The sequence below is a fragment of the Quercus lobata genome, chromosome 2, assembly GCF_001633185.2.
Source record: "Quercus lobata isolate SW786 chromosome 2, ValleyOak3.0 Primary Assembly, whole genome shotgun sequence".
Lineage (NCBI taxonomy): Eukaryota > Viridiplantae > Streptophyta > Magnoliopsida > Fagales > Fagaceae > Quercus > Quercus lobata.
In genome coordinates this window covers 99,416,044-99,487,591 of record NC_044905.1, presented here as the reverse complement: position 1 = coordinate 99,487,591, position 71,548 = coordinate 99,416,044, and the positions used below count along the sequence as shown (strand labels likewise).

The following is a 71,548-nucleotide window of genomic DNA, read 5'->3' as shown; positions in this document are numbered from 1 at the left end:
GCCAGAGGGAAAGAGATGAAGGCCCATATGACAAAGACAACAACCATAGTGCCAAAGGGAATGGCCGCTAGAGAACCGTAGAAGATAGCAACTGTGTTCAAGATGAACCCAATACCAAAGCACATAAATGGAAATAGAGATGCTGTGAGGATCATGGACTTTATCCAATTTTTCCCTGACAGAATGACATAGAAGTTATACAAAAATTAATAATGCACAAAAAAGAAACATCTAAGAAAAGCATTACAAAGCTGAAATAGAACCCAAATATAAAAGCAACAGAATAACAGAAATAAGCAAATGAGGCTACTTATGGTCAAAATTCCTACCCCCATGGCGCGAGTACATCCCACCACTCACATAACCAGAAATGAACGATGTAAGAGCATAACATACAATGAAAGTTGTGATAATCGCTCCTCTCCTGAGCCACATAAATAAAAATTAAAGAACGTTATAACAGCAATGATAAAATGAAAGGAAAACATATGCTACCAGCAAATGCATCTATGTTACTGTTCAGGTTTATACACGCCAAAATATAAGTCTCAAGACACAAGATGAAATAAATTATAACCCGTTAGTCACTAGTAACGCCAATGAGCTCTAAATTAAACAGCACCTCCTCCGCTTGTAACAGCAAGGAGGAGGGTAAGGTCATGAGTGCAAGATTCACCAACTGCATGTGTAATTAACCAACAAAAAAAAAGGTCATCATTAACTTCTCAACATACCCAATATACAACATTCCAACAATTGCCAATAAGATGACGAGGAGAACAAGCAACGCAAGCTGAGCACCTGTACCAACAACAGCCGAAAGAAGAACCAAATTGCGAGGAGGCCGAAAAACATCACCATGCACAAGTTTCCAACCAGACTCTTCACTAACATCTCTCTCCTAAGAAAAAAGCAGCAAAATAGCAACCAAAAACATCAGAGCTAGCAACAATTTTGATTTCTTTAATTAAAAGAAAAAAGGAACATTATCAACAAACAATTAACAAAAGAAAAATGACAATTTTTACCTTTTTTTTTTGTTTTTTGATCGGTAAAAATGACAATTTTTACTTTTGTAAATGGTTTTTACCTTTCGTTATTTAAACCAAAAACAAAAACAAAGAAAACAAAAGAATTGACAACGGAAATGCAAGTGAATTGAGCACTACCAGAGTCTCCAGATCATCATCTTCCCGAGCATATTTTGCATAGTCATTCCTAAGAGTTCGCATTAATATCATTGACACCAAACCAGTGAGGAAGATAACCATCATAAATGAGTTAAAAATGGAGAACCAATGGATCTGCAGATTAACCATACACACACAACTCTCAATAACAGAAACAAGTATGGGAATAAGGGTAATCAAGAAGTCCATAAAAAAAGAAACACTTACAAATATCTGAAATGACTTTAGTCAAAAATACAAAATTGGGGGCTCATGATATTGGAAACAATGCAATGTACAGTTAGAAAATAAGCAGCAGCCATATTATGTTACCTGATGCTCAAAGAAAGGATAATCCAGATAAACATCAAAACGACGTGCAAAAGTGACATTAGTTGGCATCCATTTGACAGAATATGTCATGTCTAATTTTTTTCCAACTGTCAAAGGCTTTGGGCCCTCTTGAGTGAGATTCACATGAATAATCTGCAAGTATAGAAGCATAACCATGATTCTGGGAAGAATCCTAAATTCCCATCATAGAATTCATATGCAATTTTGAAAAGCATAACCTGATCTTTGTTGAATTGGACAACAATTTTCTTATGCGTGAAAAGAACATGCTTGCCATTATCACTGTTCTTATCTGGATGCAACGCACCAACAAAACCTATAACATAAATAAACAAAACAAAACAAATTATCATGAGCCATCAAATTATATTCAAGCTAAATATAACCACCAGAGTGAGTTATATGCATACCCCATAAAGGCAGATCATCTGAACTTGTATCCAGCATTCCGAAGACCAACATTAGAAAAGAGAAAAGAGATCAAGCGTAAGTGCTCCGATATGCCATGAAATAGAGCAAAGGCAAAACAAAATTTGCATACAAAACATATACAACAGCCCACACATGAATTTTCAAGATTACAATAGTATAAAGCAATATGGTCATTAGATCAACATATCTACACCCGTGTAGGTGCAGCACTATGCAACAATGAATATTGGTATAATTGTGCATTCAAAGAGAGTCACAAAAGCTAGTAATGATTTCCAAACTATTTTTCATGAGAGTCAGAATCAGTAGTCACAGTATAATTGTGCCTTCAATGAGTCATAAATGCTAGAAATGATTTTTAAACAATGACTTTTTGTTAGTCAAAATCAATTAATTATAATTTCAATACTGAAGATTGTTGAAATTTTGGTATTGAACATCAGTTTGGAACTCTAAACAGGTTTTAACTCCTAAATATCTTAGAATTTTTTATTCCCATCCGTTCTTTAGGTAGTCTGAACCAATAAAGTACGTGCACCAACAAAAACCATCTTAAGTATCACAAGTTTTACAAGAATGTACAAGCCCATTCTAACCGCTTATAAATCTACAGTTATCTTCTTAAAAAAAATTCACTTTGTATGAATGTGCCCATGCTACTACACAAGACATACGCCTTTGGGAGGTAGCATAGCAGAAAACCTACTACATTTTCTGTGACTGCTGAGGGAACATGATTTCCCATCATTTTTCTAAGAACTATTTTCTTGTAATGCAAATACAATAGGATTGAAGTTATTATTATATCCATATCTAGCTTTGCTTTCCCACAACAAATCCAGACCTACTTGCATCTAGCTTTTCTTCCCTCTCTCTGGAATTACATACTAAATGCATTTCAAATAAACATTATAATTTATTTCTGTACAAGTTAGGCATGTCTCTAAACCTTCTACAGGACTCCCATATGCATCAGCCCACATCCTATAATAAAATATCATCAACTTATATTAGTAAAACATCAACAGATTCAATGAAGAACATACCCACAAAGAATTCAAACCAGTAATTGTTCTCAATTGCATCCTTGAAATGTTTAACTGTTGCCTCATCAAGTTCCAGTTGACAAATGACAGCCTTATCCACATTTTCTGTGGAAGGAAAAGCCAACACATAAGACTAAATTCAATTCAATTAAGCCTTAATTCCAATTATATTAGGGTCAGCTCAAGCAATTAACTCCACTTCAATGTCAAATTTAAGTGATAAGACGGAAATTGTACGTACTATCAAACTTTATATCGATCTGGCTATCTATAAGTTCATTTCCACCGAGGACCTCACCCAGACCACCCCATTTGTGAGCAGCATTGCCTTCTGGACGACAAAACGGAAGGCTGTAATAATTGTATGTTTCTTGTGGATTATTATAGGGACCAACTTTATTTACCCAAAGGGTAACTGGGTCATCTTGTTGATACTGCAGAAGAGACAAAAAGAGTATCAACAAAAGTATCTTAAAAATTCATATCAAAATGCAGATACAACAAAACATTGGAAAACCATTGGAGTTAGTAAAGGAAAAGTCTGCAGTACAGTTCCCAGAGCACATACTATACTACACAACAACAACAACAATGAGTACACAGAAAGAATCTAGAAAAAATAACAGGGCCAGCCCACCTTATATGATTTGTTTTTGAAAAATAAACAAGGATACATCCTCAAAAAAAGGAAAATGTTATTTATATAATTTCCCAATCAGATTGTTGTTCCTTTCCTTATACGTACCACAACTCATGCACCAATACAAAATTGAAACTGTTACTTCACTGATGCTTTTTAAAGGAAGGAAAGAATGCAACTTTGATTTGAACAAAAATAGCAATTTGTGTCATATTGTACAACAAGAAAATGAAGGAACAAAAAGTAGAAAGAGAATATGATAACCACTGACGAAGTTCAGAAAGTTTTCTCTAGTTTTTTTCCCCCTTAAATAAAAATACTTGACAAGGATCCTCAATGTCAATAACAGCATCTCCCCAAAACTTCATGAATACGGGTCACAGGTGCAAATCAGATAGGCAATTGAGATTCATTTCTTGGAGTGCTAGTGGGTGGCCCAGACCCCACTCGCCAAAATCTAATAAAATAAACCAAACGAAAAGAGATTGACCGTCTCCAATGACGCAAATATGCTCTTGGCCGCTAAAGTCAAAGCATTCTACATAAGTCAACCAGTATAATTTCTTTATCCACGACTCCACATGAAAAACCTCTCAAAACACATCCTATCAGAACTAGATCCAACAAAAAAATTTCTTCTGATTGATAAGTTACACAAACACCCAATGACCTCAACATCCACTCAACTAGATCCAACATGTAGCAATAACAAAATCATACGCCCGTTAGTCATAATTCTAGAAACTTTAAAAAGCATACAAAAATGCATATCATATCACCATAAAAGAAACCCACCATTAAAAAACACCAGCAACTCTACAATCCCACTAACCCCACCCCCCCTACAACCAAATTCACCTATACTGCAACCAAAAACTACTATCACATTGACAATAATAACACTCGCGATATGATCAACCCACCAACCCGACATCTCCCCCTCACAACAATGAATATTAGGTTCATGAGCTTAACTGCATAAGCAGAATTGAGATAATCAGTTACATTATCTCTCTCGCGATAAAATGTACCCATTAGGTTCATTGACTTAAGCAAAAAAATTGAGCTAATTAGATTCATCAACGAGCAATAAAAACCCACTAAAATTCACAAATCAAAGTCCAAATCTTTCGGGAAAACGAACCAAACAAACAAACAGAAAAATCAAACAATTAGGTTCACATGAAGCTTAAGCAACAAAAAATTTGAACTAATCAGATGCAATAACCAAAGTCCAAATCTTCAAACAAATCACGAAAGCGTTACAAATCCCATAGATCTGAATCGGGAATTGAACAACAACAACAACAAAAACAAAAACAAACACGAACACGAACGTAATGAACAAGATCTACGAGTCGAATCGGCGAGTCATTGACTCGGCTAGGGTTCGCAGTGGAAAGCTTCAGAGAGAGAGAGAGAGAGAGAATTTACCTTGTGATCTGAGTCGGAGGCGAGTGATACGGAGGAGAGGGAAAGGAAGAGGAAGAGAAAGGAAAGGAAAGAGAGAGATCGGACGGTGGAGGACATGGGTGATGGCCGGAGAGAGACGGATCTGGGACGGTCCAGATTCTTCCTTTCCTAAAAGGGTCGCTCAAGCTCAAAGACTTTCCGTTAGCTTTGATTTCCTATTTATTTTTTTGTAAAATTTTTCCTTCCTTCCTGTGTGCTATGCTAAAGCTACCCCCCTTCCTTTTTAGAGTGGGTTTGTTTGAGTGTGTTTGTGTTTTGAGTGTGAATGACAAAGTTGAAGCCGTTTACTAAAAATTTCCCCATTTTTTTTTGGTTTTTATATATATGTTTTGTTGGGTATTATAACCTTATAGGCCCAAGTTTTGTACTTTTAGGCTTTGATTTCTTTTGTGTTAAAGACTTTTTGGGCAGGTTCATAACTCATGTATGATTGGGCCTTCTTTCAAGCCCATATTGTTTTACAAAACAATTATGAATATAATATGGATGAACAGACTTCATCCACATTATAGCAGGATAAGAAAGTCTCGCTCTTTGAGTTAGGGCATGTGAGCAAAAGAAAAGCTCTGTAGAGAGCTAGTATAAGACAGAATGTCTTTCACTAGGTGACTGAAGGAAGTCTAAGATAATTTCCCACTCCGAAGAGCATTAATGGAACTATAATAACCTTTTTTCTTTGTGTATTAAAAAAAAATTTGGGTTCACCCTCCTATGCTTATCCTAGGAAAAAATAGTGGGTTTGGCAATCGGGCAAAGGGTAAAACTTAGCACTTTGTTGCTTTGATCGATTAAAAAAAAAAATAGTGTTGTCTTAGAACAATTAAATTCAATGCATTAAAGTGTTTGAATTCAATTGTGTATGTGATTTAGTCTTTGGTAAAATATCAAGAGAAAGTGCATTTGGATGAGTCTCTTTTCATTAGCTTATACAGTTTATTATGTAAAAATATAATTGTACCTTAGAAAATATAATATTTTAAAAAATGATATAAGATTTGTGACAAACCTTAGGCTACAAGCCTAAAACCAACAATAGAAAAATGGCATGTGATCACTTACTACACCACAATTTGAAGTGATTTAATACAATTGTTTTTTTTTTTTAAGGGTGATTTAATACAATTATTTTAAGTGAATTATGTGTTCTACACATTACATGATCACGTGTCATCTTCCAATTATTGATTGTAACTTTATAGCCAAACTCTAACATTTAAAACTAAGTGTACAACCCTTTTTCTTATCATGAAAATAAGTTGAATCAAACAAGCCTAGGTTGCAAAATTTTCATCAGTCAGAGCAATTGGGTCTCTTACCTCAATTCATCCCCAAAATATGTGTAGGCCCAGTTAGGATGCTCATAGTTCATGCATAATTGGGCCTGTCACCCAATGTTTTTTTTTTCCCTATAGCCCAATTATGTAAGATTAGGGGTGTCAATTCGGGTTAGCGTGTCGGGTTCGTGTCGTGTCGAGGTAGGGGTATTAGACTAAATGGCTCAACCCTAACCCGACCCATTTAATAATCGTGTCAGGATCCTTCAACCCTAACCCTACCTGTTAATAAGGCGGGTTGACCTGACCCAACCCATTTGACACGTTTAATAAACGAGTCGTGTTGGGTTGACACGAATGTAACACAACCCATTTCAACCTGCATAATATTAAATATAACATCCATCTATAAATTATTATTTTTTTATATCCCAAAAATCAGTGCATACACTTTAAGTTTTCGACCCACATTCAAAATAATATAGTTCAATAAAAATATAACATTCATCTAGAAATAAGTTCTTTACACTCCAAAAGAAGTGCAACACTTCAACCCAAATTCAAAATAACGTAGTTTAATAAAAATAAAATAACATAGTTCAACAAAAATATAATATCCTAGGAACAGCAGACTAATCTTGACCATGACCACGATTATCATCCATAGATTCTTTGTTGATGTCCAAGTTCATAAAATTTTCCTCAAGCTCATCCAATTTTAGAGGTTTAGGGTTTGTAGGGTATAGAGATTTAGGGTTTGTGAAGTTTTAATTTTCAATTACATCCCTTGTAAATTTTTGTAATTACTTACTTTTCTTTTTAAATTTAAAATATATATTGGATATAAAAGGTATTTGACAAATATAAAATAAAATAATTATTTATTTGTTATACAAGTTAAACGGGTTGTATTAAGTGGGTCATTTCGGGTTTGACACAAATAAATTGGCGTGTCAAACGTGTCTATTGCGGGTTACGCGAGTTGACCTGCTTATGACACGTTTCTTATCGTGTCGCTTTCGAGTCGACCCGTTTATGACCCAAACCCATTAAGGTCCAACTCTAACCCGGAAAAAACCGTGTTGGGTTCGTGTCGTGTTCGTGGGTTGGGTCGAACATTGACACCCCTATGTAAGATTGAAAGAACCTTCTTGCACTCTTTTCCCTTCTTTTTTTTCCATTCCTATCCTCCTCCATTTGTCCTTTGAAAATCGGGGCTAATTGACAAGAAATCAAGGAAGTGTTGCCATGCCAGGTTTGAGTTGTTTTAATTTTTAAATTAAGTTAAATTAAAAATATATATATATATATATATATATATAACCATTTAGCTGATGAAGCCCGCTACATTGGCAAAATATAACTATATTAATTTGTTTCCACATTTAACATTTTTCCAAAAATATATATATATTCTAAAAAATTATCTCATTTTTTTTTTTTATATTTGGTAGCAACCTTAAAATGAGTTAGAAAACTATCTTTAAACTTCCCTTATTTATCTTAGCATGAAATAGAGTTGTTTTCTACTAAAATTTTATGGAAAAATAACTTTTATCTCATGCCAAACTAAATAAGGAAAATCAAGTAATAATTTTCCTTTAATCATTTTTTTCCCATACTACCCAACACAATAAAATGCATATAAATAAACAAAGGAAGCTCTACCTTCTCAATCAAAAAAAAACAAAACAAACGAAACGAAGCATAATATATATTTGGCAATATAAAATCAAGTCGTAATTGTTTTTCCTAATTAGTATTGATAAATTTATTCCACAACGAAGGAACCAAATTCCGTCTTCCTTATCTGAATTTAGGCATGATTAAAGGTCCATTTGGTAGAGGAGTTTGAGTAATGTTGTTTGAGTGTTTTTGATATATGTGTGGGTGAAAATATGTGTTAAAATATATGTAAAGTTGTTTAAAATGTGAAAATATGTGTTAAAACTTGCTCACCAAACAGGGTCAAGTAAGAACCCATTCAAGAGTCAAAATAGTTGAGTCAATGTATAGAAAGTTTACTCATTTCAATTTCCTAAATAAAATAAAAAATAGTCACTTCAACTTTCAATGGATGTGTTCACATTAGCATTTCAACTTTCAATGGATGTGTTCACATTACCATCATACTTGATATGTATTAAAATTAGAATTAATAAATAAATAAATAAATTTTACTTATATTTTTAAATTAAGTTAAATTAAAATATATATATATATAACCATTTAGCCGATGCAGGTCACTACATTGGCAAAATATAAAGGTACGTTTGGTACACTGAATGTAGATTACATTGGGAATAATAATCTTTATTGCTGGGAATATAAAACATTGTAGTAGAATAACTATTACTATTCATAAGTTTGATTGTTATATATGGAAAGTTTGTAAAAGATGATGTATTAGGAAATTTTATATTTTTGGAAATATATTAATTTAAAAACCTATTATATGCATTAAGGAATAGCTATTACATCCATTTCAAAGAGAAATAGTTATTCTTCAATTTAAAGAATAGTTATTCCAATGTAATAACTAATCCATGTAATTAAGATGCAATCAAATGACCGAATTGCTATTATACATTCCATTACAAGAGCTATTACAGCATACCAAACATACCCTAACTATGTTTATTTGTTTCCACATTAACATTTTTCCAAAAAAATATATATTTTCTAAAAAATTATCTCATTTTTTTAATATTTGGTAGCAACCTTAAAATGGGTTAGAAAACTCTCTTTAAACTTCCCTTATTTATCTTAGCATGAAATAGAGTTGTTTTCCACTAAAATTTTATGGAAAAACAACTTTTATCTCATGCCAAACTAAATAAGGGAAGTCAAGTGATAGTTTTCCTTTAATCATTTTTTTTTCTCATACTACCAAACACAATAAAATGCATATAAATAAACAAAGGAAGCTCTACCTTCTCAGTCAAAGAAAAAAAAAACCAAACGAAGCATAATATATATTTGGCAATATAAAATCAAGTCGTAATTGTTTTTCCTAATTAGTATTGATAAATTTATTCCACAACAAAGGAACCAAATTCCGTCTTCCTTATCTGAATTTAGGCATGATTAAGAAAGAGCCCATTCAAGAGTCAAAATAGTTGAATCAATGTATAGCAAGTTTACTCATTTCAATTTCCTAAAAAAAATAATAATAATAAAAAAATAAAATAGTCACTTCAACTTTCAATGGACGTGTTCACATAAGCATTTCAACTTTCAATGGACGTATTCACATTAGCATTATATTTGATATGTATTAAAATTAGAATTAATAAATAAATAAAATTTACTTATATTTTAAAGAAGATATATTGTGTGATCGGTCAAGAACAATCAAACTTTAAACTTAAAATAAAACAATACAAATAGTCATCCCAATAGGCCTATCTACGGATTTATGGATCCATTTCCTCTTGCCAATTGGCTAAAACCACCACCCATCTGAGTATGACATGATGGAAAATTATTGAATTTTTTTAGGAGTATCATAAATACATATCACATAAATTGTGGGTAGAGGTGTGCATGGGTCGGGTTGGGCATGAGTTGGATTGGGTCGGGTTAAGGAAATTTTTTTACCCAACCCACCATGGTGGGTCAAAAAAACTCAAACCCAATCCAACCCATTACATAAGTCCAACCCAACCCAATCCACATGGGTTGGGTTGGGTCGGGTTGAGTTGAATTCATGGGTTGAACAAATTTTTTATTTTTATTATTATTAAATTGAGTAGGAAAAAATATAAATATAAATATATTAAAAAAACCCAAATATTAGTATCAATGTAACTCCTTAAAAGCAAACAACATTAATGACTAAACAACAATAATAATTCACTAAAGTTTATGTGAACTAATTGGCTTTTATATAGGATAGAAAGAACTAGTTATTTTAAAAAATTTATTAATTATATAATATATTTTAAATATATATATTAAATATATGGATGGGTTGAGTTGGGTTTGACGGGTTTGAAATTTTATGACATAAACCCAACCCAACCTGCTATAAAAAAATAAAATAAAAATTGTTACCCAACCTAACCCACTAAGTCCTAAAAATCGACCCAACCTGACGGGTTGGGTCAAGTCGGGTCAGTTTGACGGATTATCAAGTTGGTTTCACACCTCATTTGTGGGTCTCACCATAAATTTAATTAATAAAACCCACAATTATGTGATAGAAAAAAATATATATTTATAATACTCTAGGGCTATTCTATAATTATCCTGACGTGACCACCAACCCACAGATCTATTCTTCCAATCAATTGGCCACTACAATCGTCCTCAAAAGCATCGCCCACTTGCTTCCTTCATTCAGCATTTATTGTGCCTCATTGCTTATTTACATGTGAATTGGCACTTGTTGTTCGGACACACATCCCCTTATCTGAACTGAAGGGATGACTAGATGGCGAGTCTTGAGGGAAGGACTTCCTAGCCGTCCATCCATTGAACTAAAGTATGCAAAACTTTGATATTGTTACGTTGTCAATTTTTTACTTCTGTATTTTTCCTCCAAATTAGTGATTGAAACCATTGGAGCCTCCTTGGTCGAGCCAACCCTCAAGTTGTTTGGGACCAAATTTGAATTTCTCTTTGTTAGGTTGTAAGGTCAGGTTGTAAAGATTATTCAGACCCGTCAAAAATCCTAATGTGGTTCTATAATCCCTTCGAAACTTTAGTCCCCACATGTATCATGTGTCATTTGCATTACTTGTCAAAGATTCTCCAACATAAACTACCCAACAACGACTCTTACTCATTAAATGTTAATATTATTTGCTAAACCAATCCAATTAAACAAAATGTCATGCTACAACCAACGTAATAATTAAAAGTGTCATTGATGTGATCTTCTCATGATGAAAATAAAGATTGCGTGGAGATTATGGAATGGATGGATCTAAATAAAACTACAGTAGTTGTGAGGTGGAGCCAAATTGATTGGTAGATCAAGTGGAATAATACCCAAAAAGAAAATGTGCTTCATAGTTTGGTAATATAATCTCAAATATGTACATTGTCAATCAAAATGTTAGGCAGAGAAAGATGGTCATGGACGCAAAAGCATGTGATATGGCCCATTGGCCCCCCATATAGCCCATGCTTTGCTACTATTCTCTCTCAACTTGCATTTGTCATCATCGTCATCTCAAGCTTATTCTAGGGTTGTTGACAAAAAAAAAAACCATGCATCTATGTCAACATCGGAAGATGGTTCTTGATCAAGGATACAGATTCGTAGAACAAAGGTGTGTGTTCTATCAATTATGAGATACCTTTTGTAATAATATACATACTAAGTCATAAATATATTACAAAATAAATGAATGTGATAGGTTTGTCTTATAAAGAAGTATATAATTGACTAAACTAAACTTTCTACATGGGTAACTTGGTGTACATGTTATAAGCTTGGTGTACGCGTTATAAGAGATACTCTACATTTCATAAAAATTTATTTTTCTTCTATAAAACTTCATAATAAGAGTAAACCACAGATCTAGTTGCTCTCCTTATCTGCCTATATTACTATAAACAAAAGTTTGGTTTTGTATTTTTGTTTTGTATAATTTCCAATGACATCCTCCAATAAATATTATGCAAATATAAAAGAACTTTAATTTTAATTAAAGTAAATTATATGTCTTATTTTAAATTTATTGATACTTTTTGGTAATAGAATTTTAGTTTTTTTTTTTTATAATAGGAAATAGAGTTTTAGTTATAGAGTGGCATTTTACATTTCTTGAAAATTTAAGCAGTTGAGTTTTACATAAGGTAAATGATCTTAAATTCTTACTAACTAATAAGTCTCTAGGAATTTGGGTATCAGAATTGAAACTAAAGTAAACTATCCTACAAGTAATGAGCCACATTTCAAGAGCACATATGAAGAGCTTATTATATGAGGTGTAGTACATACACTAAGACCATTGTGGGCTTTGTCCCACATATTTAATGAGCTATAGCCTATAAGAAGTTGGATATTGACTTTATAAGTGTTTAATCTACCCTAAGAGTTAAGAGTATTCATTTTGGGGTAGACCTAAAGTTTAGACTTGTCTTTGTCTACTCCACCCATTATCCTTACAATTGGGACAGCCTTAGGACCCAAATTTTTGTAATATAATATATAATAATATGATTTCCAATAAATTTATCCAAGTTAATGTTTGATGATAACTTAACCTAAGAACAAGGTTTTTTTTTTTTAAACAAACACACAAAGGAAAAGAAATGGACAAGGTTACATAGTACTCAAAATTTAATTTGGAGATTTTTTTTTTTTTGTGGGTCTAAATTTTTTTTTTTTTGAGAATTAGAAATGAAAAATTAGGGCTTATAGTTTGATACTTTGATTGGTAGCTTGGTTCTTAACTTAGAAGGAAACAAAAATTTAAAAAAAAAAAAAAAAAAAAAAAATTCCCGTGCCGTCAAATATAACACTGCACTACATTATTACCAATTTGCCCGTAATCTAAGCATAATCCTTCAAACAGAAGTAACATGATATGATATCTATAGAATTCCAAAACAAGGGCCTAATAAAATTGAGTGATTCTTTCTTTTTAAGACTTCCAAAACAAATTGCCTATTAAAAGTGAGTGATTCTTCCTAAAAATAAAGGTGAGAGATTCATGGCATACATACATACATAATAATTATATTTTTAAAAGAAAATAATTATAATTATAATTGTGGGAGGTTTATAAGGCATGAGTGGGAGGCGTCTTTCCCTGATGTGGGATTAAGCAAAACCTTGAGAATTAAGGCTCAAAGTCATTTCCAAATAGAACAATACCTGATTGGGGAAAGATTCATTCCTCCCATAATAATCATTTTACCAAAAAAATAATTATAATCATATATGTTTTTGTAGAGAGTTTCAACCAATGGTGTTTACTTCTGATGATAGCTCTTTATTATTAGATTAAGACACCAATTTATTTTTGGTATAGACAGTGATTAAACCTTCTGATAATAGCGACTAAGATACCAATTGGTTTTTTGTGTAGACAGAGATTAATGGTACGTTTGGTATATTGAATGGGGATTACGACAGGAATTATAATCTTTATTACTATTAATAAAGTGTGTTGTAATGTAATAACTAAACATATTCATTAGTTTGATTGTAAGTTATAACATTAGAATGAAACTTAACATTTATTTTAGGAAATATCTTACTCATACAATTATATCTCCTTAAAAATTGTTATTTTTAAATTTAAGAGAGATATATGTTATTTTTTATGATTTTTTATTTTTATAATTGTTAGATGTATATGGAAAGTTTGTTTATTTGAAAATGTGTTAAGTTTTGAAATTATTGCACTTACTAAGAAATAGCTAATACAACCTTTTAAAGATGAGTTATTCTCATTTTGAAGAATAACTATTCATAAGAAATTACTATTCCTTGTAATAAAAACATAATCAAATTAAAGAATAACTAAATCATAGGAATAACTATTATATTACAACGCCTATTATAGTCTACCAAACATGCCCTAAATTTCAGATCTCTTATTCAATTATCAGAAATTTACTAATTGAATTAACTGAAACCAACATAATAATATCTTGGAATGGTCTCCTTACTTATTCTTATTATGCACAGAAGGGTTTCATGGTTTGTTGAGAAAAGCAAAGGAGAATGGAGATATAAAGGGTGTTTCTATTTGTAGAAGTGCACCGAAGCTAACACACCTTCTTTTTGCAGATGACAGCCTTATTTTTTGCAGGGCAAAAATTAATGAGTGTGAGAAGCTTTTGGAGATCCTAGCCACTTATGAGCAAGCATCGGGGCAACAAATAAATAGAGATAAAACTACTCTATTTTTTAGCAAGTCCACTTCCCATCAAATGCAAGCTTCAATTCAAGCAGCCCTTGGAGTACCGGTGGTCAAGCAATATGAGAAGTATTTGGGATTGCCAAGTTTCATAAGGCGAAAAAAGAAGGATAGCTTTGCTAACATTAAGCAAAGAGTCTGGAAAAAGCTCCAAGGGTGGGAAGGCAAGCTCTTATCACAAGCGGAGAGAGAAATTTTAATGAAAGTAGTAGCTCAAGCTTTACCTATCTACACTATGTCATGTTTCAAACTACCGGTTACTCTTTGCCATGACATTGAAGCTCTTATTCGGAAATTTTTTTGGGGGTAGCGAGGAGATAGTCGAAAGGTGCATTGGGTAAGGTGGGACGAGTTATGTAAGCCAAAGAAGCAAGGAGGGATGGGATTCAAGGACTTGTCCCATTTTAATGATGCTTTGCTCGCTAAACAAACTTGGAGACTTCTACATGATAAATCCTCACTGTTTTACCGGATTTTTAAAGCGAGGTTTTTCCCAAATTGTTCGATCATGGAGGCCACTTGTCCAAGCTCGGCATCCTATGCATGGAAGAGTAGTATTAAAGGGAGAGATGTGATTAAACGTGGGGCTATTTGGAGAATTGGAGATGGGAAGTCAGCTCATATTTGGGGGGATAGGTGGCTGCCACAAAAATATTCAGCACTAGTTTTATCTCCACGGATAGATGTTTTGGCTGAAGCAAAAGTCCAAAGCTTGATTGATGAAGAACGAAGATGCTGGAAGACTAAGTTAATTGATGAAACCTTGCTGGAATTTGAGGCAACATTGGTGAAAAGCATTCCCCTTTGCCTCACTGAGCAACCGAATGAACTAATTTGGCCTCACAGTGCAAATGGAGCATACACAGTCAAGTCGGGTTATAAGTTTCTGTAGACGGAATTTCAGAATCAAAAACCAGGTCAGTTCGATCCTTTGATGCTCAAGCCACTGTGGAAGGGGATATGGGGTCTCAACGTGCCAAGCAAAGTCAAAAATCTAGTTTGGCGAGCTGTGGAAAACTCACTCCCCACAAAGCAGAATTTAGTTAAAAGAAATGTGTTAAATGATGACCGTTGTGATCATTGTAAGATGCAGCAAGAAGACACACTCCATGCTTTATACCTCTGTCCGAAGTTGGAGGAAATTTGGCTCTCGGTACAAGCTTGGAACCAGCGCAGTCTAAGGCAAATAAAGGGCTTTATTGATCTTATGGGATGCATTTTGGCGGAGAGCAGGGATCCAGACCTGTTTGTTATGGTTGTATGGGCTGTATGGAAGAGACGGAATGATATGAGGGTTGGGAAAAGAGGTGAAAATCTACCAAACTTGGTGCAATTAGCTCGAAACAGGTTATAGGATTTTTTGCTGCATAATTATGCAACAACAGTAGTTACGGACAAACCCCCAATGCAGTGGCAGCCACCAGCGCACCAACAGTACAAGATTAATTTTGATGGTGCACTTCTCAAGGATGAAAACCGGGCTAGAATAGGGGTGGTGATTAGGGACAGCAAGGGGGAGGTGATGGTCTCCTTGGCACAGCGACTTCCACTGCCTAGTACAGCTATTGAAGTTGAGGCCTTAGCATCCAGGTGTGCAATGGAGTTGGCGTTGGAAACTGGTCTCAATAAGGGGGTGCTAGAAGGTGATTCACAGATCCTCATGAACGCTCTGAAGTCAAACTCTCATAGCCTTACACAGTTCGGTCATATTATCAAGAATATACAGTACTTAGCCTCTAAGTTCTCCATTATTTATTTTTCTCATGTAAGGAGGCATTGTAATACTGTAGCTCACTCGATTGCGAGGCGGGCACTTTCTTTTTCGTCATTACAAGTCTGGATGGAAGATGTACCACCAAAGATTGCAGATGTACTTCAGGTTGATTTTCATAGCCTTAGTTGAATAAAAATCTTCTGATGTGGATTCTCAAAAAAAAATCTTGGAATGTATAATTTGTCGCTTAATAAAATTATTATTATGAAGCCATACTTTCTCCCAAAATTATTTTTTGAAGCTATAGACCCACCTATGAAACTGTACACTTTGACACTTATTATAGGATGAAATGTGACCATTGATAATGGAATATAATAATACATCGTTTTGTAATTTATGTCCATATCTATAGCCTCTCTCTCTCTATAAATATCTAAATGAAATAAAAAAAAATGCAATTATAGACAAAAAAAAAAAAAAAAATTGAAAAAGATACGAGATATATATAATTCAAAATATTTAACTTTTGATTAACTTCATAATATTTTACTACATAAGTTTTAGAGGTTTTATCATTTTTATATGATTATTATAATATAATATGTAAGGACACGATTCGTAACGAACCGTAGCAGTGTTGGGTTCGCACGTAAAAGGGCCCAAACAATATCATTTGTAGAGCGTGGGTTTGAAAGGCTAGGCCTTGGTCACCAGGTAGTGGGTTTTTCTTGGTGTTCATGCATGGTTAAGTTTTCTTCACCCCTGAAGTCTTTCTCCTGGAGGTGGGCTGGGAGGCTCTGGTTTTTGGCCATTTTTCCCAGCCCTTGTTCTAGATTACTCATTTTTCCTTTTATACTCGCCTACGTTCATTATCCTTCGTCCACGTATAGGGTCAACCTTTCCAAGATTGATACTTGTCCCATCGGCCCATACCCAAAGTCGTTGAGGGTGGTTGTAAAAGCTGAATAATACGGCTCTGTCAGGTGCAGAGTATTGAATGGCAGTAAGGGCAGCTTTCCCTGGACATTTTAGATTTTCTTTCAAGTTTAGTTCTATACCGTTTTTGCCCCTCTTACCGGTGGGACTTTGGGTCTGCCGAGGACTGAACTATCCTCGGCTGTACCCCAAGGCCATCTTGTGCTTTATATTATCGAGCTTGGGTCATAGCCCTCCTCGGCTTGGGCCTTTGGACTCCCTACGGGTAAATGGGTCTGGCCCATAAATTATTTGGGCCCCACATAATATATTTTTAATCGAGTTTAAATTTTATTTTTTTAGAAGATTCCATCCTTTATTTAAACACTCGATTAAAATATTTTGATATCATTTCTTTAATTGATACAATAGATAGTTTTATATACAAACATAATTGTTATAACAATTGTTCTTCAAAAAAAATAATAGTTATAACAAAGTCAATTAATAACTATCATAAATATCAATTTTATATTTAGACAAAAAATATAATAGATAAAAAAGAAAAAGAAAAAAAAACTTGATTAAATTTTAATGTACATGGGTTACTTAATAGTAAATTCCAACTAATATAATATAAAATGATTTCCTTTTTCCTCTAATTTGTCACACAAGTTTTCAAAACCTCACATTTTTTACGTCATTATTCTAATATTATATATATATATATTAATTGAGTTTAAATTTTATAAAAATACCTTTTAAATCGTTATACACTCTATTAAAATCCTCACATTTTTATGTCATTATTCTAATATAGTATATATATATTTGTGGGGCCCAAATTTGCGGTCTTAGCCCACCTTGTATTAAGGGCCCAAAACCCAGGCCGAGGAGCCCTGCTACCCAAGACGTATGGTGAAAATCCCTTAAAAGCCCAAGAATGTGGCCGAGGAGGATCTCACGGTCAACGCCTCACAGAACGCCTGAAGAAAATGACAAACTCAGTACAATAGCAGTACAAGCGAGAAAGCTGCCAACGCCATAACGTGGAGCCCAGCACCTGACAAGCCTATACCCCATACCATGCTATCCAGTTTTTCCCAACCACTCTGACGTGAGGATTGATAGGACGAGTAATTGCCCCAAACAAGGAAAGACTGACGCGTGGGAGAAGAACGGGAAGCGAATGCTAGTATAAAAGGGAAAGAGAGCTAAAAAGCGAAGGGGGGGAGCAAAAGAAAGAAAAGGAGGAAGAATGGTGAGAATGTAATGCTCCTCAAACTAATTCCGAGGAGCCAAACCTTTCAAACCATATCGATGTAAGGCTCAGTCATACTGTCCAAACCTGCTTTTATATTAGCTCTCGTGAAACCAGGACCAGACCACTGCCCAGTGCTCAAGGGCAGGCCTTTCCAAACCCACTCTTTACAAATTATATTGTTCGGACCCTTTACACACGAGTCCAACGTCATCCTTGGGTCGTTAAAAATCGTGTCCCTACAATTGACGCCATCTGTGAGAAGGCTTGCGCGTTGGCGCAGGTGGCGGTGGAATCAAGTCTCTATCGATCAGAGGTCCGCAAAGTTTCTTCCATTTCCGGCGACATGCAATCGTTGCTCCGACACAAACTTCTAATAGGGGCTACGCCTTGCGATGCCAATGGCACGGACAGCTCTAGGGGCTTCCAACCCTAAGTTAACTCTCCCGATCCTGGTCGAAGGGCTAACCTTCAAAAGAAAAAACTACAAGTTTTGGACAGAACCAAGGCCTTGCATGGTCCTCGGACTCAAGCCTATGGGGAAACCAAGTACTCAAAAAATAAATACAAGTTTTGGACAGAACCAAGGCCTTGCATGGTCCTCGGACTCAAGCCTATAGAGAAACCAAGTACTCAAAAAAAAAATACAAGTTTTGGACAGAACCAAGGCCTTGCATGGTCCTCGGACTCAAGTCTATGGTGAAACCAAGTACTCAAAAAAAATACAAGTTTTGGACAGAACCAAGGTCTTGCATGGTCCTCGGACTCAAGCCTATGGGGAAACCAAGTACTCAAAAAAAATACAAGTTTTGGACAGAACCAAGGCTTTGCATGGTCCTCGGACTCAAGCCTATGGGGAAACCAAGTACTCAAAAAATAAATACCAGTTTTTGACAGAACCAAGGCCTTGCATGGTCCTCGGACTCAAGTCTATGGGAAAACCAAGTACTCCAAAGAAAAAACTACAAGTTTTGGACAGAACCAAGGCCTTGTATGGTCCTCAGACTCAAGTCTATGGGGAAACCAAGTACTCAAAAGAAAAATTACAAGTTTTGGATAGAATCAAGACCTTGCATGGTCCTCGGACTCAAGCCTATGAGGAAACCAAGTATACAAAGCAAAACTACAAGTTTTGGACAGAACCAAGGCCTTACATGGTCCTCGGACTCAAGCCTATGGGGAAACCAAGTACTCCAAAGAAAAAACTACAAGTTTTGGACAGAACCAAGGCCTTGCATGGTCCTCGGACTCAAACCTATGGGGAAACCAAGTACTCAAAAGAAAAACTACAAGTTTTGGACAGAACCAAGGCCTTGTATGGTCCTCGGACTCAAGCCTATGGGAAACCAAGTACTCAAAAGAAAAACTACAAGTTTTGAACAGAACGAAGGCCTTGTATGGTCCTCGGACTCAAGCCTATGGGGAAACTAAGTACTCAAAAGAAAAATTACAAGTTTTGGACAGAACCAAGACCTTGTATGGTTCTCGGACTCAAGTCTATGGGGAAACCAAGTACTCAAAAGAAAAACTACAAGTTTTGGACTGAACCAAGGCCTTGTATGGTCCTCAGACTCAAGACTATGGGGAAACCAAGTACTCACAAGAAAAATTACAAGTTTTGGATAAAACCAAGGTCTTGTATGGTCCTCGGACTCAAGCCTATGGGGAAACCAAGTACTCAACAGACGAATTATTTAAAGTTTGTCGTTCTCGGACGGTCGCCTCGCATGCATTACGAAGCGCTCAGTCATTATCTCGATTAGTTTTATGAGTTTAATTTACTGGGAATTACCATTACTATACTTGATAATGTGAATAAGTTCAAATTAGTAAGAATTTGTTTCAAAGTTTTTTCCTGCCGTAAGCATCATTAAAGGAAAATGCACATTCAATATTCATGCACAAAGTAGTGATTGCAGAAAAGAAAAGTATTTGAGAGTAAGCAAATCCATTTCTTATTAAGACGAAGGAACAGTACAATGTACAATGAAAGAGCTTAAATAAGCTCATACTGAACTAACTACATAAGCGAAAAGAAAAGATACAAGGGAATGAAGAAAAAGCCGAGGAAGAGATGCAGAGAAGAGACGTGCTGCCGCTTCAAAATTCTATCTAAGGAAGTCATTCCTCAATACTTTTACATGCCTATAACTCAGGCAGCAAAAGAACCCAACTTGAGGCCGGCACTGTTGAAGAAAAGGCGCAAGCAGCCGGAAGTTGATGGGCCTCCACGTAACCACGCCTGTGATATAGCAGACGGCGCTGATGGCAGAAAACTCTACTTCTGACGCACCAAGAATCTGGTGCGACCAGAACCTGCTTCGGATTTTGACTAAAAGAAGGAGAAATACTATTTCACCCCTTGTCAAAACGGAGGACTGACTTGAATCTGTGCCTTCCTTGCCCGAACCGCATCACCTTGAGTATCAGAAGGATCCGGTGCCTCTAAAGCGGGTGAAGACCTTTCATCCCCACCCACGCCTCAAACATATTGCTCTGATGAAGAATGGCACTGGAGATGGAGATCGTGGGTATGGCGGAATGATTATGATTTTGAAGGAAGCCGAAAGGTTTATGTGTAAGGGGAATGACCCCCTATCCTATTTAAACAGAGAGCAAACCGGTAGCATTTAATCCATGCAAGTTTCCCAGGAATGCTACGGACAAGGCAGACCTGGCTCAATTTCCAACCTCATTCGCAGCCGTAGGATCTGAAGATTCTCGTGAAGGCGCGCCTCGTATACTGGAGCATCAAAGGACTCCACGTGAGTGAATAAAGGAATGCCTCTTGATTTGGCGCGTCTCACATGTAAGTGGGAAAACACAAATATTAGTGGAAGTACAGAATCCGAGTAAGCCATGATGTGGACCTTACTTCACCAAAACCCTCCTCCCCAACAACAAGGCTGGGCAGTAGGATTTTGAGGGGCTGTTGTGGGGCCTAAATCTGCGGTCCCAGCCCACCTTGTATTAAGGGCCCAAAGCCCAGGTCTAAGAGCCCTGCTACCCAGGACGTATGGTGAAAATCCCTTAAAAGCCCAAGAATGTGGCCGAGGAGGATCTCACAGTCAACGCCTCATAGAACCCCTGAAGAAAAGGACAAACTCAGTACAAGAGCAGTACAAGCGAGAAAGCTGCCAACGCCATAACGTGGAGCCCAGCACCTGACAAGCCCATACCCCATACTATGCTATTCAGCTTTTCCCAACCACTTTGCCGTGAGGATTGATAGGACGAGTAATTGCCCCAAACAAGGAAAGACTGACGCGTGGGAGAAGAACAGGAAGCGAATGCTAGTATAAAAGGGAAAGAGAGCTAAAAAGCGAAGGGGGGGGGGGAGCAAAAGTAAGAAAAGGAGGAAGAATGGTGAGAATGTAATGCTCCTCGGACTAATTCCGAGGAGCCAAACCTCTTAAACCATATCGATGTAAGACTCAGTCATACTGTCCAAACCTGCCTTTATATTAGCTCTCGTGAAACCGGACCAGACTGCTGCCCAGCGCTCAAGGGCAGGCCTTTCCAAACCCACTATCTACAAATCATATTGTTCGGACCCTTTACACATGAGTCCAACGTCATCCTTGGGTCGTTAAAAATCGTGTCCTTACAATATTAATTATGTTTAAATTTTCTAAAAATCATTTTTTTAGAGTTTCAACCTATAGCGTCTGCTCCTGATGATATTGATAACTCTTTATCATCAAACCAATACATCAATTGGTTTTTTGTATAGGTGGAGATTAAACTTTAGATCTCTTATTCAATCATCAGAAACTTTACCATTAAGTTAAAATTTAGCTACAAAATTGATTGTAATCGAAGGTTACAAACTTACCCAATATTTTTTTAGTGGAAGTAAATTTTGATAAATCCATCATTTGATTATATATTCTTCTTATATCATTCATACTTGCAAAATTTATAAAAAAAATTAAAGATCAATAGCTATGTCATCAATAAATTGTTTAAATTGCAAGTTTTTGTAATTTAAAATTATGCATAAAATATAAGCTTATAGATCATATAATAAATAATATCTAAGTGACACAAATTTTGACATGTATATTTAGAATATAAAGAATATGTAATTCAGCGGTTAAATTTTCAAAATATATAATAATATTTATTTTATTAAGTAAATTTGTAACCTTATGTTATAACCAATTTTGTAACTAAACTTTGTTCTTACCGTTATACAATCTATTAAAATATTGTTACATCATATTTTTTATATATAGTAACAATAAATAATTATATACACAAAAGCAATTATAATAAATAATAGATACTTATCAATAACTATCAATACTCAATAGTTATCAAACTCCATACTTAGAAAAAATAAAACAAAAAAAGGGATCACATTCTATTAAATATCATTACATATTACACTAATAATTTTTTATGGTACCCAATAAAAATATTATTATACATTACACAAATCACTCACTAATAATTTTTTATTATGGTACCCGAAGGAATATATATATTTTTTAGTTTTGAGAATCAAATTATTATTATTATTATTTTTTTTTTTTTTGAGAAGAAGTTTTGAGAATTAAAATAAAAGTACTAATAATATATTGGGCAATCCCTTATTAGCATTATGATAATCACCCGCCGATAGGCGCGTGTTCCGCATTTAACGTCCAGATAATCCGCTAGGCGCGTGTTCCCCCATCTCTCTATTCCGCGTGTCTTACACGCTCCATCTCTCTCTCCGAGGTTGTTTCTTATTAGTATTTGTTGTCCTATACATATATACATAATACAGTTCTTACTTAAGGACACCTTAAAAACATTACACACACAATTACAGTTTCGAATCTCTCTCTCTCTCTGATTCTTTGCTTTGCTTCGCCTCGCTTCTAATCCCCACTCTCTATCTCTCTCTCTCTTATATTCCCAAATTAATTTTAGTCTCTAAAATCAAACACCATTGCCACCCAATCTTCTTCTTGAGCTGAAAACCATGAATTAAGCCTCAATTTTTTTTTTTTTTTAAGTCCAAAATTGAAATTAGGGTTTGTGAATACAATTATAATCACTGGGTTTGATAGAAGAGGGAGAAAAAAAAAATGGAAAAGTACGAGCTTGTGAAGGATATAGGTGCTGGGAATTTCGGGGTGGCTAGGCTCATGAGGAACAAAGAGACCAAAGAACTCGTTGCCATGAAATACATCGAGCGTGGTCACAAGGTACGTGCTTTTTTTTTTTTTTTTTTTTCCAATTCATAAAATTGAAAAATATAAAATACCCATGTTAGATTTTGCCTCGAAATTCTTGATTTTTTTGCTTTTGCATTAGTTTGGTTTTTTAGAGCAAAAGGAACAACCCAATATGACTCCACTTGTGTGCGTATGTGTTTAGTGTCATATATTTTGTTTACGGCTCGGAAAAAGAGGAGGGTTGCGATAGGTTGACGGCCACTCTATTATGAATAGATCCAGCCTATGATACATGTGGCTGACCCTGACTAGTCTATTGAGGATCATAGCCGATCCCAAAAAGTCTTGGGACTAATGCTTGGTTGATGTTGTTGTTGTCGTATAATTTCACTGTATATGTGTGTGTATGTGTTTGTATAGCTTCTGATTGGTTGTTTTATTTGCTTGTTTGGTTGTAGATTGATGAGAATGTGGCTAGAGAAATCATAAATCACAGATCCCTTCGCCATCCCAACATAATTCGATTCAAGGAGGTTTGTCTGCTTGTTAAACTTTTGCTTTTTATGAATAAATAAATAAATATATATATATATGTATATGTATATATATGGGTTTTGTTTGAGTATGTAGGATAAGTTTGGATTCTATCATAATTATTTTCAGTGGTGAAATTTGGGGGGTTTTTTTGGATTTGTAGGTGGTTTTGACTCCGACCCATCTTGCCATCGTGATGGAGTATGCTGCGGGTGGAGAGCTATTTGAGCGAATTTGCTCTGCTGGAAGGTTTAGTGAAGATGAGGTTTGATCATTTTTCTTGACTGATAGCAAGCTCCATCTTTGTAAATTTCTGGTTTTGTGATTGTGGGTTTGTAGTATCATGTTTGTTTGCTGAGAATGTGTAGGAAAAGAATATAAAAATATTCCCCTTTAGTTTCAATACTATGAATAAGATTCATGTATTTTCCTTTGCATCTTATCAGGCCAGATATTTTTTCCAGCAGCTTATATCAGGAGTTTGTTACTGTCACTCTATGGTAATAAATACAAAGATATTTAGAATTATTTCTGTTTCCTTTCTCTGCTTGGTTTTGACTTTTCCTTTAATTTACTTTGTCTTGAAGCAAATATGCCATAGAGATTTGAAGCTGGAGAACACCTTATTGGATGGAAGCCCAGCTCCACGTCTGAAGATTTGTGATTTTGGTTATTCAAAGGTTTAATTTCAGATTCAACTTGGTATGGGAAGTTTTTCTCTTGGGTATATGTGAAATTTTTTTCCTTTGATTAGTTTTATTTGTGCAGTCATCTCTGCTGCATTCAAGACCCAAGTCAACTGTCGGAACTCCAGCATATATTGCACCTGAGGTTCTTTCTCGGAGAGAGTATGATGGCAAGGTTTGTTGTCCCCTTACATCGTGCATTAACCCTAGTTGCATGCCTCATTTTTATTTGTTTTTCTGTTAGTAAGTCAGATTTGGATTTACTTTGTCTTTAGATGATTTATGCATTCTAATTGAATAACAATGTGTGGTTATGAGTTGAAAAGTTTCCCTTTAAACTTATAAAAATTTATTATTTTTTGAGCGAGAATGGTGTTATAAAAATTTATTATTTTTTGAGCCAGAATGGTGTTTTAAGGACTGGGATTTACACTGGGTTGATGAGTTAAAGCCTGAAAGAATACAATGGAAGTTGTGAGATATATGTCATGCTCTTTCTTTGGTTATAGTCAGCCCAAAACCCTAAAGGAACCCACTACCCGGTTACTTTAGCCCTGTAACCAAAGCATAAAAAAACCGTTATAATGTACTTTTGGCTATCTGCAGATGCCCTTGACCCAATAAGGAAAGCAATAATTATACAAGTTAATTTCTCCTGGCACTATTTTCAGTTAAAAGAAATTATTTATACAGATTTCACCAACTAGTAACCTCTCGAACAAGGCTGAATATTTCAGCACCATAAAGCTAAAGCTTGTGCAGTCTTGTCTACATTCCATCAAAATAAATAAGCAAACAAAATGCAGTTGTGTACACTTCAGCATTTTTGGAGAATGATTATATGAAAGAATCGGTAAATTTGATAATTGAGACACTTTGCTGACTACATTAGTATTTATCTATAAGGAATTTATTGGTATGCTGCAGATTAGCATGATAAACATTTACATTTGGCAAATTCTGTTTCCCATCAACCTTTCAGATGAACCATTTTCCTTCAAACTTGCTCCATATCATATCCAGATTACATTCTGCTTTGAAGACCTCATGCATGAGCCTTGTGCTGATCATCTTAGCCATTGAGTTTCTGCTTGCCCGTGTTCTTGTTTAAGTAAATTATAAATCACCTATTGGCCCCAGAACTTTGATTTTTTCAGAAGAGGTGGGCACCACTCATATGAAGCAACAAATAATAATGCTTATAGTTAAAAGCATTAAGGACTATGGTCATGATCTTTGTGTATTTCAATGAAAAGGCAATAGCAGAGTACACAATGAGGTTTGCCCCCTGGCATTCCTTCCCCCACCTATTCCATTTGTGTCTCCTTTAAGCCCCCCTGGCAGGCTGGTGGAGCATTTTCACATGTGATCCTTTTTATATTTATTTCTCTTGTTTCTGGCATATAGTTATGCCTGTCAATGTGTTATAGAAATTGCCGATTTTAAATTTTTAATAGAAAAATATCCCACCATAGTTATGGATCAATTAAGGCCATCCCTTTTGTCATCAAATATTTGCTTTAGTCACTACAAAGCCCACTCACATATTAGACACTTTCAGAAGGCAAACATTCAAACTCTTCTCCAGCCTGTGAAGTACAAAAAGTTGTTAAACTATGTTCTGCTCTCTTGTTTGACAAGTATCTTTGTTTATTTATTTTGTGTGCGCAAAGGATATAATATCATTTACTTTGCTGGTCATATATAATTTTTCTTTTTGTTTATTCAGTTGGCAGATGTATGGTCATGTGGAGTGACTCTGTATGTTATGCTGGTGGGAGCATACCCATTTGAAGATCCAGCAGACCCTAAGAATTTCAGGAAAACCATTAATGTAATATATCTTCATTTTGGCTGTCCTTAATATTTATAAGTTTCTTATTTTAACAGTTGAATAGCTTCCTTTATCATTCTTATGCAGCGAATAATGGCTGTTCAATACAAGATTCCAGACTATGTTCACATATCTCAAGAATGTAAACATCTCCTTTCGCGCATTTTTGTTGCAAGTCCTTCAAGGGTACGTATGAGACTGAGTTGCTGATCTTTACTAAGAAATTCGATCTACTTAGTTGGAAAGACATGAATGACATATTCATACTTGTTCTCAAACGCTGCTTTTTCCCCCCTTAAAATAAATCTGAAATGTATTGAGAAAATTTGAGGTTTTAGTTTCTTGAAAAATTCTGGCCTTCTAGGAACAGAAACATTTCTCTCTCTGACATAAGACAAAACCAAAACTTTATGCAACGTGAAAAAATTAAACAACAATAAGAATAACCTAGGAGTCAGCACCTAAGGTTGCTTGGAGTTAGTACCTAACAGGATAGAAAACCTAGGAATCAGCACCTAGGAAATAATTCCAAGAGAAACAAGCAAACTGTGAACTTCCTCCCTCCATAGGAGTACAATGCTGTCCCCATATAGACCATGCCCGAATCCCAATTCTAGTTGACTAAGGAAACCTAATTCTAAATGACTTGGTTTAATCCATTTGTTGAATTACAAAAGTACCCTTGACTATAGGATATTAAATAAGATACTAATTAACCAAAGTGACTACTGCTTGTATTGTGCCTTTTCGGTATTTCTTTAGAGACAAGCATGTGGCTATTCCATTTGATCAAACTATACTACGAATAATCCAAGATCATTTGAAGTGCACAGTGTGCATTTTTTTTTTTTTTTTAAAGATGCTCAGTTTTCCTTTTTTAAAAAGTTATATAACTCAACAGGCACAAGTATGGTGTGTAGGACCTGTTTTATGGAGTATAGGAGAGATATTGTTGTCTAACAGGAGTAAGAGATAGACATGGCTCCTATGTGGGAATAATTGTTTTATTTGGTCCATGTTCTTGATCGATTTACTGTTATTGATGAAGTGCCCTGTCGCCCACGTTGATGTCATTCATCATTTATGATAAATATATCGGGAAATTATGGTTTATACTTTATATCATGTTTGCTTTCTTTCTTTTTATTTTTTCTTTTCTTCTTCTTTTCAGAGGATCACCATTAAAGAAATCAAGAGCCACCCATGGTTTCTGAAGAACTTGCCAAGGGAACTAACAGAACCAGCTCAAGCAATGTACTACAAGAAAGAAAATCCAAGCTTTTCCCTCCAAAGTGTTCAAGATATAACAAAAATTGTTGAAGAGGCCCGAATTCCTCCACCAGCTTCCCGATCGGTTGGAGGCTTTGGCTGGGGAGGAGAAGAAGATGGTGATACTAAGGAAGAAGATGCTGCAGCTAAGGATGAGGAAGAAGATGAATATGAAAAGAAAGTCAAGGAGGCACAGGAAAATGGAGATGTTCAAGTCAGTTGAGGACCTACTTTATTGCTTCTTAATTATTAGAGACCTAAAGAGTTTTGGTTCTTGAATATCTCTTGATTTCAGAATGGTTTTGTGTTGTATAAAATTCAGTTTTCTGCTCAGCACATGGTGTTGAATAAATGTTTGTAAATTTATAGTGTTGTCGTAAAGTCTCTGAATTTAAATTTTATCTTCGAGTATATTAGGCTTTTAAACACCCCCCCTTTTTTCCAAAAAACAGGTTTAGTATTTTGTTTACTTCCACCCCCCCCCCCCCCCCTTCTCTACTGGGGTTTGGAGAGGGGGGAGGGGTTGAGCTGTAAGATTAACCTTAAAAGGTTTTGTATGGTCTGCAGGTTCTACCAAAGAACCTGAAATTGTTGTAAGACTATTTAACTCCCTTAAGTTGTATGTAAGGAGGCTTGGCTGTTAAAAGTAACCATTTCAATAAAAGTCTCTTAGTATATGCCAATTGAAAAGCATAATGTCTTTCTGCTGAGGACTTTGAATTCCAGGATATGCCATACCAACAAATGAATTGATGCATGATTTATTGAAAGAAAAAGGACCTCTAATATAAATCAAAGCAATGAATTGAGCTTTGGAAGGCCACTTTGCGCATCTGCCAAACCCCAAATAATTATCTCATTTTGTGTGAAATTCACAAAATGTGAGAAGAATGATGCATAAGATACATTCTTATTAATAGAGAGGGAAGTTTTTTTATTTTTTTTTATTTTTTTTATTTTTTATTTGAGATGAAATTATACTCAATATAAGTGTGTGTGAGTGAGGCTTTTTCTTAAAAACTTAAACTCCGGTTCTTACCTTTCATATGGCACATGCATTTTCACTTGCGAAGTAACTACTACACAAACGTTGCATGGTAAGAGAGGGAAGTCTTGGACATTTTGGAGAACACTTGGTGAACTAAATAACTAATGAATAAAAGGCACTACTTGAGATCTCAAGTTTTTCTATCTGTTTGGTTGTAAAAAGAAAATTACTCTTTTTTACAGCCAGTTAAAATATATGAACTTTCCTCCATCTGACTAATTCTTCTTCTTCATGGTGGATCATTGATGTTACAATACGTTGTTTTCTTTAGCTATCAACTTTTGGCAAAATGACCCAAAAAAAAAAGAAGAAATAGTGGACGATGGAAATATTCTTCGGACCATACTTGCCACTTGCAAGGCAATGAAAGAAAGAAAGTGACTTGGAAATAAAGAAGGGTCTTTAGTCTTGGGTCTTTCCTTTACTAGTCGTTATGGTCGTCCTAGTTAATGTCAGACCTTGTGTTAGGCATTGCGTGTGGTGTTAAAGAGACATTAATTGCATGGCGTGTTGACGTGTCTTTTTGGGAAAAAAAAAAAGAGACATTAATGGTCATAAATAACGCCGTTTGATTTGGTGGTAGAAGTCATACATCGTTTGATACAGGGTGTTCTGTAGTGGTTTGATTTTGGATCATTTTTAGCACCGAGGTGTGTTGTTGGGTCGTTACTTCAAGTTTTGTACCCCGACACAGCTTGCTTGGAAGTCATGGCAAGCTTTTATCCTGATTGTACTTTACAGTGTGGTTTAGTTTAAATCATAATTACATCGCATCTTATTTTTACGATTACATATATGATGCAGTGCAGTTTAAAGTTTAATCAAAATCATAACTACACTGCACCTCATTTTTGTGGTCACACATGTAGTATATAAAATGCAATTTGAACGGTTTAAAGTCGGTATATTTTTCAAATTTTGAACTTTTCCTACTTAATCCAAAACTAATTTTTCCCCTCGTTTTGGGCCAAGTTTTAAACTATTGAACATTTTGGGCTGACTTTCCTAATCAACACTTGCTAGGATTATCATTTTTTTTTTTTTTAACTAGGGTTATTAAACTATTAATAATATATTTAATATTAAAAATAAATTGCGGTGCAGTTTGTACAGTTTTCTTATTATAAAACCATAAATCGCACTACACCATATGGTGTGGTGCACTATTACCTGCGGTGCAGTGGGGTTAAGCTATTTTGTGGGCGGTTTTGGTGGTTTGGTGAACACCTTTGGTTTGATATATTATTCTTGGCAAACATTGAGTGGTGTAGGGCACTTCAACAAATGTGTTGTGCCTACAATAATACTCCTAGCAAAGCTCTAGTGAAATATGTGGTGTTTCAACAAATTTATTGTGTCTACAACAATAACCTTATTGAAGCATAAAATACATGGTATTCTTCTTAAAATCATGTAAAATCGAAGAGCCGACCCTAGAGACCTTTTTCTATTCATCCAAAAAATAATATTAATAACTGTTATGAATTGACCTTCAACAGGTAATTAATTCTGTTCTTATGGCTGTGCCAAAAGTGGAATATTATTTGCAATTTACCATTCTGGATTATTGCTTATGTAACAAAAATAAGCCCATTGGTCAATGCTGGTCTTCCACTAATGATTTCAGCCTCTTTATTTTCTTGGTAAGATTTGAACTCTAAGCTTTTTAAGCTTATTTGTCTATTTGATTGTTTCGTTCAAAGGGAGTAGTTGACAAATTAATGAGCCTCTCTAAAGTTCTAAACTTCTCTGGATTTGCTTGTGTTGGGCTTAGGTTAATGTAGTTTTGGAATTTAAGATTTATAATTTTAGTGGATTATGGTCCAAATATCAATGGAAGATTTGGTAGGAAGAGGGAAAAGGTTTGATTTACTGTTCAAATAATGCTGGTCTTCCACTTTAGTAACAAAACGTGCCCGTTGTACTAGCAACTTTTTCTGGTTGCATTTGTGGACTCTTGTCGATATATTTTCTACATTCTTTTACCTAGCAAAATAATATTTATCATACTCCAAAGGCAGCAGCAGCAGCAGCTTGCTTACAGACTCTACACATTAAGCAACTGAAAAGCAACATATTCATCAAATTTTAGATGGACTATCCAAGCAAAACCCATGATAATAATCCTCAAAAGCTAATTCATCTTTTACAAGTACAACATATGGTTGGCTCAAATTAAGGCAACGACTTGCCTTTTGTCGATTGCAACAAAAATCATGGGCCAAAACACAACCAAGGCCATGAAGTATGATACAAACAGCATGTCCATTTGTGCCTTTCCCACATCAACTGTTCTCATTTGGACTAGAAGAACCAACGAAAGTAGTCAAGAAAACAAAAGGTCATAAAATGAATGTGATCGATCTCTTTTACCAATAATATAATATTTGAATATAATTGAAAGATGCATTCAGCCCCAGAATCTCTCTACTGGTGTGATACCTTAAATCTGCAGAGCATGATCCAAACTAGCTTCAATATGTTCTCTGCATTGACATTGACTCTGTTAGAATCGCACGCAACTTCCTAGTCTCTGAAAGAATACATTCCCTATCAAAAAGAGCTGAGACAACAGCAACTCCTTTCAGATTCGGCACACCAATTTCCATCACAGAACTTGCATTTGAAGCACCAATACCACCAATCGCAACCACAGGTAACTTAGAAGCTACACAAACAGTTTTCAACCCATCCAGACCAACAGTTAGATTGTTTTCCTTTGTATTAGTTGGATATACGCCACCACACCCAATGTAGTCAGCACCATCAATCCATGCCTGATGGGCTTGCTCGGGTGTCTTGCATGATACACCAATGATCTTATCAGGGCCAAGAAGAGTACGGGCCACACAAGCAGGCATGTCTGACTGACCAACATGAACACCATCAGCATCACAAGCAAGCGCAACATCAATGCGGTCATTAATCAGTAAAGGTACTCCATGTGAATGGCATATTTTGAGACACGCTTTTGCTGCTTCCAAAAATTCCTGTGTTTCAGCATCCTTTTCCCTGATAAAGCAAGTCAAATAATGTCAATAACAAAAACGTTGTGATCATTAGCAAAATATCTTGCACAGACAACCTCCTTCATGGATAGGTCAAGCTAAGAAAGTATAAAACAGTTAAATTCTAGGGAACCTCCTAAGCTCTTAGAAGAAAGTGAACAAATAACAATGCTATTTCCACTCAACGACTCAAGTTGAGAACATATAAGAGCAATAATAAAACATTTCAAACTTGTGTGCCACTGTTAAGTCTGTTATAAATTCATTGAAATTAGTGTCCGTTTGGCATGATTAATTTTGCCAATTTATTTTACTATTTAACTTATTTTTGCTACTATTTATAGGTCTCACTGCACTTTTTGGTACTATTTATAAGTCCCACTGTACTATTTTAGCTAAATTTTATCTTTATCTACAGTACTTTCAACAAAAAGTTTTCAGTTTCAGCAAAATAAGCGAATCCCAACAGACCCTTAGAGTAGAAGGCATCTTTTAGTTACTTGTGAGAATCTAAGATTACATTCTATAGTCAGAATTTGCAGTTGCAGCAATAAATGATGGTTCGAAGCTTGCTACTTAAATTAAAGAAGGATTTAGTTTTTTCACTTGGGAGGATGTAAGAGCGTGGAGCAGAACACTGAGTTTTCAAACCATAATAAAGCTAGCCAGCCAAACAGCCAACTGAATATTTTATTAAAAAAGAAAGCAAACTGTAGAAAGTCACATTATAGTTGATATACTTTGCTCAACTAGTCACATCCTAGATCTAAATAATTTCTTTAGTGAAGTGAAATTTGTCTGAATTAGTAAACCAAACTGAGGTTTAACAAATCACTTGTAAATCTTTTTTTTTTTTTTTTTTTTGAGAAACAAAATCACTTGTAAATCTAAATAACTTTTTAACTTCAAGTCACACTCAATGTAACTTTTTCTCAATGTCACACTACTAGATGAATACTTTTAACAAATGAACTGCCAGATTACATTGTTCCATTACCTTTTATGCTAGCAAAATATCAAGATAATTAAGAATTAAGAACTATTTCATCTATAACATGTTCTAATTTCTTTTTCTTTTTCTTTTTTTAAATTATACAAAAAAATAATAATCTTAAACAATGTATGATTAATATGAAATTTGACATGCATCTTAAATACAAAGAGAACTTGTAATTTAATAGTGAGATTGTCAAACATTTGATAGTTATTGATAGTTTTTTTTTTTTTTTTTGGTGCTAAAGATAGTTATTTAGTTGTGTAACATTAACAAAAAGTTACACCAAGTATAACTTAAAACCCCCTTCCCCTCCCTCTCCCTCTCCCCTTCCCCAATCTTTTTTTTTCTTTGCAAATTATTTTTGAAGGAAAGGAATAGATGAAGGCTTTATAGATGTACCCTAAGCTAGGCTAAGACTGATTCCCATGAAGGCTTAAGAGGTCTAGAGGTGTAACTTAAAGCTGATTTGTCATATATATAGCTTCTTCTTTTTTACTACGGAGGTATAAATTTTATTAATGCATTACAAAACACAATAAAACAGCCACTAAACAACACATCAGCCAATAACAGATGGGAGAGATCAAGTCCAAAAACAAATGTTTTCTCATAAATATTGAAAAATGCGAGAGAGAGAGAGAGAGAGAGGCTAAATTTTAATTCTATTAAAAAAGTCAAGAACATGATTTGAAAGGGAGCAAGGCTAAATTGCAATTAATTGTATAAAATAAGTCAAGAATTAGATTTGAAGGGATTGTAGAATATTGCTGAAAATCCTTTGAGAAAACAGTTGGTATTCACATTTGTAAATTGGAAGATATCACTAGGATTATTGATATGAGGTATAAAGCCTAAACTAGATAAGAATTAGGATGTGACTAGTTGAGAAAGTATACAGAGAGTAACAAACCTCAATTGAATAATGGTTGCACCTCCGTCTATGGCAGCTTTAACAGCATCTGTAATGGAACGGCCCCACTTTTTATTCAACCTAGAGTCTGTAACAGCATACAGGAACAAGTCACTTGGATTAAATCCCACTTGCCTGCATGAATTATGAAGGTAACTCTTAAGCCTAAGTAGGTGGTCGAAGGGGCCTTGAGGCCCATTTCCAATGGCAATGTCTTTGCTGTAATCCAAAGCCGTCTTGATATAGTGTTTAGCTACCTGTCAAAAGATGGTGAATAAGAACTGTATATGGATCCTCCATTTTATTTAAACTCTCTCTCTCTCTCTCTCTCATATACAAAACACAGACAGCATCAACAATAAAGCATGACAGGAAAATAAAATTAAGCTGACAAACATCAATGTTCTAGCAAAATCCAAAAGGCCAAACACAATTCAGATTTATCTCTCTCTCTCTCTCTCTCTCAAACAAAACACAGACACACAGCATCAACAATAAGGCATGACAGGAAAATAAAATTAAGCTGGCAAACATCAATGTTAAAGCAAAATCCAAAAGGCCAAACACATTTCAGATTTATTTGACAAACATTTCATATATTCATTGCCAAACATTAATTCCACACAGCAAGTCTTGTCTCACCAGCTAGACCATAGAAAAAGATTAGAAACTAACAATGTTTCTCTAATTCATAAAATGTTGCTTGCTAAGTAGTGCTCAGCGGAGAAAATTCACTTGCAAACCAAAGTACCTGCATCAATTAAGTAACAGAACTTGGAACAAGAAAACAAAAATTATGTACTCACCTTAACAGCTGGCAGCATGGAAGAGCCTTTTGCCAGCTCAGCCGCTATACATGAAGCCAAGCTGCAACCAGTACCATGAGTGTTGCGAGTTTTAATGCGCAAGGAATGCAGCTCATGGAAGTCCTTACCTGCATAATCAATTATAAAAATTGAGTTTGTTATTAATATGAAATACTTGGACATATATTAAACTAGAGGAAGCAAAATTACCATTAATTCTGAAGGATTCTAAGTAGTTTAAGCTTACCATCAAAGAAAATATCAACAGCATCCAATGAATCAGGGAGGTCACCACCTTTGACAAGTACATTTCTGAATTCCAAATTAACAGTTTGTGTAAAGTTTAAACACCACTAATTTTTCAACAAAGATTAATTTTAGCTATTCCTTCCTAGCTCAAGCTAATGCATCCATTTTGTCAAAAAAGATTTTTGTCTTATGAAGTCAAAGCCCATGACATAAGCAAAAATGGCAAATAGAACTATGAAATGCTATTTCTTATGAGAAAAAAAAAATTAGTGCAGAACAACTTAAATGCGTTGGGTTGATATTAGTAGGTAAGTAATATTTCACGCCCATCCCAGCAATAATGTGCAGATATGACAACTTGGTCCTTTGACTCATTTTGAATATTCAAGTATTACACTTATTTGGCAGAGCATCACTTGGGATAGATAAATCTTTTCTGGTATGATTGATGTCCAGAAACATAAGAAAACTGTAACGTGTCTATGTAGCTAGTTGTGAAATACAACAGTCAACTAATCAGGAGAGAGAGAACTAAAAATTCAAAAAGAATTTTCTAATAACTAACCGTGGGCCCATGTCATGCAACAGTTTTGCAGCAGAACACATGTCAGCGACCGTTTCTAGTTGCTGACCACCAAGTAACGCAGATGCCTCTTTTAAATTTGGCGTGACTATATCAGCGATAGGAAGAAGCTGCTCTCTGCATTTGGGAACCAGAAAAGCACAATTATCAATGACTTACAAAAGAGACAATTTTGGAAGGAAATAAAACAAGCATGGGACTTCTTCCTTTCTTGAACAATTACTATGAAAAAGATAATGCAATCATTTCTGATTCAAATTGGCGTAGAATTAGAAAAGATGGAAAGCTTTGAGAGACAATAGAGATGTGTGAACATGTAAGGGGCAAAAAATAATGTCTATGCAGAGGACTTAGGTGAAAAAGAGAACACACTAACCGCAAAACACATAATTGAAAAGATTGTCAAATTGGCTAATGTGGTTCACATAAAATTTGCAGAATCAGTTGGGAGAATCAATTTCACTTAATGTTACACAGAAAAGTTTAGCATACCTAAATCCATCAAGAATGGAAGGACCAGCTAGTACATCTCCACTTGTAGATACCATAACAGGATCAACCACTAAAGCTGCCTTCATTGATAGGACTAAGTCAAATAAAAAGCCTCTAGAATTTTATCTAAAATATTCACCATTAATTACCGACACTACTTTATACCTCGAACTGGAAACTCCCTTAGACCTTGACTAAGAACATTGACAATGCCAATAGAGGGTAGCATGCCTGTCTTCACCTGAGTACATTTCACGATCATGTCAGAATCAATTTATTATTACTAAACTTAACAAAATCATATTTGAAATGATTCTAATCAAACGTTGAGCCAAATGTCAGGACATGTTAAGTGGAAACCCAAGCTGACCAACTAACCACACATCCTACATCAAATTATCCAAGACGGCAAACTTTTTTTTTTTTTTTTTTATTCTTCCAGAGTATTATTTTTTGACAAGGAAAGACATTGCTATACAATCATTTGGAATTCTTGCGAGCAAAATTTCATTGAAAAAGACTACTTCATGCCAAAAGGGCACGAAGCAGCTAGAAAAGTACAAAGAAAAATAAAAACTATGTAAAAGATAAAAGAGACTATAAAATCAGAAGGGAGTCAACTTATCCCTCTACTGTGTACCAAAAACAAAACCAAATAATTTTATTAAAACATTCAAGATTTAAGTGGCATAAAAGATAGTCATTCTACTTTAAAATGATGAGGCAAATTAAATAGTCACACATAAGATTTAGAATAATCTAACAGACACAGACACAGACACGTGAGCTCCAATAATGATAAAAACAGGTCTTGACTCAGTACTTCCCACAAGATTGGCTTGGCATACGACTCATAGATCTAGTAGAAAGTAGACTTACAACATCAACTTGCATATCTGATAACACAGACTTAAGCTGCTCTGCCACGAAATCCTCAGGCACAACACTTACACCCTGACAATTGCAACAAAATTCACAAACACGTGCAAGTCTGAGAACTGTCTTATATAGGAAGACACCACATTATAAACCCTACATTCACTGAGATATATGGGGAGAATACAGAGAAATAAGACAGTTATAAACTTTTAGCTTTTACTTTTTTTATAAGACAAGTTGGTTTTTAATGTTGTTTTAATCTCTCAACAATTAAGCCAAAGATTTTCCATATCATGCTAAAGTAGAATGGAGCATCTGTTTTTAATGGACCTATATAATAAAACAAATGGAGCATAACTCAGAAAGACAATAACAAACAACAACCTGAACCCCAACAGTGTTCTGTGCAGTGACAGCCGTTATCACAGTGGAACAGTACACTCCTCGCGCTGCACAGGCCTTAAGATCAGCCTGGATTCCAGCACCAGCTCCCGAGTCAGAGCCAGCAACAGTTAGTACGTGTGGAATTTTCATCTTCTTAGAGTGATCACTAGTCATTGGAGCACTGTCTTCGCGCATCTCCACAAAAATTCGCGTTTGTAAGCTACTGTTGATTCTTGAATTTGTAAACGGTAAGCTCAAACCCAAAGATTGTTGAAACCCCTGTGGAGCACCCTGCAATAGGTTCAATGCCAAACAATTTCAAAGAAAAGTTTCAGTCCAAACTCAGAACAAGTCTTCAATAAGTCTAAGGGCACAACAAATTTCACAATTGCTGAGATGGTAGTTTGTGGTTGATGTGCAGTAAAAGTGATATCAATGGTGGTCTCATGTGAAAGTAATGCATTATAAATCGCAATCTGCCACCTCGACAAGTTGTGAAATTTATTACGTTTGTAGTATTGTTGATAAGTCTTAGGATACAATCCTTTGTTTGGTTCCCAAGAAGCTAAGAGAACCCTATTTGTATTTTTAGTTGTGGGGGTGAAATTTGATCCAAGTACAATTTTTTTCCCTCAAATTCAAAAAGTTGCAATTTAGTCCTAGAAAAATCTCAAAAGTATTAATTTCATCCCTCCATCCAACATGACGTAAAATAAATAAACCAATCAAGAAATAGATACCTTTTAAATCTTTCCATGATGAAAATTTTTTTGCAACCTTTTAAATTTCAGCCATTTTTAATGTTCTTCAGTTTGGAATTATGTTTGAAAAGAGAAACCAATCCAATTAAGCACCCAAACAAAATAGGAATTGATAAATTACTGATTGTCCCAAAAGCTTAAGCCGCTAAAAATGACGAATTTAATCATTATTCTAACGCTCCCCCTCAAAAGTGGGACCTAAAACTTGTGATTTTTCAGCCTTTTTTAAATGAGAGGTGAAGTGGAGACAAGGTTTGAACTTTGAACTCAATACCATCTGCTATGATACCATGACAGATAAATTACCCAATTGGCCTAAAAAGCTAAAGATTTTAGGAAATGGTGAATTTAAATTTAATCATTTAACTATTATTCTAGTAAATTAATTGAGAAAACCCTTTGAGCAATTCACAGTTCAGAGTCAATCTTTCTTTTCGTTTTCCCACATTTTCTTAGCAACCAAACACAACAGTCTTACCACAAAACTCAACCCAGAAACCGTAATTCTACTACAATTCATGCAAATCAGTTCTCACTCGATATAAACGTGAACACTATCAATAACTTAATAACGTATTCTTCTTCTTCTTCTTCTTCTTTTAATATTTTCGTGGAAAATTTTGACTCTTTTTTTTTTCTGAGCAACCAAACGGAATTTAATAAATAAATATATAAATAAATAAAGATTTTGACAGAAGTATTTAAAATCAAATAGTTGAAATGGACAATTTAAATTTTAAAAAACAAAAGGAGAGAATGTTTGTTGTGTTCTGTACCTTGGGGGATAGGAAGAGGCAAGAACTTGAGAGTCCCTGAGCGTAGGCCATGAAATAATACTTTTTTTTTTTAGGCTTGAAACAGTGAAAATCTACTGTCTCTCACCTTTTTTTTTTTTGGTTTATGATTGCTGACATGTACTGTTGTCATTGGAGTAAACTTTCTTAACATGGGTTCAAGTTTAGCTAACCAGTCTATTAAAAATCGATTAATGTCTTAGTTAGATGTTAAAAGTGCAATCATATTGAAGCGGACTTAAAATTTCATTTTACCTATCAAAAACATCACTTTTTTTTGGATTTGTGCCAATTATTGAGAATTATGTTCTATTTATAATTGAAATTCTCCAACTATGATTGGTAATAAACACTGGGGGCTTTGCAATATATTAGACTTATCTATTCGTGTGGAAGATTTTTATTTTATTATATATATAAGAAAATGATGTCTCAATCTTTGGTCATATAACTCCACTTCATATTGAAGATGCTCCAAAAATCCTATTAATCGATAGTGTGGTTGATTGAACTTAAGACTTTCAGATTTACATTACGTTCCAGACTAATAAGCCCACCACCCAGATCCCTTCATGTAGGGATGACAATGGGGTCAAGGTTAGGGCTAGGTCCAATCATGGGTGCCCCATCCGGCAATCCTTTTTGGGGCGGAGAAAACACATGTAGGGCAAGTTGATTTTTGGGTGTAGGTTGAAAATGTTTTACTAATCATACTAAGATTGATAAAATAAACATGAAATAAAAAGGTAAAAGAGTGACCGTAGAGTCCTTTGAGAGAATGTGAAAAAGTATTTTGAAAAGATAATGAAATATGTATAAAAAAGATTAATAAATTATAGTTAATATATGTACACAAATGATTAAATTATATTTATAAAAAAATGTAAATATATGTTAAATAAAATACTTATATATATATTCATTGGGAGTGAGGTGAGCAAAACCCCTCTCCGTCTTGCTAAACATATTTGATATTAATCAAATCAATGTTAATTTGATGAGTTACATACATAATCTAAAGAATTAGCTAATCAAATCAGAGTTAATTTCATATAGATAATCAAATTCATATCATAATTTGAGCATACAAAATGATAGTTTGAGACTTTGAGTGTTGGTTGGTATTTTGGATAGGGTTGGGCTTGAATTTGAGTGCGTGTTTTAGTATTTTAATTGAAAATGGGTTGGCTGGATTTTATTTGAGAGTGTGACTGTGTGAGCATGTCGGGCTAAGGGGCTGGCTTTGTTAGTTGAGTGTGTGGGCTTCACAAAGTTGGGGCCCAAGCTTTGTTAGATTGAATGTGGGCTTGTTTTGAGAGAGCTAGGTTCAAACCAATGGGTCACACGGGTTGGACTTAAGTTGAGAGAGGGCTGGATTTAAGTGTTGATTGGTATGTGGCTTGGCCCGTTAGGTTCACTTGGTCCAGTCGTGGGTTTCCACGAATAAAATGGATGCTAATTGTTCTTCTCTTTTTTTTTTTTTTTTGGTCAAAAGGCTGCATTATATTAGATTAACTAGTCACAAAAGGCAACATATTGGTTGTAAGCCTTAGAGAGTACAGACTGTGAACATCAGAGTTCAAAATTACATCAAGATCAGGTGAAGGGGGAACATTCAAAATAACAAAATCATTAATAGCATCATTAACCAAGGAACAAGCTTTCTTGGCAAGGCAGTCTGCTCCTCTGTTGGCTTCCCTATATACATGTCTGATCTTGGTCGGCTGAAACTGATTGAGTAGATACCTGTAGTCATTTAGGAGGGAAGTGTATGAGCTGTTAGGGGTTTTTCTTGATAAAACAAGATCTACAGTTACTTTAGCATCCAACTCCACTGCCAAGTGTGTGATTCCCACCTGAGAGGCAAGCCTGAGACCATCTCTAAGGGCCCAGAATTCAGCATTGATACTGGTAGTTACTCCAATGTATCGCATATAACCCTTTACCCACCTGCCATGCCCTTGGGAAAATGATTAATTTATATTGGAGATCCCTAGGGTTTTATGACCGTGGATAATAATGAGTGACCACTCATGGATAAAAATTTGTATTACATGTAACTTATATAGAATTCAAATCACCATACAACTTGATTCTAAATATATATATATATATATATATATATACACCATACAATTCATTTTTGAGACAATACAATATATGGTCCAAAGTTTTATACATAATAAGTGATTTTAGACCAGGGACGAAACTATGCGTGGACTAGGGGGCAATGGCCCCCTGGCCCAATAAGAAAAAGCAGAATATATAATATATAAAGCTTGTTTTTAAATTTCCATGTTCCATTTTTGTTCAATACTTCTATGCTTTCACAAAAAACTACACTTTTTTTATTCAAATTTTCAATAAAATTTTATTCTTTTTTGTGGATTTATGTCTGGGTTTTAAATAATTTATGAAATTTATCTTAAAATATTGGTATAGGATAATTGCAGTTTAAGTGTTTGATGAAGTTCCCCAAAAAAGTTTGGGATAAAAAAACACACACACACATATATACACATATATTCTTTTATAAGTTGCTTGGATAAAAAACATGGTTTTTGTAGGGATAGAGGGCCCACATACAGGTATTGGGTTATGAGTCGTGCTCGAGGACATCTAGTAGTCCGAGGACAAGTAAATACTAATGAAGGCATACAGGTTAATGGGTCATGGAAGAAGTCTAGTCATAAGGAGTTGAAAATGTTGTCCAAAGAGAAGTACCTCCTTGGCTAAATAGAGTAGAGGTCAAATGTCTGACCCTTCATCAAGAACAAGGCAATAGGCAATTATGCTGGTGAGGATAAACATCATATAAGGATAACACAAAAAAGAGTTGAGAAATATCTGAGAAAAAAACTGCTACCACTGTATTGAATGCTTTGTAGTGAACCCCCTGACCGCATTAATGTGGAGGTGATACTTGAACAGTAACATTTAGCCTTACAGCTACCCATAAAGACTTCAAGAAGGTGTTGATGGGACAAGTATCAAAACTAGCAATTCGATCTACACATGGAAGGTTGAGATGAAGGAAAGAAGGGGAATAAAAATGAGAAAAACCCCATTACAATGGGGATCATCAGAAAATCTAAAAAAAAAGTCATTGTATACTCAAGAACTGTAATTTTGAATAAGTCTAAGAAAAATATATAAGAACAAACCTTCCTCGGACTTGATCGATGAGAACTTTTATTGTTCAAAACTGTTTGATTTATGTCTTTCAGTAACAACTAACCTACTATGACCATTATTCACCAAACTCATTGAAAGTTCAATTTCAAGCCCACTTTCTACAAATCATTGTTTTGGGCTCTTTGGGCCATTAACCATCCATTTGGGTTTTAGGAGCAAATTGTGTCCTTACAGTTGTCTTTAGGTTAATCTAGAGCTACAATATAAAGGTTTAGGCTATAACAAATTTTTTAAGCATTTGGGTTTGAGTGTTGTAGGGGCCTTTTTTGCGTATTATGCGTTGGGCTGGACTGCCTCCTACGATAATAGGCTCGAATGTTTCTGAGTAAAGGAGTTGGGACTGGTCCAACTGTAACTCAACTTGAGCCAGTTTGTGCACAAACTATGCCTCGTCTGCCAGGAGTAGGCTTATGGCAAGCAAAACTGTTTCAGATGAGTTACGGCAGACATATATAATAATAATAACAAAAACATAGTACTCTGACTATTTAAATAAAATGGTAAAGTAATCCCTACTTATAAAACATGATTACAGTCGTGATAATGTCATTTACAGAGAAAGTAAAGAAGAAAGAAAAATAATATAAACTAATCAAGAATGGGCATAAAATCAAGTTTTAAGTTTGATCCGCATAAGCAAAACCAAAGAGGAGAGAACGCCACCTCTCAATGCAAATAATCTCCTAAGAAAAGATCCTATCGTGGGGATTAATGGTTTTAAGGGAGTCGGACCTGAATGGTTAATACCCAAAATGAATCCTTGTTATGTTTTGGAAGATAGCAAGATTTGAAGGGGGAGAGAGAGAAATCGACCTACTGGTGCATGTCCATTGTGTTATCTCTTTTTTTTTCCTTAATTTCCTCTCTTCTTTCCTCTGTTTTCTCTCTTATCTTTTATTTTCTTTCTTTTGTTTTCTTTTACTCTGTTTTCTTTTTACTCCGTGAATATGCTCTGTTTTTCGATCCCCCTTTCAGGGCACGACAAGGGTCCTTTTATAGTGTCTGTCGTAGCCAGTTTTTTACCACTTTGCCCCTTAACCGCCTTTGTCTGGTCTGGGTGTATTTGCTGACCACCAAAGGTGTGTGACACTCACCCTTGCCAGACAAAGGCAGGTTTGTTTCATTCCTCAGTCCACCATAGCACTCTTACCTGCCACGGCATAAATGCTTTCTCTCTCTTTCCCTCAAGGCATGCACTTAACGGTTCCCCCCTCAACCTTGCCTCTTTTGGGTGGTCTGTCATCCTAGCAGGACGTACCTCCCAAAAGGGTTTGAGCAGGAGCCGCAAAATAGGCCTTTTCCCCTCTTCCCACCACCAAACCATACCCCCTTTACCTCTTACCTCTGGTCCATGACCCCACCACGTCTCATATTGGCTGGGTACAGGTTAGTGGTGCCTGGGCCTTGCGCGTGCTTTCCTTTCAAATATGTCCAAAAATCTGCCTATTGCTTATGCGTCTGTCATGATCTGGAGGCTCGCCGTCTGTATTTTTTGACCTCTTATGTAGGCTTTTCTTTGTTTTCCCGCTCCATTTTAAGAGCTGGACTGTATCTAGTGAGGGGCCTTACATTTTTTTGGCCCACTCTTGGTTTTCTTTATTTCTTGCAATGTTGTACTGTTATTCCTGCCGTAATAACTTAATCCTGTTGGACCTCTTTTGGGCCATCCGTTTATTCATTTTCTCAGTGGCTTGTCATAGCCACTGTTTTGCTTTTACTTATAGGCTCCTATGTCCCTTTAGGCGTCCACGGCCTGCTTGCTTTCTTTGGGTTTTCTCAGCCCATTTGCTAATTCCATACTTCCATGGGCTTCTTACTAACTTCATTGGGCTTCCCCTGGCCCAATAACCTTATTCTCATCGTTGGGGTTCATGGGCTTGCCATAAACCCCTTGCTCTCTTAGTTTGAATTGCCTTGGGCCTACGGCGGTCCTTTCTCACTTTTTTACCTCATACATTGCCCATGGAATACTATTTCTTTCTTTCCGGGTTTCTTTGAGCTCACTTGCTTCTTCAAGACCCATTTGTTTATTTATTGGACCTGTGATCCATTATTCCTGTCGCTTGGGTCTAATGGTTTTTTTTGCTATCTATTTTGTCAATTCCTTGTTGCCCTTATTATTGGGCTTTCTTTTTTTCTGCCTGAGCTCTCACAAATGGCCCTCAACAAGTGTATCTCGCCCCTCCTCATTCGAAATCCTAACTCCGTCCCTAATTAAGACAATAGAATATAAGATCAAAGTATATACCCTCAATACTTGAGTTTAAGAAAAATAAAGTTTATGATTAAAAAAAAAAGGATCCTTACAAATTTTGATAATTTTTTTTAATCCTCAATAGTAGTTTTCTTTTTTATGAATACTTTCAACAAAACAAAAATACAATTGTTTTATTTTATTTCTCATTTATCTTTTTTTTTCTATAATAATTTCAACAAAACACAATATTCATAATGCTAAATAGGCTACCTTCAATTCTGTGGTTGTGAAGCACAAACCAATACAATTACAATGTTTGAGAACTCATCTGGTACGTGTGTTTAAACAACAATTTTCAGTTTTTTTGAAATTATATTTAGTAAAAAAGTATGTAAAAATACGTATAATATTGTTTAAAAACTAAAACATGTGTACCAAACAGACTCTTAATTTTTTGTTGTTGAGAATAATATAAAAATATAAATTTTTTTATTTATAAAAAGAAAGAAAGAAGGACAACCAAAGCCAAAGACTAATCACTCGTCAAAATAATCAAATACAGCAAAATGTCCCGCCACTCCCACACCGCGCTTACATTTTATTTAAAGTCCTCTCTCTCTAAAACTTGCAGTGTACAAAGAAAACACAATAAGCCCTAACAAAGATTTTCCACATTCCAAAGGTAATCAACTTCAATCCCTCAATTCTAGGGTTCTACTTCATTTCACAACACACACACACACATATTTGTTTAGGGTTTTCAATACGCCGTGTTTGGATTCAGAGCCCCAATTGATTCCGCATTTTTTTTTTTTTGAATTTGTATATCTCTGTGTATAGTCATTATTGTGGGTACCTTGGTTTTAATGGAGGATTAGTAGAAAATGAAAATGTATAGGGATGTTTTCTATAATACCCATTTTGTTTAATTAGAAGAAGAGTGATGTGAACTATGCTAAGTGGGATATATACATAGTTTGGATGTGAAATGAGAAATGTGGTTATGAGTGTATTATTTATATGGGGTTGGGTTCGAGTTACACTCGGGGTAACTCTTATGAATACAAATTATGAATACAAAATATTCAAATGGTCAGAAATCAGTAACTATATCGTAAAATATTTAAATTTCAAGTTTTGTTTTTTTTGGAACCCAATACTTTTTATAGCCGGAGCTTTCCTTAACGAGCTGACCTTACTCTGTAAGTTATAAAAAAAATGAGTTGATGCATTGGATATATGTAACATTCGATTTGTACAAAATTTGGCGTGCCTGTTAAGAACAAAGGGAATGTGTAATCCAACGGTTTTATATATACATTGGAGATGGGCTTGACCTATGATTGTGAATTTTTCTGATTGTCGGATGGAAAAGATGAAGTATTTAAGGGTAAAATTTGTGAGGACTGGGTTGTTTAAAACTCTTACAAACTAGTGTTCTTTGGGCTTACTGAACTTGATCCAGATTGTCTTGTTATTGATAAGAGGGCTTGGTGCATTTGCGAATCTTACATAAATTGAATGAAGAATTGTTGGAGTAAAACTAGTTAGAGATGCCATATCGCGACCATATCATTGATATGATGCAAAAATCTTATCATCTTCCTGTGGTCTTTGTTTTCTGATAAGAATAGATAATCAGTTATTTGGTTCTTCCAAGGGCAAAAATTAAAATCCATAAGTTAAATGCACATATGATATATTTATGTTCATAATTGTGAACATAGAGTAGTTGTTTCCTCAATAAAATTCTGTTACTTATCCAAGAAAAAAAAATCTTGCTCTTGCCTCATTCATTGGATTTGTGAAAACTGCATGTCTGCATGAGTCATGAATTTGTGAATCACTGATGATAATGTTTCAAGTCATAATTATCTAGTGCACATCACTACTTTTCCTTAGAAGTTATTTCTACTTTCTCTTTCCTTTTTTCTTTTTAGAACATGTTTCTTTGACTTTTATAAAATTTAAAAAAAAAAAAAACATGTTTCTTTGACTTGATATTTATGAGGATGTCCTCTCCCGTTTTTCATTTTTGAATGTGAATGGGAGTGGTTGAATATGTTCACCATTTGATAAGGAGTAGAAATGAATGCACAGAGGTAATCACTCTTGTTTTGGTTTTATGTAATTTTTTTATATTCCAGTTTCATTATGTCTACTTTGGTTAGCTCAATTAGTTTGTTACCTTGGGTTTTTCAATTTCGACTTTAGTTTTGTATCTTCTCAAAATTACTTGCAGACTGGAATTCCTTTATTTTGTAGTACATTGAAATTTGTTATTGAGGAGGTTTTATATTGCAGGCTTCTGTATTAATATGTGGATTTTGAGAATGGGGAACTGTTAACTTGGTAGGCGAATATGCTTATCAATGACTATGGAAATGCACATGAGGCAAGAGTTATAATTGTTCTCTTTTTTTTTTTTTTTGCACCAATTTCCTTTCCTTTTCCCTAGCTTGTGTAGTTAATTGTTTGTTATTTATATGCAGCCGGAGCAATTCAGGTCAAGGGCTCAAATGTGATGATAACCTTCCTAAAGTTAATTTGTCACAACATGCTAATGCACATGATAATTTCTTAAGCCAAAATAAGTTTTTGAGTTCAAATTTCCTTTTTTCGTTGTCCTCACAAAAACCTGGTGCTGAAGGAGCAATGTGGGTACGGTATGTTACCGTTAAACACACTGTTTTATTTTTATTTTGTGGTGCACTCTATAATCTCTCTTCCATAGAAAATGAATTTTTATCAATTGATTATATATTGATGCAATGCATATTTTTATGATGGGAATCGGGGCTGTGCAGTTGTTAGAGTACGTTATTCTATATATACAAAAACTTGATGCACATTGGTATTCTGTGATTGCAGTTTAGAAAAAATGCGAATTCCTTTTACCTAATAACAATATTTTTATGGTGTTGGCTCATTTTCTTTTGATCCCTTATTTTTTGCATGGTCATGCTTTTTAATGGTGTGCAATTGGCATTATAAGTTTAAAGGCCTTATACGAAATTCTTGAGTTCTTATTCCTTAGAATTCACAACTCATTGGTTACTGTAAGACAATACTTCACTAACACAAGTACTTGTATAAAAAAACTCCATTAACACAAAGAGATCACCATTTTTTTATTTTTTGGGAAAATTTTCCTTTATTTTATATGAGGCTGTTTAATTTTTTTCTATAACTAAAAGGTGTCAAAGTTGACTTATTCAGACTTTTTTAAGCTTTTAATGTTTGTTTTAATAAAATCTTTATTTTTTCAGGGCAATGGACTTCCAAAGTCAAAATATTGCAAGGTTGCAGAGCCAGAGTGCACAAGTGGAAAAGGTAAAGTTGTTAGGCAGGATCTATGTTCATTTTCAGCTGTCCTAATTTTATATTTAAATTGATTTATAGCAGTGAATATGTTTTTTAATGTTTCATTTGAACTGTGTTAGCTAGTAGTTCTTTTTCTAATTCATTTTGTAGTAGAAGCTGCTTGCCCTGTGCTCTTATTTATTTTTATTTTTTTATAACAATCTTATGTTTATGATCTTGTTATTATGCTTGGTGTTGACAAACTCTAGTTTTTGTTTCAGTTTATAATTAAGTCAATCAAAAGTTAATGTTCTTAACTTGTTTATCCATTTGTAGACATTCAATGGCCATATTTTTCATAACTTCTTCTAATTTGGTAATAAATTTTCAATGGAAAACTTTTGGCAGGCTTGGCATACTCTTTCCAATCTTCAGATTTCTTGCAGGAAGTACACAAAACCTGGAAAAACTGTACAGGTTAAGGATCTTCATAATAATGCATCTCACAGTGTTGGACGAAGAACTATTTCCCAAAGCACATTTAGCATTGAAAGAAGCTTGGAAGGTATACAAACACATAAAAATTTCAGTGAAACCAACAGCAAGATTAGTCAACCTGGAAGGTCCATGGGCAATAATTTTTCATCAAGTAATGTTAGAGCCATGGAAGCTGAAAAGAGTCAGATAAGAGCATCAGTAGTCAACAATTCTCATTCTCAGAATTTGGATAGATCATTCAACAATCATACTGTTCATATTGACCAAGTAAAAGAGTCTGCAGGAATTTTTGCTGGTAACCTGGATGATGATGACATACTTGAGGTAATTCATATCACTGTTGTTTATGAATTACAATGAAATTTGGATAACCTGAATTAGCTCTAATCAATTTAACTTGGTTAGGAGTAATTCATGTTGGAACTCTATGTTTTTAATTGTTTTGATATCATCAAGTTGGCAAAATTTTACCAATAAAAGAAAGTTGGCATAGTTTCAAGTGCATCAAATAGCGCTTATCAAGTAGCTAAATTTGAGTTTGTTTGTAATATGGTATCTGTTGGATTACATTTTTAAAGAAAGTTGTGATTTTCATTTTTTGCTGTTTTGCTAATGAACAAATGCAAATGAAGATTTCATAGATTGTTTCTGGTGAATCCAGGTCGCTGGTTTAAAATTATTTCATGTACTTCTGGTTTAAGTGTTGAAGTAGTCCTCATATTTCTATGTATCTGAAGTCATATGTTGTTTTGGCTTTATTGATGTCAATGTTGATTTCTGTGCATTCGCCTGTCTCATTTACTGCCTTTGGGTTCAGAATATTGATGTGGACCATATAGTGGAACGGTACCAATCAACTTGCACACCACAACCATCAATTTCTAAGCTGCCGCCCATTACTCCAACTATAGATAAAGATAATTTTTCTAGGCAAGATGAAAGTAGTTTGCCACTGGAATTGTGCTCAAACTGCAGTCATGGTCTTAAGGTAGGTGTAGCATATTTTTTCTGTTCAATTGTGACTCCATTTTAGTATACTGTCAGCTTCATATGCCTGATTTTTGGTCGTAATGCAGCTAGGACTGTGCCCCGAAGCTACGACTCATTTGCAGGAAATGAAGGACATGCTAATCGTTATATCAAATGAACTGCTTGATAATGTTAATGAACTCACCTCAGAGCACATTGAGAAGCTTCGTCAAGATAGGTTTGCTTCCCACCTGATCTGTAATTATTGTTCAATATTCTATTTGCCACATATATTGGATCTGTTCAGAGGAAATGACAAAGTGAAATTCTGAATATACAAAGAAATAATAGAATATGATGAATACGTGAATTCATGCAGAATGGTTTATATTGCCTTTTGTTGTCTCATAATAGCACTCTTTCATGTTTTTGTAATACACTAATCATCATTGTCTAAGAGGTATGAGCCAATTAATGTTTGTTTATTGTTAGGTCACAGCTAAATAAGCAAATTCAGCAGCTTGATGGGTATCTTCGTGCCAATTCAGTCGACGAGGAAAGACAAAAATCACATTATCCTACATCCACAACAGCCATCCGGTCATTTCAATATGAAACACCTCAAGCAGCTGCTTTCAAGACACCAATGAGATTTGAAGCCCAGGTAAATCTGAATAATGAGCTGGGAGGGAATGAAAGGTGGAATTCATTCTCCTCTGTAGATAGATTTGATGTTTCATCAGGCCCTTTGGAGAGGGAACCGTATGTTCCTAAGTATGTTGAAGTTAATTATATTGAAGGTTCTAATGACAAAAAGTGGAGTAGTCAGAACTTCCCATGGGCAAAGAAGCTGGAGGTGGTTATCTGAATTATTTTCAAGTTTCTTATTTGCATGGATGTCATCCTGATGGTTATTTACATACTTCCAATCTCAGGCCAATAACAAGAAAGTGTTTGGGAACCACTCTTTTCGCCCCAACCAAAGAGAGGTTATTAACGCTACGATGAGTGGTTGTGATGTTTTCGTTCTAATGCCAACTGGAGGGGGAAAGAGTTTGACATATCAGGTAAAAAAAGCTTGCAAGGATCTTATGGATCATGGTTCTTCTTCAATTTCTGGGTAATAAGATACTGTTTACTATTTTCATTCTCAGTACATCTTAATGATTGTGCCACCTTACTGATCCCTTTTTTAAAAATGATTTCAGTCATCTGTTGTTTCTAATTTTCTGATCTATGGTCAGTACATCATTGATAATTCTGGCCTGTTTTGCTTGTTCATTTTCTTATATGCTTGATTTTAGTGGTATTCTAGATCAAGCGACTTGTATAGTGTAGGGTTCCCTTGTTAATATTGGGAAATTTAACTTTTTGTCGTTTGCATTATGGGAGTTTACACTTTGGAATTTTTTGTTTGTTTTTTTTCCTTGCAGCTCCCTGCTCTTATCTGTCCAGGTATAACATTGGTAATTTCTCCCCTCGTGTCACTTATTCAAGATCAGATAATGCATCTATTGCAGGTAATGTTTGCTTTATCACTGACGTCTGCAGCCTTCAATACCATCTGGACTATTTATGTGCTGCTTATTGAATGATATACATTTTTTTTCTCTTTGAGTTGCACTTAGGCGAACATACCTGCTGCTTACTTAAGTGCCAATATGGAATGGACAGAACAGCAGGAGATCCTTAGAGAGCTATGCTCTGATTACTGTAAATACAAGCTATTATATGTGACACCAGAGAAAGTTGCCAGGTGAGTGTTTTTTTAATCTTCATGATTACTATTTTGCAAAAAACCATGCACTGATATGTCCTATTACTTTAGCTGCATTACTTGACTATTCCTTGATGAAGAAACACTAGAAATGGACAAGCGTGCTATTTATAACAAATATAGGACAAATTGATACTTCTAGTAGTCCAAGATGAACTAGCCATCTTTTCCCCAATTTTTGATGTAGCTCAACCATTCTTGAGCTTTCTTTAATCTCCAAAGATTTAAACTAGCTAAAGCCATGACCTAGTTTTTTCTTCAATCACTTTTGCACAACCAATAGTACAATGACTAACAAACCCAATTAAAGCAATGCTGAAGTCCATTCTTCAAGGTTCTGTATGATTGGATGTTGGTGATTGGCAGTGTCCCTTTGTCCTCTTCTTTTCTTGATTATATGGATTTTAGATCCTAATTCTTTAATGGATTCTTCAATACACTTCCTACTTCCTAGGTACTTGTTCCTTCACTTCCAATTAAAGGAAGTGGAGAAATTGAAGAGAACAAAGGATCTTATATGAATTTAAAATTAGACTAAGTGGTCTGTGATAATGGTTTGCTGTGTCATTCAGTGTTTACACAATTGTGGTTGCAAGTTGACCACAATGGTAATGTTAGTGGATGATAGACTAGGGCATGTCAGTGATGTAGCTTAATGGATTGTGATGGTGGTTTTGTTTGTGGGTTTTTGATGGGTTTAGGGTGAATATTCATGGTCATAAGTTTATGTGATGGTGGTTGATGCAGGGAGCACAACCAAAACCATTTCAGATTTAATTTTTGAATTATATTTCATTTTGACTTTTGAATTTGGTTGATGGTGGTTTTGATGATTGTAGTTTGACTGTTGGGGTTTTAAAAAAATGGTTAAGTGATGATGATGCAATGATGGATAATAATGATGGTGGTGGCCAGGAAAAATAATGACAGTGAGCCTAGGTTGTTGTGTGGAGAGTTGGGAGATGGAGTGATCCTTGGATTTTAGATTGGAGGATATGAGTTCAATTATGTTACAATTGAAAGATGGCAGCAGCTAGGAATATAAGTGATGGTCTTATTGTGTTAGTGAGCTAGGCAATGGAGCAATGGGATTCACAACTGAAAATTATGGTACGATGATGCTATAGGTTTGTCATGTTATACGGAGAGTGCTGCTGGATAAAGGATGTAATGGTGGAATTTGAAGACGGGGGGGGGGGGTGCAGTGTAGATTAGGGTAATGCTATTTTTACAAAATCTGGGTGTTTTTGATTGAAATGGTAGCCCAAAATCACATGATAATTACATTTTTGAAAAAGCCAATACATTTGATGGCATTCTTTTTTGTCTGTGGGTGGATTGGACAGAGGTGGGGGGGGGGGGGGAGGTTATGTCTAAGTGCCCACTTATTGTGTGCTACACATGCCAGAGACTTTTAATATAGACCTGCAATAGAATATCTGATTATCTGTCTTTAAAGTTGGCAATGAGTTGGACATATTAAACACTTAAATGTGATCTGATGGTCTAATTCACTTTTAAACATCAACTAAGCCACTTAAATAATGGTTCTTTGAGTCAACTTGGGTTATATGTGATTTATCTTGTCTTCCTTTTATAAATAATGAATATAGAATATTTTATTTAAAATTATATATTGAGAATGATTTACAAAGTAGCACAAATATTCTATGCATGATACTCTATATATGCGTGTGTGGATGTGCACGTGGTATTTGTATATAAATAAATATGTATTTTTGTACTCTTTTGTATCCCTTGTCTTTTGGTTTATTGTGTCATGTCTTGTTCATGTTTGTGCTGTCATGTTTTGCATCTTCATAGATTAGAATTGATTGTACAAACTGGATCTTTAGAAGGGACATTGTAAAGACCAAAGTATGGAGTTGAAAAGTGCAGTTGAACTTTTGTTTCTTTGCTTTTCATTATTTTGTTAATTTTGGAAACCAATCTTCTTGAATGCAGAAGTGATGTTCTTTTGAGGCATCTGGAGAGTTTACATGCTCGGGAATTGCTTGCCAGGGTTGTTATTGATGAAGCTCATTGTGTGAGCCAGTGGGGGCATGATTTTAGACCAGATTATCAGGTAGTGGCTTTTCAAACCTTTTTAACTTCATGCTGCAGGGTAATATAGCTGCTGCTTAGTGCTAAGCTGTTTTGCAAAATGTCCAGGGTCTTGGTATCTTGAAACAGAAGTTCCAAAATACTCCTGTGTTAGCTTTAACAGCTACTGCAACAGCCAGTGTAAAAGAAGATGTTGTGCAGGCTCTAGGCCTTGTCAACTGCATTGTTTTCCGGCAAAGTTTTAATCGCCCAAATTTATGGTTAGTGTTGAATAAATGTTCACACCCTAGCAAAAAAAGAAAAAAAAGAAAAAAGAAAAAATAAAAAAAATAAATTAGAAGTTCCCACTGAAAATAGAATTCATCACTCACTGTGAGCATTGCAGGTATTCTGTTATCCCCAAGACTAAGAAGTGTGTGGAAGACATTGACAAATTCATCAAAGAAAACCACTTTGATGAATGTGGAATAATTTATTGTCTTTCAAGAATGGACTGTGAAAAAGTAGCTGAAAAGTTACAGGTCAGTCTATCTTATCATTACTTTGTTTTTGTTGGCGGGGTGTGTTTTAGTACTTTTAAGAAGGGCGTGATACCATGAATGATTTAATAACTTATTAGTACTCTTGTTTTCCTTTCTTTGATTTACTTTATTGCAGGTCTGAATATTGCTTGTTTAGTCTATTTTAGCTTTGAATTTTTTGCAAATTTATTGCCTTGCTTGGAATCTGTTTGGTATTGAATTTTTTGATATTATGGTCATGCTAGATTGATCTTGATTGCTTGCTAGTGTTTAATGAAATTGATTGTCTTGTATACATTCTAATGTTATGGTCATCTATGTGGGACTGTGCAAGTGCAACATGACACACCTATTCGAAAATTTGGCTATAGCTGTGCTTGCTTCTGATGAAGTGAGTCAAGGGACTTTTATATTATTTTTGACTAAAAAGTTCTTCCAGTATTGGAAATTATAATCATAGTTGTTAAATCATTGAAACAATCTTTTGAGTTCATCAAATGTGCTTGCTGTATTTAACATGTTTAAATGATGTTTGTCCATCTAATTTGTGCTTTTCTTGTATGTTGCACATTCTTGAGCAATTGGTTTGTGTTTGAAAGGTAAAAAAAAGGGAGGACCTAAATTTGGAGTACTTAAATAGTGATAAGATAAAAGGTGTTAGTTAAGAAACAAATGGCAAACCCCTGAAAACCATCAAATTGACTATTATGCTACAGGAAATTTGTGTGGAAGGCCAAGGGGTGAGCCAAAGATAAAATATAAGATCAATATATGTATTTTTTAATTTTGTGATTCATGTTTGCTTAAGTCTATCATTTCTTCAGGAATGTGGACATAAAGCGGCATTCTACCATGGTAGCATGGATCCTGCTCAACGTGCCTTTACCCAAAAGCAATGGAGCAAAGATGAAATCAATATAATTTGTGCTACGGTGGCATTTGGAATGGGTATCATTGACTTTTGCTGCTTGCTGCCTTTTGATTAATTACAAAGAACAATGTAGTAAATAGTAATGTGTGCATTTCAGGTATCAACAAACCAGATGTCCGCTTTGTAATTCATCATTCTCTCCCAAAATCTATTGAAGGTTACCACCAGGTAATTAATAACAAGTATACCACTACTTGGACAGTGATACTTATGTCAGTAGTTTAGAATTGAACACAACAGTGGATGACTTTTTAAATTCAGCTTAATGATTCTTTTAGCTCTTTGTATCACTGTTATGTCTCAGGAGTGTGGCCGAGCTGGTAGAGATGGTCAGCGGTCATCTTGTGTTTTGTATTACAGTTATAGTGACTATGTAAGTCACTCTAGTAAAACTCATACTTCTTGTTGAGATTTTTTAATTCTATATTTGAACAATGAGTTTGTATTTAAACATTTTGTATTTATTGGTTCTTTTTCCCCACTTGTCTTTTTTTGCAGATAAGACTCAAGCATATGATTAGCCAAGGAGTAGCAGAGCAAACTCCATTGACATCTGGATATAATCGTGTCAACACTGCTAATTCAGGGAGGATACTGGAAACAAATACCGAAAATATTTTGCGCATGGTACTTGATATAAGCTTTGCATTGTAGTTTTTTTTTTTTTTTTTGTCTGTTACTAATACCCTATTGATTTGAATGAAAATGTTCTTAATTAATGTCAAATTGTTTCAGGTCAGTTATTGTGAAAATGATGTAGATTGTCGACGTCTTCTACAGCTCGTTCATTTTGGAGAGAAGTTTGATTCTGCAAACTGTAAAAAAACCTGTGACAATTGTTTGAAGAATAAAAGTTTAATTGAGAAGGATGTCACAGGCATTGCAAAGCAATTGGTTTGAGCATTTTCGTCTTAGTCACACCTTTTTATGGATACTGTAGTTCATTTTAATTCACTTATCATTTCATTAATCACTTTTTTATTTGTCTTGCTAGGTTGAACTGGTGAAGTTAATGGGGCAGCAGTTTTCATCATCTCATATTTTAGAAGTCTATAGGGGATCCTTAAGCCAATTTGTACGTTCTTATAAAACTTGTGCTTTGCTTTCTATGTTCATGTCACTTTCTATTATTTAATTCTGTCCGGCTTATTTCAACTAGGTCAAGAAGCACAGACATGAGACTTTAAGCCTGCATGGAGCTGGGAAACATCTAGACAAGGGTGAAGCTTCCCGTATATTGCGTCATCTTGTTACTGAGGATTTCCTTGTGGAAGATGTCAAGAAAAGTGATGTTTATGGATCTGTATCATCAATATTGAAGGTAATTGTAATTTCTTTAGACTTTCATTCTGTATTTTGTATATGAGATGACTTCAATTGAAAGGGGTTAGAAATTGCTCCTTGATGTTGCCCACTACGGTTAGTTTATGCATATAAAATTTCTTCCTTTGTTTTAATTTCTTGTATTAAGGTTTAGTGTTATTTTAAATTTTGTGCAGGTGAACGAGTCCAAAGCTAAAAATCTCTTCCTTGGTGGGCAGACAATCATATTAAGGTCCTTTTTAGCCCTGTTGTGTCATGCTTAGTTGTAAATCTGATATATGCCAAGTCTAGCAAGTCTTTTTGTGTGTGAATATGGTATTGATATGATATGTAAAATTTTGTCAGTCAGATGCTTGCCAACATGACATGTTAATGTCTAATTCGAGTTGCGTACTTGCACCCATGTCCAATACCTTTTATTTCTGAAATCTGTGGACTGTGTTATATCCTTTCATAATTATTTTACTAGCATTTCATTTTTTGATTATATGTAATTAATTAGGGTGTTAATTGCTCAAAAAGCATTTTATGATGGTAATACAGTTGCTAGTTTCTCATGTCATGGATAATGAAGGGATTTAAAAATAATAATTTTTTTTTTTTGATAAGATGTCATGGATAATGAAGTTAATTGTTTATGGCTTGTCCATAGAAAATTCATATATGCTGCAAGTCACCAATGCAGTTGAATTAACATGTTATCTGTTTCACACGTGGTCTGGTTTCTGTGTCTCCTTGATGGTATATTCGAGACTCTGAATGCTTAAGAACTTGCTTCTGTGTCCATCTTTATTGCTTGTCTCAATTGTCTCTTCATGATGAAGGCACTTTAGTTTGACCTGGTCTAGTTGTTTTTGGTTTATGATAGATTTGTAATCAAGTAGCATGTAGAAATGAATTAGTCAAATTGCAATTGGGGCTCCTCGTAATCACTTATAAACCCAAGATATATCTAGTAAACACCCGATGTGGGACTCAGCACACACCCGCACAACACACACTCAAACAATCTAATCCAATCAAATCTGCACAATCTGGGGTGAGGGTATCACACACCCAAACAGCTGATTGAAATCTATGTTGCCTCTTTGTTTATTTTTACTAAAAATTTTTGCTACTAGGCTGTGCAATTTTAGACTCTGTCTCTATGTTGGGAATGTGTTGTATGTTTCACAACATACTTCTGTATGTGAAAGAAAATGGGGTATTGACCTTAATTTTGAGAGCAAGGGGCCATGGCTTTTTTAACACTGAAAGGCACTAGTGGTGAAGGTGTGGTTTTTACTATGAAATGAAGTTCTTTATTATGCCTTCATCACTGTAATTTAGTTCTTTATTGTTATTCTATTTTTGTTTCTCGTCAAATATTTTTACTCTTTCCTACACGGTTTAACAAATTATGGCCATGTTGGTATAATTCAACCTTTTAAAAGTTTGATTTCCAGGTTATCATATTAGTTTCTCAAATAAAGTTCTTGCTTGGATCCTCTCCTGGATGTTTTGTAATCACCGAGACATGGTGTAGATGAATTGTCTATGTATTCTGTCGTTTTCTTATTTTTGGGCCTTCTGAAAGGCCGAATTCCTGTAGGCTTTCTCTTGGGTTCCAGGAAATAGGGCCATAGCTGCTCTGTTCCTGGATCAGCTGTGTCTACATTTCAAGGTCATTCACTTTTTTTACTGTGAATATATTCTTGCTTGTTGTTTGGAGTACTATTGAGAGTTTAGCAAATTGTTTCATGTGTCTTGGTGAAGACTTAAGTTTGTTATTGAAAGATTAGATTAATAAAAGCTACATTTAAGGACAAAAAAATGCATCTAACACTTACTAGATCAGCGAAAGCTTGTTTTGATCAGATTGTTTTTGGTTGTGTTTATCTGCAACCTGTTATCCTCTTTGATTATTTCCTAAGCAAATTTCCAGTAAAGTTTTGTTTAACCGACATGCATTGCTACGATCTCATGCACTGACACCTTGTATACCTTGTAGATTCCATTCCTCTGCGAAAGCGGTTAAACTGAGCAAATCTGGAGTGACTCCAGCAAAAGGCTCATTGACATCTGGGAAGCTAAGTCCTCCTCGAATTGACACTCCTGCTGAGCCTCAACCTGAAGTAGACTTGGTATTTTTGATGGATATTATACATGCATACACGTCCATAGATATATATATATATATATATATATATATGCATATACCCATCATCCTTTGCAATCTTCTGCTTTATGAAATTAATGACTTTCATTACCTGCTAAATCAACTATTTGTTTTGTTTTATTTCATTTTTCTATCAACGTGTTCTACAACAGAATCTCTCAGCCAAACTGTATTCAGCTCTGCGAATGCTCCGAACTATTCTTGTCAAAGAAGCTGGGGAGGGGGTCATGGCATACCACATATTTGGGTTTGTTCTTAGCCATTTCCTATTCTTCCACAATGCTTTCCATTTATGACTATTTTTGTTTATGAGAATAAAAGGTTGTACCCAGTGCACCACTCCCACTTTTGCAGGGCCTGGGAAAAGTCATGGAAGCAAAATAAATTCATTTGATTTTTTATAATTTTTTCAGGATGCAATATTCGTCTTTATACAAACTTATAAAATTTTCATTGATTTTTTACAATTCTTTCAGGATGCAATATTTGTCTTTTTACACTTATATATTGCTGTTCATCATCTCTATCCCACTTTATTTTAATATATGTCCTAATGAGTTGCTTTTACCCCCCTTCTCGACTTAGTAATGCTACGCTGCAGCACATCAGCAAAAGAATTCCCAGAACAAAGGAAGAGCTTCTTGAGATCAATGGCATTGGCAAGTAAGTTGTGAGGTTGGTTAAGCCCTGGTTACTCGAGAGTCAATTTTATTAACTTTCTGGCTTTAATTCAGGGCTAAGGTAAGCAAGTACGGAGATCGGATACTTGAAACCATCGAGTCTACCATCCACGAATACTACAAGACAGAGAAAAACAACAGCAGCAGCAATGACAGTACTGATTCAATGAAGAGGAGAAGGAATACAAATAGCAACCAAAATACTAACTTTGAGGATGATGACTTCTCCAGAAGTACTGGTAGATCAAAGAAAAGAGCAGTAATGGAGCAGAAGAAAACTGCTGAGGCTTCTAATGGTATGAAGCCAGATTCTTCCAACCAATGCATAGATGATGACCTAGATTTCTATGATTATGATTTTGAAATGAATGGTTCAAATACAAAGGCTAGTTCGAACAATGGAAGAGTGCTTCCTTTGTGGTCAGCAGCTGGAAACGGGATTCAATCTTGATTATTTCAAAAGCATGTATAGTAGAAAGCAATTTCTTGTTGCATTTAATTTAAAACTATGGGGAAGAATTTTGTGTGACAACCATGCATTTCTGGCTGTCTGAACCAAAGGTTTTGTACCATTTATGTAGTGGATATTTTAGTGTGTACAGTTTTGCAAAACTTTTTAGTAGCCAGTTTCTTATGTATCAGACCGTGACCAAAGGTAATTTTATAATCGTAGTAGAAAGGCATTGAATGACATTGAGGCACATGTATGTTGCTCGTGAGTTGTAATCTGAATGCGATGGTGTCCTGTTTGACTCAATAAGTATGTGTCTGTGAGTCATTATCATGTAAGTTAAAGTAGTGACTGAAAACGCAATGTCTCTTGACAGTTGAGCTCCCTGAGTTTGCTAATACACACTGATTTAACGGCAGAGTCAGGTACCCAATTGAGATGGCAAATTCAGCATGTTTTTTAGGTATATAGTGGGAGAGGAGGTGGGTTTAAACAACAGACATGAGATCATCTTGTTGAAAGCTTTTGCAACAAGTTATAACTTGAAATTCAGCATTCTGCAAAGGATACTATTACCATTGAAATTTAGCAATTGAGTGCTTTTGCAATATGGTACAGCAAGTAAATGAGATCATCTTGTTGTTTCTTGTAACTTTGAAAGTATTTAAAGTTTGGGATGGTTTCCGTTTAGCACGAGAGATTTCCTTTCAGCCAAAGAAAGAAAAGAAAAAAAAGTTGTCTAAATAAATTGTCTCTTCGAACAGGCACAAGTAAAAGGTTTGTCTTTATGAGTATACACAAGAGAAAGGTTATGTTGAACACCAAAAACAAGAGAGGGGTTTTGTTTGTTCGAACAGATATATATTGTTCAAATAGTTACAACTGATCAAATCGACATCTGCTCAAACAGACAAGTAGAGATCTATACAATTTCTACAAGCACCCTTAAAAAATTACCTACACAACACTCTTTAAGTTTGTGCATGAGAGAGAGAGAGAGGTTGTGTTGTAAAATTAGACAAACAACTTAATTCTATGCTAATTATATCATACAATTGTTGAGAATCCTATTAATGCCAATAGAGCCCTGGGCAAATCACGTCTTGAGGAAAGTGACAAAGTAACATGCCATGAAACCGTCTCCCTCAATTGGTATCCTCTTACCAAATCTCACGTAGAGTGATGTCAGGGATACTATAAATTTTAGGGAAATGTTAACAAGCACCGTGCGGTGTTTGTTAAGATTTCCCAATATAGATCTCACTTAAAAAAAAAAGAGGAAAAAAGTTGTCAAAAAAAAAAAACTGCAAAAATAAAAAATAAAAAGCTGCTAAAAGTTGTCAAAAAAATTGTTATTATGGTATCCGTAAACACAACCCTAAATTTTATTACATAAATCTTACAAATTGATCATGAAAAAACTATTATGATGACGTTCATTTATTACTTTGTTGAAGTCCAACAATTGCATTTATTGCTACATTACTTTGTAAACCTTTATAGTAGCTTTGGCATTTTTTATTACCCAAAATTTTTGACATCAACCAGAAGTATGAGTACCACTAGGGTCTTGAATCTCGACCACTCCATAGATGGACTCCTCACCATGAGAAATTCCATCGTGCCTCAAGCAAATCGATCCAATATCCCTAATGACCAATTGTCAAAACCATAGCACCAATAAATCCACCCATATCAATGTCATAAATCTAGAATACCTTAACGAGAATGTTAAGGTGATGAAGCAAGAAAATTCTTTGAATAAGAGCATGATGAGCTGCTCATATGCATGTTGGAGAATGAAGTTAGGGTGATGATACTAGTTATCCTAGCTCTCTAATACAAGACATCACCGCCTTCTGCATGGTGAATCGGGAAGAGTTCATGAGGGAAAACTACTTGCCACGCAAGGTGCATTAACACATAAATGCCTTAACTTACTAGATAGTATCCAAAATCATGACTCATCAAATTCCTAAGAAAATTAGACAAGAGATTGACCATTAAAATCCAGTATAAAATTCAACTATACTGTGTCAATCAAAGCAATACAATATCCCCCTGAATAATATTATTACATATCTCAAAATAGGAGACACATGAAAATCATATAGCAGATCTTGTTTTTACATCAATCATGAGATTCCTCCAATTTAGTATGAAATCATAGCATATCTCACTCCTGCAGAGACGGAGTGACATAAGTTTTGAGAATTTAAGAGAAGGTCACGGCGAAATAAGAATGTGAAACACAATTCAGCAAATAAGTGGATAAAAAAAACATGGAAAAATGCAAAAAAAGAAACCTTTGGAGTTTGGGTCAGTTGCAAGCTAACCCCATGTGCTATTAATTATATACTAGTAAGTTGCCTATGCGATGCACGGATAATATTGTAATGTTTTATGTACAATATTTTTTTTTTGAAAAATGTTATACATATATTATAGCATATTTATTATAAAACTTTGTTACTAATGAGTTTATTATAAAAAGTAACAATTATAAATTGTACATGCATATCTATTATAATTATTTTGTTCAACTAATGGGCAATAATTAAAACAACTTCGGAGTAATATTGTATAACAAAAGTTGATCAAAGCATATTAATTCTTTCTATATTATTGATTTTTATTATGTGATGTAATAAAAAGCTTCATTACGAAATATATATATTTATATATATATATATATTTTTGTTTCTTCAATGCTTTGTTATTGTGGTATGATGACACTTATAAAGCTTGTTGAGAGGTATTTTGAGCTTTCATCAATTTTCCTTTTGTTGCATCATTTGTGTTAATCACTAATGAATTGGCATCGGGAGATTCTTGATTGGATCTTGCTAAGTTTAGACTTTGTCACTAAGATTTTTTTGTAGGTATTTGCATTCATATTAAGGTTGCGATTAGTTCGATGTAAATCGAATTCCGAGTGTAAAATGAATGCAGGGGAAAATGAATTTCCGTAAGGAAATTAAAATCTGGACGTTTGGTATTGCAATGGAAAATAGTCCGAAAAACGATTTCCAGTGTTTGGTAACATTTTGAAAATGCTAGTTTCCTACAAATTTTTTACATTTTCTCAGCCATTTTCTTAACTTCCAAACAAATTTTATATCAGAAAATTTCAAAATATACACTTTAACACCACCAAAAATCAAAATAAAAACATATTTAGAACATATACATGATGTATCTGTGGGAGAAGGAGCAAGAAAGATTGAGAAATTGAGGGAAAGAGAGATAGATCGGGAAGAGAGAGATCGGAGTGGATGGAGGATGGCGGCAGGGCGGTGCGATTTAGGCGATTTGGGCAGGGCGGTGTGATCTGCGTGATCTAGGCGGTGGGGCGACGTGATCTGGGAGGAGGGGGTGGCGGTGGGGGCGACATGATTTGGGTTGGCCTTGGCTTGGCTGGGCAGCTGGAGCTTGGTGTCGAACTGTGTGTGGTGTTGAGGTTGGTGCGTGGGCTGGAGCTGAAATGAGGTTGGTGTGTGTGTGAGAGGAGTGTGTGAGGAGTGAGTAATTCCGGAAAGCATTTGAAGGTAAAATGGGAACGGAAATGATGTTATGAGTTGGCAAGGATATTTTACGGTCAAACTGAATTCTATTTTCAATTTGACTTTATTTTCAGGTGGTGCCAAACATGGACCCGGGTGTAAAATGTTTTCTGATTTTAGTTTACCACTGAAACAAACGCAGCCTAAATTTCAATGATGTGACAGTTTTTTGTAAATGTTGTTATATTTTTCTTTGGTTAATTTTGGAATAGTGTAGCAAAAAGAATTAATATAGCATATTGCATTGTGTATTTTTTTTTCCCATACCTTTTTGTCATTTGAAGGTGCATCAAAAATCTTAGCAACTATGTAATTTTCAAAACCATCCTTTAGATTGAATTCATTCAAATAAAGTAGAAAAATATCTTTTTTTCCTAATTTTTTTCCCCAAATCATATGGGATTCCTTCTACAATATCAATATTTTTACAATAATTTAAATAAGTTGTACCTTAGTTTGTTTTTAAGCAAGATCTCCTGTAGATTTATTTAGGATTTTCTTGGCATCTCGATCAAATATCTCAAAAGTTGTTTTGTTAGTTGCATCAAAAACTTCAATTTGAATCTTGTAACTGAAGGAGTTTGCAATTGTATATATATAGTAGTTATAATGAGATGAATATATTATAAATATTTGGAGAGTATGTAGTTAATGTGAGTGCCTCTAACCTTGGGATAGAAGGATTTGTTTTTGTTTCACATTTTGCACACTGAAATGATTCTGTTTGTGGTTTGACATTCCTTTCACAAAGCATGCACGAAATGTAATACCAACCCATTGTTGTATCAATGTTATTTATTGTTGCAATACCCTAGCAGTTCGCATCTTGCAGTAAACTTTGAAATTAATATGTATTCTTTTTTTAATGTAAATAACATGATCTATTATTATTTTTTTTTTTATGTAAAAGATGAGTATTGTAGGGTCACAATTCGGGGGCCCAAGCCCAAAAGGTATGGGTCTTGGTCTAAGGAGCTCAGAAACAATGAATTTGTAGAGAGTAGGCTGTAGAACTAGGTCTTAACGAATTGGACATCGGTTAGTATTGCGCTATACAACAGTTGAACACAAGTAAAACACGTTAGTATCCATAGATCCTCAGTCCGAGGAGATAAGATGAATATATGTCGGTCACTGTTTGAAGATTATGGTCGTTTGTACTGCTACAGTATTCTCTCTTTTTTTTTTTCCGTCCTCTTCCTCATGGGGACTCCCTTTCTTATATAGTCTTCTTGAAGCCATCGTGGTCTTACACTTGTTGATCATCTGGACCCTTACTTGAGTGCTTGTCCCATCGGACACCCCCTTTCAGCCTTCTGCGAGTTGTGGTGGCCAGGACAGCACTGTTCACAGGTCCTCTCCACATTAATGCGGCCAGAAAAGTAGCTGCAACACATTTAATGCGGTAGCAGCAGCCTCTCCTTGGATATCTTACGTTTCCTTCTTTCCTGCGGGTCTGTGGGATGCATCTCTACTGCTAATGTCTATTGGGGTGGGTCCTTCGAGCAGACAGAGTGCATGTTTGAGTCATACTCATCACGTCTGAGGAGGCATTCCTCCTCGGATCGTCCTTCAAATGCACCCCTATCCACAAGACCTGGGTTGGAAATCCTTTTAGCATCCATTTCCTCTCCTCAGACATTGCTAATCGTCCCGGATGGGGCCCAAGGCCCATTCCATGATTTGGGGCCTTTGCCCCTACAAGTATAATTTGAACTGATTAACAAACCTATTTCGTAGGATCTCATTCAATTCATTTTATCTTTACTATTGTCTTCATATTCTTTAAAGATAAATCTTCCTATGAAAATTCTTTTGCATGTATTTTGGGTATTTCTTTTATAGGATCATGTTTTTGACCATTCCTATTATTGAATTTTTTTAAAGAAAATATTAAGTAAATGACATTTTGTGAGATGGTATATGCTATTTATTACACTTTTTTTTCTTATTATAAATTTTAGAAATATGCACTTGCCAATTATTTAAGCAATCTCAGGGATCTCAAGATTTATATATATTTTTGTTGCACAGGTTGATGACAAAGAGAATTTGTTTGCATAAATTGCATAGAACATTATTAATAAACAAAAGCATATTGAATTAAAATTGGGGAAAAATGAAGACATGATTTCATGAGAATGAGATTTTCTAGAAGTATCATTTATACAAAATGAAGACATGATTTCATGAGAATGAAATTTTCTAGAAGTATCATCTATACGTGGGGGAGAAAGAAGAGAGTTTGTAAGTGGGTAAGAGTTTTGACTTTGATTTACACGTGGAAATGGTCAAACTTGGGTCATAACATGTAAGGAAATAACTGGCTTTGGGTGATAAAAAAGGCTAATTTATATAATATTAAAAAGAAGTTATTATAATTTATTGGGTAACAGTAAAAATAATAATAAAAAGAGGTAAAAAATGCTAAATTTATATAACAATAAAAAGAAGTTACTATGATTTATTGGATAACAGTAAAAAAAATATAATGAAAAAAGGTAAAAAAGGCTAAATGCAACATTAGAGTGCCACATGGCAGGACCTCATGCACTCTCACACGAGGTCTCTGAAAAAAAAAAAGTGAAAAAAAAAATTACCTAGTACTTTATTTCTTGAAAGTAAAGAACTATACAAAAAGAAATATAAAAAAATAAAGATAAATCATTCCACAGTCCACAATTCATAATCTAAATGCTAATAATTATCTTAAATATTTATAATCCACTTAATAATATAAAATTTAAAAAAAAAAAAACTGAAAAAAAAAAATTACCAAGTACTTGATTTCTTTAAACTATAGTACCATACAAAAAAAAAGAAGAAGAGAAAAAGATAAATCATTCCATAGTCCACACTCTAAATACTAATAACTATCTTAAATATTTTATAATTCACTTAATAATATAAAATTTACAAAAGGAAAAAAAAAAAAAAAAGTCTACCCATTACTTTATTTCTGGAAAGTAAGTACCATACAAATATATATTGTGGGGACCGTTCGATTGATGGGCCCCTAGGGTTCAGAATAGGGTCAGGACTGTTGGGCCAGCGGCCCATCAGAGATCGTATATCCGTCCGAGGATACCCTGGTCCTCGGCATAACTCGTCCGAGGATGATCGTTTCCGAGGACGATCAAGACGTGGGCTCATTACGATTAGAGCTCCGAATTCGGTCATCTCAAAGGGTAGAGTAGCTGACTAAAAGTGAAAGAGATAAGGCAAACAAATATCTGAAGCTACAGATACCTCCGCATTAATGACCTCTCAACCAACTCTCTGGCCGCATTAATGTGGAGGTGATACCTGAACAGTGGGAAGGCAACCTTACAGCTGCCCATAGGAAGTTCCAGGAGGTGCCAGATGGGACAGAAAGAAATCCTCCGAACCCAACCTACACGTGTGCGGCAAGGATGAAGCGCAAAGGGAAGTATATAAACTAAAAGAGGAACCTGAAACAGGGGATCGGATTGGGAAAGAAAGGAGAAAAAGAGAAGGACGAAGAAACAGAGAAAAAGAAGAGAGAAGAAAGTAAGAAAGGAAAGTGGTAGGATTCACAGAAGAAAAATATTTGTGAGACCGACCTTGTACCTGAAACAGGTTTAAGGGAAATCTTGGAGGGAAGTACTACAGTTAACCTAGTTCTTTACACCCACGCTCTAAAAATTGTATTGTCTGGGCCTTTTACGTGTGAACCCAATACTATTAGGTTCGTCACCAAATCGTGTCCTTACAATTGGCGTCGTCTGTGGGGAGAGCTTGTGTTAGCTTGTATAACCTCTAATACAACGTTTTCGATGGAAGGAGTGGAACCGCCTCACCCCGCAGAAGGGCTGCATCAGGGTGATGTTAGCCCGCATCAGGCGGAGTCAAGGGGCTCTCAGCGCGGTGGTCCTCGAAAGAGTCCCGAGCGGAGGGAAGTCCAGGAGGGGAGCATGCATACCACTCATACCACGAGAACCCGTACACGCGGGAAGAGTCACGTGTCCCATGCGAAGTATGATGGGGACCTGCAACGTGAGATTGCGGATTTGAAGAGAGAGTTACGCCATGTACGACGGGAGCGTTCACCACTTCGCTCCGAACCATCATCCGGGGAGTCGGATGGGGCTAGCTACAGGCGGAGGTCGAGGACCCCGCAGAGTGAGACTTTCTCCTACGAGGAGGAGCGTCATCATAGGCGGAGGCGTAAAAGTCCTACAAGCAGGGGCTTGGGAAATGATGCGATGAACAAAGCACTGAGCCAGATTTCCAGATCACCCTTTACAAAAGGCATTGATGATGCTACTCATCCTCGGCGGTTTAATCAACCTACGTTCTCTCTGTATGATGGCCACTCGGATCCGGTGGAACATGTAAGTTATTACAGCCAGAAGATGGCTATTCATTCCAGGGATGATGCTCTGATGTGCAAAATTTTTCCGTCGAGTTTGGGTCCGACGGCGATGAGATGGTTCAATGGTTTAAGGGCCAATTCTATTGGATCCTTCAAAGCACTGACCCAAGCTTTTGGCGCTCGCTTTATTACGTGCAGCAGAACTCCCTTGCCTCTGGGCTCTTTGTTGACCTTGTCCATGCGAGAGGGCGAAACTCTCAAGGGCTATTCGGATAGGTACTGGGAAATGTTTAATGAGATAGGGGGGAAGAATGACGCTGTGGCTATAACCACCTTCAAGGCAGGTCTCCCAGCTGACCACGACTTGAGGAAATCCTTGACGGGCAAACCTGTCACCAGTGTGCGCCAGTTGATGGATAGAATAGAGAAGTACAAAAGAATAGAGGAGGATCAACTTCAGGGGAAGGGAAAGGCAAAAGCGATACCACAGGAGAGAAGGGATTTCAGGTCGGATCGTTATAATAATAGCCGGCCAAGGAGGGATTTCGCTGTGCAGCCGACCTCGGCGGACGCCCAGGTTGTTAATGCGGTGTTTCGTGAGCCTGTCCAGCAGGTGTTGGAAAAGATAAAGGATGAGCCATTCTTCAAATGGCCGAACAGGATGGCGGGAGAGCCTACAAAACGCAACCCGAGTTTGTATTGCCATTACCATCAGGACCATGGACACACGACAGACAACTGTAGGAATTTATGGGACCATTTGGAGCAATTGGTCCGAGAAGGGAAATTGAAGCAACTCTTACACCATTCCAGCGGAATGGGAAGCCAGGCAGGTTCTGAGGTGCGGGGGGATGCTTCATCAAGGCTCCCCCGGGGGACGATCAATGTCATCTTCGCGGCCCCGGGAAGGACTGGTTCCTGCCCCACGAGAGTGTTGTCGGTGTCCCGATTCCCCGCCGAGGATCGCTCTCAAGCATCGAAGAGGACCAAGAGGCGTGTCCCTTTGATTTTGGGTTTTTCAGACGAGGATTTGATTGGAACTATACAGCCCCACGAGGATGCCTTGGTGGTCACGCTGAGGATTAGTGGTTACGATGTCCGAAGAGTGATGGTTGATCAGGGGAGCGCAGCGGATGTAATGTATCCGGATCTGTACAAGGGGCTAGGTTTGACACAGGAGGATTTGACAACCTATACTTCCCCTCTAGTCAGTTTTGAAGGAAGGTTGGTCATTCCTATGGGACTAATCAGGTTGCCCGTGCAGTCAGGCACGGAGGTGGTGGAGGTGGATTTTATTGTTGTAGATGTTTATTCTCCATATACGGCCATCCTGGGTAGACCTTGGCTTCACACACTTAAAGCGGTTTCGTCCACCCTGCATCAGAAAGTGAAGTACCCATCCGGAGACCAAGTCCTGGAGATAGTGGGGAACCAATCGGTCGCTCGGCGATGCCAAGTAGCGGCCATTCGGCATCGGCCAGAGGCAGAAACCTCGGCTACTGCCGATAATGATTCATAGCAATTAAAGCCCCCAGCGTCGGGTATAGACGTGCTAACCAATGGGGTAGAGTGTGAAGATCTGGAAAAAGTGATCGTCACAAATGATCCAGAAAAATTTTTCCGGGTAGGGGCTAAGCTGCCCCTGCAAGAGAAAGCGAGTTTGCTGGAGTTCCTCCGGGCCAACGTGGACGTTTTTGCATGGGACCCGTATGAAGCCCCAGGAGTAGACCCAAGTTTCATTTGTCACCGGCTCAATGTGAACCCTGCCATTCCCCCTAGGAGACAGATCCCTCGGCGACCGTCAAAAGGAGCATGCCGAAGCGGTCAGAAGTGAAGTCATTAAGCTGAAACAGGCTGGGGCTATCAAGGAAGTCTTTTACCCCCAATGGTTGGCCAATACGGTGGTGGTGAAGAAGAAGACGGGGAAATGGCGAGTGTGCGTGGATTTCACGGATCTTAATAAGGCATGCCCCAAGGACCCGTTTCCTATGCCGAAGATTGACCAGCTGGTGGATGCAACTGTGGGCCACCCTAGGATGAGTTTCTTGGATGCCTTTCAGGGGTATCATCAGATTCCGTTAGCCACCGATGATCAAGAAAAGACCGCTTTCGTGACCCCGGTTGGGAACTACCATTACAAGGTGATGCCCTTCGGTCTCAAGAACGCTGGGTCAACCTATCAACGCATGATGACTAAAATGTTTGAGCCACAGCTGGGCAGAAGCATTGAAGTTTACATTGATGGCATGGTGGTGAAAAGCAAGGTAGTGACTGAACATGTGAAGGACCTCACTAATATCTTCGGGATATTGAGAGAGCATAGGTTGCGCCTAAACGCCTCGAAGTGTTCCTTTGGTGTAGGCTCCGGGAAATTCTTGGGGTACATGGTGACCCATAGGGGAATTGAGGTGAACCCAGATCAGATTAGGGCCATTAACGATTTACAAGCGCCTCGAAATCCAAAGGAGGTGCAGAGGTTGACGGGGATGACTGCCGCTTTGAACCGGTTTATCTCCAGGTCGGCTGAGAGGTGTCATCCTTTTTTCCGTCTGTTACATAAATGGAAGGGATTCGAATGGACCGAAGAGTGCGCCGAGGCGTTCCAGCGGCTGAAGGACTATTTATCTAAACCACCTATCATGTCTAGCCCTGAAGTGGATGAGGTGTTGTATGCCTATCTGGCGGTAGCTCCTCACGCCGTCAGTTTTGTCTTGATGCGAGAAGACAAGGGCGTTCAGAAGCCTGTTTATTATGTGAGTAGATCCCTCCATGAAGCCGAGGTGAGATATCTGTCATTAGAGAAGGCCATACTGGCAGTCGTCCATGCAACACGTAAACTTCCGCATTATTTTCAAGCTCACACTGTAGTTGTCTTGACCCAATTACCCCTCAAATCCATAATTAGAAGTGCTGATTATACCGGCAGAATAGCCAAGTGGGGAACGATTCTGGGTGCTTTTGACATCAAATACATGCCTCGCACCTCTGTGAAGGGTCAAGTTCTTGCCGACCTGGTAGCTGAATTCGCTGAGTGCTCTGAGGAGATTAGTAGGAATCGAGATCACATGGATGAGAAAGCGGTTGGCGCAATATCCGCGTCAGGATGGTCGGAGTGGAAGGTATACGTGGATGGGGCTGCCAACCAATGGGGAGCTGGACTGGGATTGGTTTTGATATCCCCCGAAGAGGTCATCATAGAGAAATCATTAAGGCTAGGGTTCTCAGCTACTAACAATGAATCAGAGTACGAAGCTTTGATAATGGGAATGAGCATGGTCCGTAAAATGGGTGGAAAGGCGGTGAAGATGCTCTCGGACTCAAGGCTGGTTGTCGGCCAAGTAACCGGAGAGTTGGAGGCCAGAGACCCAAGGATGCAAGGATACCTGGACCGAGTAAGGCGAATGCGAGCTGAGTTTGAATCTTTTGACGTACTACATATTCCACGAGGGGAGAATACCCATGCTGATTCTTTGGCGACCCTCGCCACTTCCTCAGTACAAAATCTCCCTCGGGTAATTGTCGTCGAAGACTTGTGTACTCCCACCTCACCAGAAAAGGAGGTTCGCCAAATCCGTCAAGTTGGTCCATCACCAAACTGGATGGACCCTATATTAAAATTTCTCGAAAATGACACATTGCCCGAGGATAAGGTGGAAGCCGAGAAAATACGAAGAAGAGCACCTCGGTACTGGTTATCCGAGGATAAGAAGCTGTACAGACGGTCTTTCTCTGGACCATATTTGCTCGGTGTGCCTCCTGAGACAGCGGAATCAATCCTAGAAGAGTTACATGAGGGCATTTGTGGGAGCCATACCGGAGGGAGGTCTCTATCATACCGAGCACTCACGCAGGGTTATTGGTGGCCAAATATGCATAGAGAGGCGCAGGAGTATGTTAAGAAATGTGACCAGTGTCAAAGATACGCACCGAATATTCACCAGCCAGGAGGAGTCCTTAACCCTCTTTCAAGCCCTTGGCCTTTTGCGCAATGGGGACTGGACATTGTCGGCCCTTTTCCAAAAGCTATAGGAAACAAGAGGTACTTGCTCGTCGGCACGGACTACTTCACTAAATGGGTTGAAGCTGAACCCTTGGCGAACATCCGGGACGTGGATGTGAAGAAGTTTGTCTGGAAGAATATTGTTACGCGATTTGGTATTCCACGAGCTCTTGTTTCGGACAATGGGCTCCAGTTCGATAGCAATGCCTTCAGGGAATACTGTTCAGAGCTGGGAATAAGAAACAGGTATTCCACTCCAGCTTATCCGCAAGGCAATGGGCAGGCTGAAGCTGTTAACAAGGTCATTGTCAATGGGCTCAAAAAGAGACTAGATGATGCGAAAGGAAAGTGGGTGGAAGAGCTACCGCATGTGCTTTGGACGTATCGGACAACACCCCGACGTTCGACGGGAGAAACTCCTTTCTCTATGACCTATGGGGCCGAGGCCGTTATTCCCCTAGAAACAGGATTCCCAACGTTGAGGACCAATGCATTTTCTTCTAGCAATAATGATACAATGTTGAAGCACAATCTAGATCTGATTGAAGAACGAAGGGAGAGCGCAATGGTTCGGCTAGCTTACTACCAGCACAAACTCAAGCGGAGCTACGATAGCAACGTAAGGATGAGGCCGTTAGCCATAGGAGATCTAGTGCTGAGAAAGGTCTTGGGGGCCACTAAGAATTCAAATTGGGGAAAACTGGGACCCAACTGGGAGGGACCGTACCGGATTACTTCTGTAGCAGGAATAGGGGCTTACTATCTAGAAGACCTAGATGAAAAACCTGTACTCCATCCTTGGAATGTAAATAATCTCAGAAGGTATTATTACTAATAAATCAGTTTCAATTCAGATATCTTCTTTTAAATTTACGTCGAATATGCATCCTATAAATTTCGCATCCTGTCATATCATACTGAATTGTTGAACAGAAACTGAGTTATGCCAGGTCCACGGATCGCAAACTTAGTGGAAATTAACATCCTATCATACTGAATTGTTGAACAGAAACTGA

At 36.1% G+C, this 71,548-nt stretch overlaps 4 protein-coding genes across 6 annotated transcripts in view; 2 read left to right on the top strand and 2 right to left on the bottom strand.

Annotated features, from left to right (window-relative positions):
- The window catches only part of LOC115977500 (transmembrane 9 superfamily member 1), an 8,171-nt gene extending 2,773 nt beyond the window's left edge, over nt 1-5,398 (bottom strand). Inside the window, exons 1-10 of the mRNA XM_031099381.1 lie at nt 5,076-5,398; nt 3,243-3,435; nt 3,002-3,106; nt 1,934-1,951; nt 1,742-1,839; nt 1,503-1,655; nt 1,170-1,304; nt 735-901; nt 330-424; nt 1-175 (exon numbers count right to left, since the gene is read on the bottom strand). The exon at nt 1-175 is cut by the window's left edge and continues 199 nt beyond it. Coding sequence (XP_030955241.1) covers nt 1-175; nt 330-424; nt 735-901; nt 1,170-1,304; nt 1,503-1,655; nt 1,742-1,839; nt 1,934-1,951; nt 3,002-3,106; nt 3,243-3,435; nt 5,076-5,171 — 1,235 coding nt within the window. The 5' untranslated portion in view covers nt 5,172-5,398. The remainder of the gene's footprint in view (nt 176-329; nt 425-734; nt 902-1,169; nt 1,305-1,502; nt 1,656-1,741; nt 1,840-1,933; nt 1,952-3,001; nt 3,107-3,242; nt 3,436-5,075) is intronic.
- Nucleotides 5,399-22,943: 17,545 nt separating this feature from the next.
- On the top strand, nt 22,944-28,296 carry LOC115977499 (serine/threonine-protein kinase SRK2A-like). Of its 2 annotated transcripts, XM_031099380.1 has the most exons (9): nt 22,944-23,362; nt 23,791-23,865; nt 24,030-24,131; nt 24,313-24,366; nt 24,454-24,546; nt 24,635-24,727; nt 26,282-26,386; nt 26,474-26,572; nt 27,558-28,296. In XM_031099380.1, exons 1-9 carry the CDS (start codon nt 23,243-23,245, stop codon nt 27,876-27,878), a joined length of 1,062 nt encoding a protein of 353 aa, XP_030955240.1. In that variant the 5' UTR covers nt 22,944-23,242; the 3' UTR covers nt 27,879-28,296. The 2 variants fall into 2 exon arrangements, with proteins under 2 accessions (XP_030955240.1, XP_030955239.1); XM_031099379.1 differs by having other exon boundaries at nt 24,313-24,546.
- Nucleotides 28,297-30,757: 2,461 nt separating this feature from the next.
- On the bottom strand, nt 30,758-38,653 carry LOC115977498 (thiamine biosynthetic bifunctional enzyme TH1, chloroplastic). Of its 2 annotated transcripts, XM_031099377.1 has the most exons (10): nt 38,549-38,653; nt 37,012-37,302; nt 36,628-36,702; nt 35,914-35,989; nt 35,749-35,824; nt 35,239-35,373; nt 34,672-34,736; nt 34,425-34,552; nt 33,619-33,875; nt 30,758-31,715 (listed from the first exon to the last, which is right to left on the bottom strand). In XM_031099377.1, exons 1-10 carry the CDS (start codon nt 38,597-38,599, stop codon nt 31,178-31,180), a joined length of 1,692 nt encoding a protein of 563 aa, XP_030955237.1. In that variant the 5' UTR covers nt 38,600-38,653; the 3' UTR covers nt 30,758-31,177. The 2 variants fall into 2 exon arrangements, with proteins under 2 accessions (XP_030955237.1, XP_030955238.1); XM_031099378.1 differs by lacking the exon at nt 36,628-36,702.
- A 5,848-nt stretch (nt 38,654-44,501) lies between these two features.
- On the top strand, nt 44,502-58,873 carry LOC115977497 (ATP-dependent DNA helicase Q-like 4A). Its single transcript, XM_031099376.1, has 26 exons — nt 44,502-44,640; nt 46,263-46,353; nt 46,451-46,624; nt 47,228-47,291; nt 47,670-48,083; nt 48,577-48,747; nt 48,836-48,966; nt 49,221-49,584; nt 49,664-49,795; nt 50,162-50,248; nt 50,357-50,484; nt 52,471-52,591; nt 52,678-52,829; nt 52,955-53,090; nt 53,915-54,038; nt 54,119-54,189; nt 54,326-54,394; nt 54,520-54,648; nt 54,757-54,915; nt 55,016-55,096; nt 55,181-55,342; nt 55,521-55,576; nt 57,335-57,467; nt 57,655-57,749; nt 58,088-58,165; nt 58,237-58,873. Exons 2-26 carry the CDS (start codon nt 46,331-46,333, stop codon nt 58,631-58,633), a joined length of 3,651 nt encoding a protein of 1,216 aa, XP_030955236.1. The 5' UTR covers nt 44,502-44,640; nt 46,263-46,330; the 3' UTR covers nt 58,634-58,873.
- The last annotated feature ends 12,675 nt before the right edge of the window (nt 58,874-71,548 follow it).

Excerpts from the sequence above, each read along its gene's own strand:
- LOC115977499 (XM_031099379.1), top strand. The coding sequence starts at position 23,243 with ATGGAAAAGTACGAGCTTGTGAAGGATATAGGTGCTGGGAATTTCGGG. Across the intron at positions 23,866-24,029 it reads ACATAATTCGATTCAAGGAG|GTGGTTTTGACTCCGACCCA; the intron begins GTTTGTCTGCTT and ends TTGGATTTGTAG. Across the intron at positions 24,132-24,312 it reads GAAGGTTTAGTGAAGATGAG|GCCAGATATTTTTTCCAGCA; the intron begins GTTTGATCATTT and ends GCATCTTATCAG.
- LOC115977497 (XM_031099376.1), top strand. The coding sequence starts at position 46,331 with ATGACTATGGAAATGCACATGAG. Across the intron at positions 48,084-48,576 it reads ATGATGATGACATACTTGAG|AATATTGATGTGGACCATAT; the intron begins GTAATTCATATC and ends CTTTGGGTTCAG. Across the intron at positions 57,468-57,654 it reads CTCAACCTGAAGTAGACTTG|AATCTCTCAGCCAAACTGTA; the intron begins GTATTTTTGATG and ends GTTCTACAACAG.
- LOC115977498 (XM_031099377.1), bottom strand. The coding sequence starts at position 38,599 with ATGGCCTACGCTCAGGGACTCTCAAGTTCTTGCCTCTTCCTATCCCCC. Across the intron at positions 35,990-36,627 it reads CAGATATGCAAGTTGATGTT|GTGAAGACAGGCATGCTACC; the intron begins GTAAGTCTACTT and ends AAATGTACTCAG. Across the intron at positions 31,716-33,618 it reads GCAACCATTATTCAATTGAG|GGAAAAGGATGCTGAAACAC; the intron begins GTTTGTTACTCT and ends TTGCTTTATCAG.